This window comes from Tachyglossus aculeatus, chromosome 24 (assembly GCF_015852505.1).
Source record: "Tachyglossus aculeatus isolate mTacAcu1 chromosome 24, mTacAcu1.pri, whole genome shotgun sequence".
NCBI lineage: Eukaryota > Metazoa > Chordata > Mammalia > Monotremata > Tachyglossidae > Tachyglossus > Tachyglossus aculeatus.
In genome coordinates, this window is record NC_052089.1 from 5,696,695 (window position 1) to 5,768,182 (window position 71,488).

A 71,488-nucleotide genomic window follows, 5' to 3' on the forward strand; every position below is an offset into this window, starting at 1 on the left:
TACTATTGTTTTTTTCTGACCTTATCTGCCTGCTAGGAAGCCATTTACTCAGCTAAGAATCTTTGTTCTTTTTAACAACTTAAAGTGAGTTCCTTAATATTAACTTCCTCTTGGAGAAATTTTTCTAAAATATTAAGAAGACATTTTCAATTTTTTTCCTGTATTTTCACCCTGAGGATGATGTATACTGGCTACCAAAACTGCTGGGACTTAGCCTAGGTAATGTGAAGTAGCAACCTCAAATATATTTTCTCTCAATTATAAACATTTCTGAGAAAAGTGTCAATAGAATGGAAAATAAATAAATAAAAATGATGTTAGTGTAGATCCTTCTCTAAAGTGGAGTATCCCAAATCACTCATAAATCCCAAAGATGACAAAAGGCTGAGGCTAAATTTTCAGACTGGAAGAAAATGAAAAATGAATAACGTTCCTATGAACTAGGAAAGGCTTTTGATCATTATCATTTAGCTGCTACTTTGTAGAAGAACACCAATTCTGTGTGACTCTAGAGTATTTTTCTGGAGAAACACTTGGATGAAGTGCTTCTCCCCTCTCAGGTCTGAATGAACTCCAGGACCATGCTGGAGCTGTGAGACTCAGCAGCAGTGGAGAAAATCTGCAGACATAAAAACTCTGGTCCCATATTGGAACCAGACAGGGAACAAGCCCGCTGAAAATCAGGTTGCCCAACATAAAGCCGAACTATAGGCCACCCCAGTTAAACTGGGCACTGAGAGAAACGTGATGTCATACTCTCCATTGGACAGAAGTATTTTGAGTTCATACAAATCCAGAGTGTTTCTTTAGGAGAAATCCTAACCCCTCCTCTTGATCCAGAGTTGTTGTATTAATGATAATAGTAGTATTTGTTAATCTCTTATTTTACTTTACTAAGTGTTGGGGTAGATAGAAGATAATCAGGTTGGACACGTTCCTTTCCCACAAGGCGGGGGGGTTCACAGTCTATGGGGGAGGGAGGATAGGTATTTACAGATGAGGAAATTGAGGCTCAGAGAAGCTAGCTGATTTGCCCAAAGTCACAGAACAGACAAGTGCATAGCCAGGACTAGAACCCAGAAGCCTAGAACTCCCAGGCTGCACTCCTTTGTCTAGGCTCCACTGCTTCCCCTCCGAGGCCTGTGTGAAGGTGGTTACTCCTTCAAACCCCATGGCAGGAACTGCAGCAGAGGGTGGTTTGGTGCCTAAAGATTGTAAGCTCCTTGTGGGCAGTGATCATGTCTATTCTCCCAAGTACTTGGTACAGTGCTCTGCCCACATTAAGCACTCAATAAATACCACTGATTGATAGATAAAAAAAGTGGAAATAAAGTGTCTGGTACTGTGGCCATAAGAAACAGGTGACAGAAGGCATCATGGTCCCTTCAGGAGAGAGGGAAAGAGGGAAGGAAGGAGGGAAGAAGTGAGAAGGAGTCCCACTGGGGCATGATAAAACCCTTCTTACCGGGGCAGGCTCTCCTGGTAGTGCAGGGTGTTGACAATGCTCTTGTGCAGGTAATCGCTGAGCTTGCAGGGGGAAGCCCTAAAACCCCTTTGTGAGTCGAGGCCGACTGTAGGCTTCCTGAAGCGAACTCTGCTTACCGTCACTCCGGACACCCTGATTGATCTCTGTGCCGGGGAAAAGAGCAGGTACCTCGCCATTAATGCTGGAAAAGGCGCTGCTCTGGGCAGCCTTAGGGCCTCTGGTGCTTGGGGACTTCCAGCCCAACTGAAAATAAACAGCTCTGCCTGACCGGAAATAACTGCCAGGAAATGGGTGGTGAGGCTGCCTCTAAAGTGGTCCAGGCGCCTCCTTCTGGTTCTGATGGCACAGCGCAGCCCAGGCCCAGGCCCAGGCCCAGGGCCAAGGTCCAACCTCTTGATCTTGACTCCTGGTCCTGGGCTCCAGGCTAGACCGCCCCAGCCCTGGGCGACCTCCTAGAACCGACTGATTTAGCCTCGCCTGAGGTTAGAGCTCCAGCTCTGAGCCAGGCCCTAGAATGGAGGCCCAGGCCCAGGCCCAGGTCCAGGCCCCAGAACTGCCACACCCATATCCCCTACCTTGAGCTGAAGCCTCGACTCTCTCTTCAGAGGCCCCAGTAGAAGGCGAACTCGGGCCCAGAACAACAATTTCCATCCATAACCACTCCAAGGAAATCACTTTGTAGAAATTCATCTAGGGATTTTCTGAGGGCCGTAGTGGCAGTTGATCAGCCAGGCCAAGCCCACGCTTGACATGGGTGCCATTCTAGCTGTGGATTCAGGGCAGGAAAACTGGTTACTGGCATTACCAGAGGTGCCATCTGGTAACAGTGAGACTTCCATGGCATTTTTTGGGCACTGTGTTGGCCTGGTGAGGAAATCTTTCATGTTTAAGTGGATTTCTGTTTGGTTTCATCAGAGCATTTCAGTTCATAATGACTGCCTTATCCAAAGGTCATTCTAGTTGCTTTACCAGTCCTGATTTGCCCAGGAGAACCCCAAGGAGATAAGGTGTTTTGCTTTTCCGCTAATATTTATATGCTGCTGGTATAGGCAGGAAGGCGTATTTCTTACCTCTTAGTGGAACATTGTATTGACCAAACATTTTCTGAGGAGTTCACAATTACTCCGGATGACTTTGGAGAAAGCAGCGTGGCCTCATGGAAAGAGCACAGAGCTGGGAGTCAGTAGACCTGGCTCTGCCTCTCTTTTGCTGAGTGATCTTGACCAAGTCACAAGTTCTCTGGGACTTGGTTTCTTCAACTGTAAATTGGGGATTTAATAACTGTCCTCTCTTCCCCTTAGGCTTGTGAATCCCATGTAGTACAGGAGCTGTGACCAATCTACTTATCTTACACCAATCCCTTCACTTAATACAGTGCTTGGTTAATTGTAAATGCTTAAAAAATGCCACTATGATTATTCAGGGTTGGCTATATAGGAAGCAGAGCTCTGCTGTCTTGTACCCCCAGTCAATGCTGTTCATTCCCTGCTGACCTCCCTACTTCCAGTCTCATCCCACTCTAGTCTATGCTTCACTCTGCTGCCACAACATTTCTCTAAAAAATTGTTTTGGGCATGGCTCACCTCTCCTTAAAAACCATAAGAAGCAGCGTGGTTCAGTGAAAAGAACACGGGCTTTGGAGTTAGAGGTCATGGGTTCAAATCCTGGCTCTGCCACTTGTCAGCTATGTGACTTTGGGCAAGTCATTTAACTTCTCTGTGCCTCAGTTACCTCATCTGTAAAATGGGGATGAAGACTGTGAGCCCTCCGTGGGACAACCTGATCACCTTGTAATCTCCCCAGCGCTTAGAACAGTGTTTTGCACATAGTAAGCACTTAATAAATGCCATCATTATTAAGAACCTCTTCCCACGAACCTCCACATCAAAGAGAATTTCTATTTCTTGCCATCAGCTTTAAGACACTTAATCAGCTTTCTCCCTCACACCTCACCTCCTTGATCTTCCAGTACAACCCAGCCCACACACTGTGCTCCTCTAACACCAATCTATTCGCTATTCTTCCATCTTGCCTGTCTTGCCCATGTCTTCCCTCCTTCCTGGACCTCCCTCCTTCTTCATTTCCAAGTCACCACTCTCACTATCTTCAAAGTACAGCTAAAATCATACCTGCTCCGAAAGGCCTTCCCTAACTAATCCCTCATTTCCCCACCCTACCATCTCTTCTGTATTACCTTAAGTGCTTTGATACTCACAACATCCCAGCCACAGACAGTTATGTACATATCTTTATACTCTACTGCTTCCCCTATCTGTAATTTATTTTAGATTATAAACTCCTTGAGAGCAGGTACCAACTCTAGTATACTGTATTCTCCTAAGTGTTCTGCATAACCTCAATAAATACCATGGATTGATTGGTAAAATCAAGGTCAACCCTGCAGCAGCAATCTCCCCACATTCAGAGCTAATCATCATCATCATCATCATCATCATCTTAATTACTATTAATCCGGTCCCACATATGGCTCACAGTCTAAGTAGGAGGGAGAAGACGTTTGACTCCTCATTTTACAGTTGAGGAAACAGTCACAGGGATGTTAGGTGACTTACAGGTCACACGGATCATACAGAGGCAAATTAATTCATTCAATCATATTTATTGAGCACTTATTGTATGCAAAGCACTGCACTAAGCACTTGAAAAGTACAATTCAGCAACAGAGACAATCCCTACAGAACAACGGGCTCACAGTCTAGAAGGGGGAGACAGACAACAAAACAAGAATAGTAGAAAGGCATCAATAGCATCAAAACAGACAAATAGAATTTAGATATATACACATCATTAATAAAATAAATAGACTGATAGATATGAAGTGCTGCGGGGTGGGGAAGGGAGTGGAGCAGAGGAAGGGAGTAGGGGTGATGGGGAGGGGAGGAAGAGGAAAGGAAGAGGGGCTCAGTCTGGAAAAGCCCCCTGGAGGAGGTGAGCTCTCAGTAGGGCTTTGAAGGAAGAAGAGAGCTAGTTTTACAGATGTGAGGAGGGAAGGCATTCCAGGCCAAAGGTAGGACATGAACCAGGGGTCGATGGCGGGACACATGAGAACAAGGCACAGAGAGGATGTTAGCAGCAGAGGAGCAGAGTGTGTGGCCTGGGATGTGGAAGGAGAGAAGGGAGGTGAGGTAAGAGGGGGCAAGGTGATGGAGAGCTTTGAAGCCATTAGTGAGGAGGTTTTGCTTCTTGCAAAGGTTGATAGGCAACCAATGGAGATTTTTGAGGAGTGGGGTGACATGCCCAGAGCTTTTCTGTAGAAAGATAATCTGAGCAGCAGAGTGAAGCATAGACTGAAGTGGGGAAAGACAAGAAGATGGGAGATCAGAAAAGAGGTTGATGCAGTAATCCAGTCGGGATATGATGAGAGATTGTACCAACAAGGTAGCGGTTTGGATGGAAGGAAAGGGCGGATCTTGGCGATGTTGCAAATCCAGAGCTGGGATTAGAACCTAGGTCCTCTGACTCCAAGGCCTGTGTTCTTTCCATTAGGCAACACTGCTTCCTTTCAGTTATCTCTAGCACTTATGATCTTATTTACACTCTGCTTAGTACTCATGTATTTATTTCTTCTAATTATTCAATTTGATCACTATAGCTGTAAACAAATAAATTTATGTTGGTCTCCCGTGTTAAGAGCTCCTTGAAGGAAGGGAAGGTATCACTTTGGCATTCTGTACTACCCGAGCATTTAGTACAGTATAACATACCAAGTGGATGCTCAAAAACAATAATAAGAATTGCTAAGCACTGGAGTAGATACAAGACAAACAGATCAGTCACAGCCCCTGCCCCTCATGGGACTCATAGTGTAAGTGGGACGGAGAACAGGTATTGAACCTCCAATTTATAGATGAAGAAATTGAAGCATAGAGAAGCTAAGTGACTAGCCTCTAGACTGTACGATTGTTGTGGACTGGGAAAGTGTCTACTAATTGTACTTTCCCAAGATTAATCTTAATTCCCATTTTACAGATGAGGTAAATGAGGCACAGAGAAGTTAAGTGGCTTTCCCAAGGTCACACCACAGACAAGTGGCAGAGCTGGAATTAGAAGAGAGAGAGCACTATACTAAGTGCTTGGGAGAGTATTGTTCAACAGAGTTAGCAGACACTTTCCCAGCCCACAACAATCTTACAGTATAGAAGCTAGTCACTTGGCTTCTCTGTGCCTCAGTTACCTCATCTGTAAAATGAGGATTAAGATTATAAACCCCATGTGGGACAATCTGATTACCTCGTATCTACCCCGAAAGTAGAACAGTGCTTGGCACATAGTAAATGCTTTACAAATGCCATAATTATTATCATTATTATTACATAGTGAGTGTTCAGTAAATACCACTGATTGATTGTATGATTGTCCAACATCATGCAGGAGGCAGTGGCAGAGCAAAGACTTAGAACTCAAATCCCCTGACTCCCAGGCCCATGTTATTTCCCCTAGGCCATACTGCTTCTTTGTAGAAAAGTTGCTGCTGCTGTTCTATTACTACTACTACTGTTATCACTGCTACTACTACTGCTGCCACTACTACTACTACAGTTACCACAATTACTACTATTTCACTTCTATTATTACTACTACTAGTAGTAGTATTACTGCTACAACTACTGCTGCCACATTACTATTACCACTACTTCTATTATTACCACTACTACTACTACTACTATTGCTACTACTATTACTACTGCTGCTACTATTTCTACTACCACTGATACTACTGCTGCTACTACAACTACTATTACTACTACTACTACTTCTGCTGTTGTTGCTGTTCCATTTCCATCCTCTTTTGCTGAATTGGAAGCAAGACTGTGATTGCAACAACAATTTATCAGTAGCCAAATCCACAAAATCTTTTATGGCCTCTTTAATCCTTTTCACTTAACCTCGAGTGGGCTAGGTTAAGTGAAAACACCTGCTTTTCCCAGTCCCCAGGAAGCCTACAAAGCCCCATGACAGGACATACAGCTTGAGTGAGGAAGCATGTTTGGCTAGCATTGGAACTCCATTGGAGATCCGGGAATAAAATGGCAGCTACCCCACAAAAGACTAAACACGTTGGCCTCATGGCCCCATATATACCACTACCACAACACTGAAGGTTATGGATGGATCCAGACAAAGAGCGATCCCTGTGCACATGGCAAGAGAACTCCTGAATCTGCCTTACACAACAGGGAATGAAGGGCCACTGAACCACACTGGGAGTCCCATGTAGGACAGACACTGTGTCTGGCCTGATTATTTTGCATCTACCTCAATGCTTAGAATAGTACCCGGCACATAGCAAACACTTGGCAAATACCACAATTACAATTTTCATAGAAAATCAGTCAGAATATGGAGTCATCACCTGTGTCCTCTTTAGAGGAAGTAACCTCTCCAAAGCCATAGAAAATGGGAAAGCGCTCAGAATTTGATGACATTCTGGAATATATCTCCAAGCAAGGATGGGGCCTGATCCTTTGAAATCTGCATGAATTTTTCCTCAGCATTCAAGCACTGATGTCACACTGATTACCATCTTTGGATAAAATGAGAGGTTGCTGAGTCCAGAAGCTTCTGGGGCATTTCTCTGCTTTCTATCACTGGCAAGATTCTGGCCCAAATCCTTCTGCACAGATGACAAATAATCAAGCACTTGAGAGAGCACAATACAATAGAGTTGGTAGGCATGATCCCTGTCCTTGAGGATCTTACACTCTAATGCTGGAAGCAGACATTAAAGTAAATTAAAGGTAAGGGAAGCAATAGAGTATCAGACTATGTACCTAATTACAGTAGGGGTAGAGATGGGGGTACTAATGAAGTGCAGTAGTGGCTTGGGCATAAATCCATAAGAAGGACTAAGCTCTCATTTTTTAATGATATTTGTTGAGTGCTTACTATGTACCAGACACTGGGGTAAATAGAAATTCATCAAATTGGACATAGTTCACATCAACATGGGACTTACAGTTGTAATCCCCATTTTACAGATGAAGCAACTGAGACACAGAAAGTAAGTGACTTGCCCCACATCACAAAGTAGGCAAGAGGCAGAACAAGGTTTAGAACCCAGGTTCTCCTGTCTCCCAGACACATGCTGTATCCACTAGGCCACGTGGCTTATGCCCAAGGATGCAGTACAAGATCTACAGGCTGGAGTTAGAAATCTCTGACCCTATATCCCCTCTAATTTCCTACATTAATTTGCTCCTTCCCTCCTCTTGCTCACCGCCATCTTCAACCTCTCACTCTCCAACAACTACTTCCCCTCTGTCTTCAAATGTGCATAAGCCTCCACTATTTTACCATCCCCCTACTCCCAATCCTATCCAAACTCCTAGAAAGGAGCAGATTCACCCACTCCCTCAATTTCCTCTCCACCAACTCTCTTCTGAATCTTCTGCAGTCTGGTTTAGACCCCTTCACTCTCTCTAAGGTCACCAATGACCTTTCTATAGCCAAGGCCAAAGATCCAAACTATATCCCGATGCTCTTTCAACTCTCAGATGCTTGAGACTCCGTGAATCACTCCATCCTCTTTTAAACATTACCAGGGCTCTGTTTGGCTGTCCAGTACTCTCCTCCTTCTCCTCTTTCGTCTCTGATGGTCCTTCTCAGTTTCTTCCTCTGGGTCCTCCTCTCTCTCATCCTCTTTCCATGAGACTCCCCTAAGACTCTGTTATATGTCCTCTACTCTTCTCACTCTACACTCACTATCTCAGGGACCCCATCCACTCCCATGGCTTCAGCTACCACCTCTAAGCAGATGACTTCCAAATCTTTCTCTGTAGCCCTGACCTATCTCCTTTTGCTTCTATGATAGCTCTATACCTCTCCCCATACCTGTACTCATTCCAGGATGCTGGGGTTCACAAGCTCAGCACAAAGTGCTTTTGGCTGCTTGACTGCCTTAAAGCCACTGAAGAGGAGCTTCATTCATTCAATCATATTTATTGAGTGCTTACTGTGTTTCTACTTGGTATGGAGATGGATGGGCAATGATTGGAGGTTTTTTCCCTCCCCATGTTTCTGTACTTTCCCAGGTGCCCAGTTTGTTGTGGGACACTGGATTCTGCCATGCCTCCTGCTGTTGATGTTGATAGCTGGAAAAGATACAGAACTGGGTCCTGGGGCCAAGTTCTTCTCAGTTACCACCAGTCCCAGATCAGCTAATGGAGCCAAGACCACAGTGAATACTGTCCCATGTGAGCCAACCCTTGTCTCCAGCCTCCCCAAGGACAGTGGCCTGTTAGGTACTGGCTGGGACCTGGGTCATGCTTAAGAGATCCTCACGGGGCAAAAGCCTTCTCCAAGGCTGTTTCGGTTCTGTTGCCCTTAGAACAAGGGAACTGTGCAGAGCCTAATGGAATTATGAAGGCCAACAAAGCATCTATCCCCTACAGCAGACTGCTGGGTGCAGAGGGAGCTGGAGGGACACTGGGAGGGACAGTTCAGCTGGGTCAATGAAAATGACCCATTTGAGCAGAGCAGCCTCTCGAAGGGGCTGGGAAAGTCTTAAAACACACTGGTGGCAATTTCCAGTTGAGCCTGGGATTTCAGGCTAGGCTTCAGGGGAAGTCTGCTACCTTAGTAGAATCCTCTCAATATTATCATTGCTTTGTTTCTGCTGTTGAGACTGGGGTGTTCACAGAAATTCTATGGTCTATGCAGCCCCTGGGCATCTCTCCAGCCTTCTTCTTTGAAGTCCTGAGACTAAGATCTTCCCCTCCCCATCACTTTGCAGGACTTGTTCATCCAAACCACAACTTTTCTGTGCAGGGAAGTTAATCAAGGGACACTGAGTAACTTTATCAAGATGGCAGAGAGGGGTTTGGTGAGAAACTTGGGAGAAAGTCAAGACCCAATACCCATTGGTCAGCTAATATGAAACATTTCTGGGAGTAGCATGGCAGCTGCTGAGAAGCTGCTCTCATCTGGACCCACCAAGAAACCCCAGGGCCAGCTTCCTCCTCTTTTAGATCCAGGCCACTGGAGAGATAATATTACTATTAATCCTAATGATAGTAATAATAACTATGACATTTTAAAAGCAGTTACTATGTGCCAAGCACTATTCTAAGCACTGGAGTAGATGCCAGATAACCAGGTAAGGCACAGTCTCTATCCCACATTGTGCTTGCAGCTTGAGAAGCAGCATGGCATAACAGATAGAGCAGGAGCCTGGGAGTCAGAAGGTCATGGGTTCTAATTCTAACCCTGCCACTAGTCTTCTGTGTGACCTTGGGCAAGTCACTTAACTTCTCTGTGCCTCAGTTACCTCATCTTTAAAATGGGAATCGAGATTCTGAGCCCCATGAGGGGCAGGGACTGTGTCCAACCAAATCTGCTTGTATCCACCCCAGTGCTTAGTACAGTGCCTGGCACATAGTAACAGCTTAAAAAATACCATTATTATTATAACAGGTACTGAATCCCCACTTTACATATGAGGAAACTGAGGCAGAGTGCCTAAGGACACACAAGCAGACAAGTGGCAGAAATGGGCTTAGAACCCAAAGTCTACTGACTCTAGTCCACACAGTAGCAGCCTCGGACTAGTAGTGGAGGAGAAAGGTTTGGGCTGTGTCTCTGGCTGCAAGTGTGAGAGAGACTAGATCAATAAATCAATCAATCGTATTTACTGAACACTTAGTGTGTGCAGAGAACTGTACTAACCACTTTGGAGAGTACAACATAACAGAATTGGTAGACATGTTCTCTGCCCCAAATGAGCTTACAGTCAAGCTCAATGAAAGAGTTGCCCATCACACCTTCAGTCTAGCTGGTGGATAATAATAATAATAATGGAATTTATAAGGCGATCAGGTTGTTCCACAGGTGGCTCACAGTCTTAATCCCCATTTTACAGATGAGGTAACTGAGGCACAGAGAAGTAAAGTGACTTGCCCAAAGTCACACAGCTGACAGTTGGCAGAGCCAGGATTTGAACCCATGACCTCTAACTCCAAAGCCCGGGTTCTTTCCACTGAGCCATGCTGGTGAAGCATGAGAAACAATGGAAAATCCTCTTGCACAGCAGCCAGTCCAGCTCTGTTAATTCCTCCCAAGGACAAGTGAGTTGGTAGGGAGAGAGGTAGGCAGGGGTGGAGATGGGTATTCCCACAGCGGACAGGGACAGAGGGCATTTCTTGTAATGAGCCCACCACAGACTGCAGCCACCAGGCTGGGGATCCCCTGCTCCTGCTGTCCCAAAGCAGCTCAGGGTTTTGATGTAGAAATGGGATCTCAATTACAGTGTGTGCAGGGAAACAAGCTCTTATAGATTTGACCTGCAGTGCTGTCTAATCTTGTGATTCTAAAATAGTTTGCCCTCTTTGCCACCTGAGTGCCGCCAGAATCTGCTCCAACTCCAAAGGCCAGTGGAAACTGGAGTATCATTTTCACCTTCTGCTGTTCTTTGTCTTGCTCCACCTGGGGCATCTTGAAACCTGAGCCTCCTTGAGTCAGGGTCCTTTCTGTGTCCAGCCAGTTTTAGCCATGATCACAGCTTGTCCACCAAAGCCTTGCTCTGATAAACACATTTCAACCTGAATGTCTCACTGCTGGCAGAAGACGTGGGGAAGTGTTCCCAGAAAATGTTCATCTGGGGCTCAAGTGCCCATCAATCCCTCTCACACTTCCTGCCCTGTCCTGAGGAGCATCCAGTTACATAATTGGAAACCGCCAGCTGTAAGCTGATGCTCACCCTGAGAGCTACCCAGAGCTGCAGCCTGTTTGGCTGAGGCGGAGAAGCCAGCGACATCATTGGGATTCAGATCATCTCTGGAAAGCGACGATTTTACAGATGGATAAGCCAAGCAGTATAGGGGCACAACGACCTCCAGATGACTTGAGTGTAAGTACTGTACATACCATGCTAGTCTGGAGGCTGGGGTTGGGGGGATGCCTGCTTCTGCTTAACTTCCTACAGTATGTCTTGGCAACCTTGCCCAGACTGCTAATTGATCCAAAGGTACTGGTGGTGCCCACTGTTCACTGGGTGTATGGGCCAAAAGAGAGTAGGGTATTGGGGCTTGGGAGGAGCAGGGATAAGTGGAACAAGACATAGGGAAGCCAGGAAGGCTTCAAAGATATACTGGGTCAGCAAGATCTGACTTTGGGTCTTTCTAGCCTGCCTTATCAGAGACCAAAGAGGGTGAAATTGGGGGTCCAGCCCAAAGGTTATAATGTTGAAAACAAAATGGCTTCAGTTCATATCTAGTGCCCCTTAACCACTTGCTATTGAGAAACCTGTGTTTCCCAGAGAGGGCTGACACCCAGGCCCTAGAGCCCCCAACAATTTTCAGTCATGGAGTTGAAATTTCAGTGACTTTATCTTTATCCTGCATTGCGGGCAGGGAACATATCTACCAACTCTGTTATACTAGTCTCAACTTATCTGTGCCTCAGTTACCTCAGCTGTAAAATGGGGATTGAGACTGTGAGCCCCTACTGGGACAGGGACTATGTTCAACACTTAGTACAGTGCTTGATACATAATAAGAGCTTAACAAATACCATAATTATTATTATTATTACTCTTCCAAGTGCTTAGTACAGTGCTCTGCACACGGTAAGTGCTCAATAAGGAAGATTGATTAATTGATATACTACCCCATCGTAGAAAAAGCTGTTGCAGCCAAGGTCATATGAGCCCACAGCCCAGATCTGGATGGTTCTCACCTCTTCCTTGGAAAATGTTAACCCCTTTGCCTGAGCCATCAGAAGCTACTCTCCCCTCCACTGTTCTGATCACTTGACTCAAGAGGCTCCCCCTGGATCAGGGGAGGGAGCCTCCAATTAAGATCAGAGTCTGAATCTCCAAAGGTTTAGATTGTACTGGGACACCTTCTTCTTCCACTAGCTGGTCAGTGGGAGTTGTCCTGCAGTTGGCAGTGGGAGGAAGATGAATGAGGGTTTCCCTGCAGAGAGGCACACTGTCATCCATCACCTTTTGCATAACTCTGTCCTGGAAAAACAATAATAATAATAATGTTGGTATTTGTTAAGTGCTTACTATGTGCCAAACACTGTTCTATGCGCTGGGAGGGATACAAGGTAATCAAGGTTGTCCCACGTGGGGCTCATAGTCTTAATCCCCATTTTACAGATGAGGATACTGAGGCATAGAAAAGTTAAGTGACTTGCCCAAAGTCACACAGCTGACAATTGGTGCTGCCGAGATTAGAACCCATGACCTCTGACTCCCAAGCCCGTGCTAATAATAATAATAATAATAATAATAATAACAACAATTATGGTATTTGATGATTCTTACTATGTGTCGAGCCTGTTCTGGGCCTGATTTGAGCTAATCAGGTCAGACACAGTCCTTGTCCATATGGGAATCTAAGTAGGAGGAAGAAGAGGTATTGAATCCCCATTTTTACAGTTGAGGAAACTGAGACATAGAGAAGTTAAGCTCAAAGGCACATAGCAGGCAAGTGACAGAGCTGGGATTAGAACCCAGGTCCTCTGACTCCGAGGCCTGGGCTCTTTCCACTAGCCCATGCTGCTTCAGTCAGAGGACAAGGGCTGTCCAGCCAGGCAGGCAAGAAGACACCACTCCTCAGTCAATCACTCAAACAGTATGTATTCTATGCAGCTCTCTCTGCTAATTGCTTGGGAGAACACAGTGGAGTAGATAGACAGCTATCCATGCCCTCAAGGAGCCTACAACTGTAGTATTGTGCTTACTGACATCTGCTCTAAGGTCTGGGGAAGATATAAGAAGTTAATCAGTTGGGACACAGTTCCTGTCCCACAGGAGGCTCACAGTCAAAGTAGGAGGGAGAACAGGAAAGGGAACAATGCAGGAAAATTTTGTTGAGCTATCAGAGCTGTGGGCAAACATTATTGAAATAGCTTCCCACCTGGGGATGGGGAGCCACTGGGACTTGAGAGGAGAAAGAAAAGAAAAGGAAGTGGGAAATGGCGAAGTTGAATTTCAGGTTTTCATTGTTTTGAGAAGCAGTGTGGCCTGTGAAAGAGCACAGGCCTGGTGGTTAGGAAACTTGAGTTCATTTTTGGCTCTGCCACTTGCCTGCTTGTGTGTTCTTGGACATGTCACAACCTCTCTGTGGTTCTGTTACCTTATATGTACAAATGGTGATTATGTCTGTTCTCTCTCCTACTTAGACCAGGAGCCCCATATGGGGCAGAGACTTATCTCTGACCCAATTATCTGGTATCTACCCCAGGGCTTAGTACAGTGCTTGGCACAATCAGTACATAAGAAGTAGCACAATCATTATTATTATTATTATTATTATTGAACTTTGCCCTCATTTGGCCATCTCATCTAGGATTTGTTCCAAGAGTGAAGGAATCCTGAGGCCTAGATGAGTCCTGTTCTCTGTCGGAAGTTTTGTCTGAGGTTCAAGAGGCAGAGTGTGCAAATCCTAGTCTCTGGGGGCCCCTTGGCCCCCTCCCAGACACAAACCACCTTCTTTTGTTTGTACCAGCACAATATTCAATATTAGGATATAACCAGAGCTTGATACAGTCCCTGTGTACTACTCTACACACAGAAAGCACTTAAGAAATAATAATAATAATAATGGCATTTATTAAATGCTTACTATGTGAAAAGCACTGTTCTAAGCGTTGGGGATGTTACAAGGTGATCAGGTTGTCCCATGTGGGGTTCACAGTTTTAATCCCCATTTTACAGATGAGGTAACTGAGGCACAGAGAAGTTAAGTGACTTTCCCGAAGTCACACAGCTGACAATTGGCAGAGCCAGGATTAAAACCCATGACCTCTGACTCCAAAGCCCGTACTCTTTCCATTACTTCTTGTTCCCTTCTTGACTGGCAATGAACCTGGTTGGCCAGTACTTTTTAAGCTCTTACTGTGGGTCAAGCATTGTTCTAAGTGCTAGGGAAGATACAAGTTAATCAGGTTAGACATAGTCCCTGTCCCACATGGGGCTCCCAGTCTCCTCAGGAGTTGGGCCAGGATGGGGCACCCGGGGATGACTCCAAATGGGGATGGTCTCTCTGGACGGAAGGCTGCTGCCCTTCAGAACAGGGTCTGATCTCTATAATAATAATAATGATGGCATTTATTAAGTGCTTACTATATGCAAAGCATTGTTCTAAGCGCTGGGGAGGTTACAAGGTGATCAGGTTGTCCCACGGGGGGTTCACAGTCTTAATCCCCATTTTACAGATGAGGTAACTGAGGCCCAGAGAAGTTAAGTGACTTGCCCAAAGTCACAAAGCTGACAATTGGCGGAGCCAGGATTTGAACCCATGACCTCTGACTCCAAAGCCCGTGCTCTTTCCACTGAGCCATGCTGCTTCCCTTCTCTGCTCTGGATCAGCTCCTCTGGGGACCCACCAGTGCCCCAGGGCAATCTCCCTACCCACCCACCATAGGTCCTGTCCCTGAGACTGGTCCCATGCCTCAGCCAGCCAGTCAGATTGATGATGAATCTCCATTCTAGATTTCTAACATCTCAGATCAGACGGTGGCCCCAGGCAGGAAGCCAGCCCCTCGGAGACCCCCCAGGAGTCATGGGCCAGCCACAGGAAAGAAGAAGCCTGGACAGGTGACCATCTGCAGCTTCCAGAATAGAATAATCATTTTCACCTGTTTCTTATTCATCCTTGCTGTGACAGCTTGGGTCCTGATGTGGCTCTTCATCCGTGAGTACCAGTGATCAATCAAGAAATCAATGGTATTTATTGAGCATTTACTGTGTGAAGAAAACTGGACTAAGTGCTTGGGAGAATACAATAGTGAAGATAGACATGATCCCCGTCATCAGAAGCATACAGTCTATGGGGAAGACATATTAGAATACTCTTCAGAAAGGGGAAGCAACAGAATGTAAGGATAAATACATAAGGATTTACAGGGATGTGTTGAGTATTAAAGTACTTAGGAGTATAGGCCCAAGTACATAGCTGAGGTTTAAAGGAGGGAAAATAGGGTGAGGAGATGAGAGGTTAGTGAGGAGAGGTTTCCTGGGGAAGATATGATTGTAATAGGGCTTGAAGATGGGGAGAGTGGCTGCTGTCAGGTATGAAGTGGGAGGGAGTTTCAGTAAGGAGAAAAGACATGAGCAAGGCATCGACAGTGAGAGAGACAAGAGGGAGGCCCTGTGAATAGGGTGGTGTAGGCTCCCCTCCTTTAGGGACAGTCTTTTTGCTGTCACAGTGGGATCCATTCAATCGTATTTATTGAGCACTTACTGTGTGCAGAGCACTGTACTAAGTGCTTGGGAAGTACAACAGTGCTTGGCACATAGTAAGTGCTTAACAAATACCATTATTATTATTATTATTACAAGTCGGCAACATATAGAGGCCAGTCCCTACCCAACAATGGGCTCAGAGTCTAGAAGGGGGAGACAGACAACAAAACAATGGCTCCATCCTAGAGCCATCACCTTCGAGTTCACCAAGTTAACCTAAGCCCCAGTCCGTGACTTCTGCTGGGTCAAGGATCAGCCATAGAGGAGTGGAATGCATGTACCTCTGCTTGACTCCCCCTCCAGTAGCCAAGACTGGTACAGTACTGGAAACCCTCCAGGTGCTATCCTGAGAGGGTTTGTTAAGCACTTACTATGTGCCAAGCACTGTTATAAGCTCTGGGGTAGATACAAAGTAATCAGGTTGAATACAGTCCTTGTCCTACATAGAGTTCACATTTTACAGATTGCATTTTACATTTTACGGTCCCCATTTTACAGATGAGGGAACTGAGGCACAGAGAAGTAAAATGATTTCCCGAGGTCACACAGCAGACCTGTGGTGGAGCTGGGGTTAGAACCCATTTCCTTCTGACTCAGACCTTTGCTCTATCTGTGTAGAGACCCGGCCCATGTTCTTGGTCAGCAGACAGGCAACTGGTGGGTCTGGGACAGTGGGACAGTGGTGCCTCTTGTGGGATCCCTTATGACTCAAAAAAGTGAAGTTTCAGCCTCCTTCTTTTATGATGAAATGCCTGCTCTTTTGAATCATTGCATAAGGAAGGGAAACCCTGAATAAGCCTAGGACGCTAGTCACAACTTTCACATTGTCACAACTTTCATACCTCCCACCACCCTAAGCATTCACTGATGATGATTTTCACATTTCGCTGTGGTCAAGGAATGTGTCTATTTATTGCCATATTGTACTCTCCCAAGCGCTTAGTAAAATGTTTTGTGCACAGTAAGCTCTCAATAAATATGATTGAATGAATGAATAAATCATTTTGGACATTCCTGAGTAAGAGACTGCAGTAGGATCTGCTAGGCTGGATCCTGCGTCACATGTACATTCTTGTCCTCATGATACCCTCAGCTCTGCTCCTGCTGCTCCCCTGATAGCCAGTCCTGTATTGCTTTCAGGACACAGGGACAAGCCGCACATCCAAGTGCCTGCTCCCTTGATGCTCACTGGAAGGGGAGACACAGCAAGGGGCCTCAGCAGGTTGCCTGAGGAGGTGCTACTAAGCCACCCAGAGGTCATTGGTGGGGCGGTCGAATCAAGAGGCCGGCTGCTGGCTTTCATCTTCACTAACAAGGGGAGTGACCTTCCCAGCTGAGTAGCTCTGGCTGGTGGGCTGGGAAGTCAGGTGGCCCCTAGGGCTAGTCTGGTCTCTCTGCTGTCTGCAAACTACACAGCCACTTTTAAAGTCAGCTAGATACATGCAGCAGAGGGGAAAGCAGAAAACAGCACAACAGTCTTTGTGAGTGCCAGGATAACCAGAGCCATGGATCCCACACTGGCCTCTTCAACCACACACTTGTCCATAAGTGTTGCCTTGCATGTCTTGCATGAGAGAAAGAGAAAGAGAGAGAGAGAGAGAGAGAGAGAGAGAGAGAGAGAGTGTGCATGTATGAGAAACCCAATTGTCTTCTTCTGTCTGATAGATCGTACTGAAAGTACCAATGTCCTCTACTTCGTTGGGCTCTTCCGGATCGCCAACCTGGAGTTTCTCCCTGAACACCGGCACAAGGAGTCCCAGGAGTTCCTCCTGCTGGCCCAGAACGTGCAGCAGGTGGTGAGAGAACCCAGCAGTCAGAGGGAGAGAGGGAGATGTAGAGCAGGGAGCTGGTCTCAGCAAGATCCAGAGGCAAGGCCCAAGAAAAAACTCCTGTGAACTGAGGGGGAGGGAAGCTTTATTAAAGTCCTCCTGCTTAAAGTCCCAAATCAGGAATTGAGGCTCAGCCCCCAAGAGACCCATAGGCCTCTTGCCCACCTCAATTGCAAGCCACCCATTCACCCCTCCAAAGAAGGAGGGCCACTTAGAGACACCAACACATAGACCTACCACACCTGCAGACCAACCCATCCACCCCTCCATAGAGGAACAGGGGACCGAGAGAGACACCAACACACCACCCCACCGGCACACCACCCCCCTTAGCCCCTCTACTCAGAGGAACAGGGGGCACATAGAGACCCTTTCTCAAGCTCCACGTACACCCTTCCTCTGCCACTGGAAAGAGCCCCAGTGACCTCCCTGCCCCCCTTTTCTTCTGGCCTGTTGTGGATGTGCTGAGGAGCCCAGAGTCCATGGTCCAACCCCTCTGACCTTCAGGTAGCCCTTAGAACTGGGTTCCTGGTCTCATTACTATGGGGCACAAGCAGTCCCTAAGGTCAGCAGATTGGATGTGAGGTTGGAAGTCAGGGCTATGCTAGCCACATGGCCCACAGACTACCCAAGTGGCCATTTCTGGATTTTCCCCAATGCTGACCAGAGCTAGAGTCTGCCTCCTCACAGCACCCATGGCCATGCCAGGGAATGATATAGGTTGGGTTCTAGGGCTGTGCTGCACTTTGGGAGAAGAGGAAGGTGGAAGGACCCATCCAGTCCTTAGTGGTCTAGGAGACCTAAAGTGGTGCTCTGCCTCCAGGTTAATGGGTTCAGTGAGCCCACTCAACTAGCTGAGCCCTTTCCCTGGGGCCCCAAAGTGACTGCAGCAGGGCATGACTTCCCACTGTAGTCCATCTGCTTGGGGGCATGGGGAGGAGGGGGCAAGGGGACAGGGAAGCAGCAGAGAAATTTGGAGAAGTAGCATGGTCTAGGGAAAAGAGAATGGGACTGGTAATCAGAGGATGTAATCAGAGTTCTAATTTCTGGCTCTGCCACTTGTCTGCTATGTATCCAACTCTATTATCTTGTATCTACCCCAGTGGTCAAGCCAGGACCTAGCACATAGTAAGTGCTTAACAAAATACCATAAAAAAGTTTCCTCATCTGTAAAATGGGGATTAAATTTTCCTCCCTCCAATTTAGACTGTCCACTCCATGAGTGATAGGGATTGTGTCCCACGTGGTTATCTTGTATCTACTTCAATACTTAGTACAGTGTCTGGCACATTGTAAACACTTAACATGTACCACAAAGAAAAATTAAACAACAACAAAAGAAAGGACCGAAGAGTAAGGTGGTGGTGGTCTTGGAGCTGGGTGCTACCTAGAGCTTGCTGAGGGAGGGGCTGGGGAGGTCACAGGCCAAGAGAGGTTCACCTAGACAGGTGGGGTGTGGGTCAGAGCATCAGAGGGCTTTGGGACCCCGGCAGGTTCCAGAGGTGGTGATGTGGGTAGGGGAAATAGGGTTGATTAGCCTGAAGCCAGGAGAGGGGCAGGTTGTGAGCTAAATGACTGAAGTATGAGTGTGGGTCCCTCTGTCAAGAAGTGAGTACAGGAGTAAGGCAAGGCAGATCACTTCTTCCTGCCTCCCCCATCTTTCTCTATTCTTAGTCTTCCCCTTTTCTTTCATCTATGTCCCCTCTTTCTCTGGTCTCTGCCTGCCCTTTATTGCTCATCATTGTCTCTCCTCTTTCTCTGATCTCAATCTATGCTCTTTCTCTGGTCTTGGCCTCCCTCCTTTCTCTGGCTTCTGACTCCCCACCTATCTTTGGTCTTGCTCTCTCCTGTCAGAATTAACATCTTTGTGCTTTTCTCCAGGGTTTAGCATAGTGCTCTGCATATATTAGACACACAGTAAATATGATTGGTGGCAGATGGCTGAGTGATCAGAGCGTGAAACTGGATTTCAGTCATCTGGTCCTCTCTCCCACATCCTGCCTCAGGCCTGGAATGCTCTCCCACTTTATATCCAACAATTTATCTCCCCAACTTCAAAGCCTTATTGAAGGCACATCTTCTCCAAGAGGCCTTCCCTGACTAAGCCTTCATTTCCTCTTCTCCCACTCCCTCAATCAATCAATCAACCAATCAATCATATTTATTGAGCACTTACTGTGTGCAGAGCACTGTACTAAGTGCTTGGGAAGTACAAGTTGGCAACATACAGAGACAGTCCCTACCCAACAGTGGGCTCACAGTCTAGAAGGGGGAGACAGAGAACAAAACCAAACATATTAACAAAACAAAATAAATAGAATAGATATGTACAAGTAAAATAAATAAATAGAGTAATAACTATGTACAAACATATATACATATATACAGGTGCATCACCTCCTGCATCACCCTGATTTTCACACATTATTCATCCCCCTCCCCAAGCCCCACAGCACTTGTGATAAAAATTACGGTATTTGTTAAGCATCTACTACGTGCCAGTCACTGTACTAGGCCCTGGTTTAGATACAGGCCAGTCGGGTTAGACACAGTCCCTGTCCCATGTGGGGCTCACAGTCTCAATCCCCATTTTACACATAAAGTAACTGAGGCACAGAGAAGTAAAGTGACTTGCCCGAGGTCACACGGCAGACAAGTGGCAGAGCCGGGAATAGAACCCATGATCTTCTGACTCCCAGGCCCATGCTCTCTGTACTTATGTATATATGCTTCCACTTATGTACATATTTGTAATTTTATTTAAATATATGCATATATATTAATGTATGTCTCCTCCTCTAAATTGTAAGCTCATTGTGGGCAGGGAATGTGATTATTATTGTACTCTCTGAAGCTCATAGTATGGGGCTCTGCAAACAGTAAGCGCACATTAAATGTGATTGACTGACTGACTGACTGACTGACTGTTTCTTGACTGCAGTGCTGATGGATCTCAAAGTGGAAGTCTTGGAATACCTGAGGGACATCATCAGCCTCTTAATAATAATAACGCTATTTATTAAGCACTCGTTAGGTACCAAAAAGAGTACTAAGCACTGAAGTAGATACAAGATAATCAGATCTGATCTTTTCATCATCATCTATACATTCCTGGAGCCAGATTTCTTTTGGCCAAACAACCATTCAATCAGTGGCATTTATTATGTGTTGAGCACTAAATTAAGCCCTTGAGAGTGTATGTTTGTATTAATAATATTCATATTTGTTAAGTGCTTACTCTGTGCCAGGCAGTAAGGCTAAGCACAGTGCACTCAGATCAGACAAAACCTGATCTGTCCCGCAGTCTAAGAGGGAGAGAGAACAGGTTTTTAATCCCCATTTTACAGATGAGGAAACTAAGTCCTAGAGAAGTTAAATGACTTGCCCAAGGTCTTTCAGCAGGCAAGCGGTGGAGCTGGGATTAGAACCTGGATCCCCTGATTCCCAATCCTGTGCTCTTTCCTCTAGGCCGCACTGGTTCTCATATTTGAATAAGAGACACCATCCGGAATCCTGTCCAGAACTGGTGGATAAGATTATCCTGATTCAACCAGGGGATCAAAAATTACCAAGAGAGAAGGGCCAATTCAAGCCACAACCATAAGGTTTAGACTGTGGCATAGATCCAGCTTTTCAAAAGTTCTGACTTTTCTTTTTTAGATGAACATGGTATACTCCACCTCCGTGTTCTCCAAGTTTTATAAACAGTCTGTCGTCTCTGATGTCAGGTAAAGCTGTCTACTGGTTGTGTTTCCTTTCTCTGGGGTGGCCAGGACCTTTCATATTTGATTGCTCAGTCTCTCTCCCACCCAAACTGGCCCTGGCACCTTTTTCTTCCTTCACCATTCATTTTCCTGGTGCCCAGCCCCAGAGTTCACCGGGGAACCTCCAAGCACCTGATCCTGATGTCCTTGGCCCCTCATCTTTCCAAAGCTGCCAGTTGGACTGGGCTAAACAATTCATGTTCAGGAAAGCCAATGCCCCTGTTGAGGGAAATGTCTATTTACCTGCCCCACTCTTTTGCTGTTGCACTTGGACTTGGTTTGGATAAGTGGTCCCACAACACTCTTTCTTCCCTTCAGCTGTAATAACCACGGTGGCCTTCTCGTCCACTTTTGGATTGTGTTTGTGGCACCGGCAGCCAAAGGCCAGATCTTCTGTGAAGCATGTGTGGCGGCCATTTTGAAAGACTCCATCCAGACTAGTGTCATCAACCGGACTTCTATCGGGAGCCTGAAGGGCTTGGCTGTTGACATGGATTCTGTGGTGGTGAATGGTGGTTCCAGGATCATTCTGTTTAGTATTGTTAGGATGTCGTGGCAATCTCAGCCCTCCCCAGGCCCTGGGATCCAAGCTCCCAGAAACAGGCTGAGCTCCAAGGAGGATGTGGAAATCCCCGGGGAAAGAACTAGCCCATATGTATCCGGGGAAGGGGGGACACAGTGAAGTCTGCAAAGTATGATCCCTGCTTCCCAAATCCTCACTCCAGAGCTTGCTAGAGACACCCAGTGATTGGAGCCTTTGGAAATCCCTAGGCCAGCCCCATGCCTGGATCTCCAAAGTTAACCCCCCAAAATATTTCGTCCTAGTTAGGCCTCCCATTGTCTCTGTGCCCCATTAGTCATGGCCTTTGTCCCTGAGCCCCTAGGGAATGGAACATCCTGGGGTGGCGCAGCTGGGAGTATATGGGTGCCTGGAGTTCTTAAGACTCTGCTGGAAGCTTCTAACTCTAAGTAGAAAGGATCCCCAGGTGATCCTGCCCGATGGCCTCAGAGCAGAGAAGTTGGGGTGGATTGATATACTCATTTCTATTTGCTTTTCAATGCAGCTGGTCTCCGGGCTGATTACTCTTCAAGCGTGGGGACAGGTAAGTGGCTTGCAGCTTGATTTCCCCAACCAGCTCCCTTATGATTCAGCCAGCCCTCTCAGAGCACTCATCTTTGGATGTGTTCTTGAAACATCTGGGACATCACTTGCCCATCATCATCATCAACATCAGTGAGAGTTATTGAGCGCTTACTATGTGCAGAGCACTATACTAAGCGCTTGGGAGAGTATAATATAACAGAGTTGGCAGACACATTTCCTGCCCACAGTGAGTTTACAGTACGGAAGGGGAGACAGACATTAATATAAAAAATTATAATACATAATTTATAGATATGTACATATGTCTACATGCGTACATATATAACTTATAGATGTGTGCCCATTCTCATTGTCCTCCCTGTCCAGACAGAAACTGTGTCTATGACCTGTATGCAGACCGTCCCCTCCTGCGGCTGCCCCTGGAGGTTATGGTCCCCTCCGGAAGATGCCTCTGCCATTTCAAAGTGACTGCCACCACAGGGCACCTGGTTCGCCTCTCTCTGGAGTCCACCCAGATGGAAGCTGACAACTGCATCACCAACTCGTTGACCATCTACGATGCCCTTGTGCCAATCAAGAGTTTGATCTTATACCGGTATCATAATTATTAATATTGTTGATAATTGTGGTCTTTGTTAAGTGCTTATTATGTGCCAAGAATTGTTCTAAACACTGAAGTAGATATAAGTAAATCAGATCAGACTCAGTTACTCTCCCACATGGGGCTTCCAGTCTAAGGATGATAGTGTTGGGAGGCAAATCTGTGGGCTTAGGCATGGTCTCAGTTGGGTTTATACTCTGTATTTTCTAACTTTGTCTTTTACTATCCTCACCTCCAAACAAGGCCAGCTTCAAACATTAGGACATCCAAGGCAGGGAAAATCCCCCTGTCCCCACCTTTCCTATATGACACCAACATATTACACTGTGTAAGCATGCAGTATTCTGTATAATGTCACCACATAAAAATGCATGTGCTCGCAGTGCTCCCTATGACTTCACCATGTTATGTTGTGTGTGCCTGCTGTGCCCCACCTGACATGCAGAAGCCTGTTCTATCACCTAAACTTACAGCTTTTCTCTGGGGGGGGGATCCCCTGACCTGGCTTCCATTACCCAGAACTACTGTGTTTCCCCTTTCGAGGTTCTCATTAGCAGGGACTCAGTCTGGGTGCAACTTAATGCTTCTTCTGACCTTGCTATGATGTCACTATGCCATATTAGGATGCCTCCACCTAAAGTTAGCTCTGCCCGCTAGGTAATGGCTAGTTTCCACTATTATCCTGTCCCTCACAGACTATACTAACTGCTCTGATTCTCTCTGGAGGCTTATGCACAATGCAACGCATGCAGGATAGTATTGAACATTGACCTTTCCAAAACAAATCAGTTTTCTTGGTGGATGAACTTGACCAAAGTCCTTCTCCAGCGTAGCATGGTAGTGGTCATTGTAGGAGGAGCTCATGGCCTCCTTTCACCCCTCCCACTCCTAGTTCATCAACCCATCAATTATAGTTACCCAACATTCACTAGGTTCAAAGCATTGTTTTAAATCCTTGTGTGAGTTTAATAATTGTGAATGATTCAGTTTTTGCTCTTGAAGGCTTTTGCCATCTCATAAAGGAGACAGGCAAACCTTGTAAAGTGGAGCAGGAGAAGAAACATATAGATAAGCCTAGTAATAGAGAGAGTTTAGGCAAAGTGAATATTTGAATAAATAAGTGAAGAAATAAATGGAGTCCATAAATTGACATAAACAAGACTGTTAGGATGGCACAACTTGGGAAATTGTACTCTCCCAAGCACTTAGTACAGTGCTCTGCACAGTAAGCATTCAGTAACTACCACTGATTGATTAATTGATTGATTGAAGCTGGGGAGCTGGGGAGGACAGTGGTCTGGTGGATTTGAAGTGGAAAGCAAGAGCAGTGGCTCAGAAGTGGCTAAATGGAAAGGGGAGTACATAAGAAGGTTACTGTGGGAGGAGTGAAGAGTACAAGCTGAGAAGATGAAGACACCAGATAGGTCAGAAGGAGGGAGCTGGTGGGAAAGGTTGGAGTAACTCATTGTGCGCAAGGAGTCTGTCTATCAATTCTGCTCTATTGTACTCTCCCAAGAACTTAGTTCAGTACTCTGCACATACTAAGTGCTCAATAAATGCCATTGATTTATTTACGAGCTTCTATTTGATGTGGAGCAGACTGGACACACAGGAAAACTTATTTGTTTTGGAAAGGGCAAAGTTCAATACTGTCCTGCTTGCATTGTGTTCTGCATAGGCCTCTAGAGAGAACCACTGGTGGATAGACATGTGCCAAATGATATTTTTGAAAGATAGTGCTTGTGTCAGAGTAGAATATAAATTCAGGGGAATAGGTTGGCGACAGAGAGATAGTGAGAAGGCTGATAGAGAAGCAGCATGGCTCAGTAGAAAGAGCACGGGCTTTGGAGTCAGAGGTCATGGGTTCAAATCCCGGCTCCACCAATTGTCAGCTGTGTGACTTTGGGCAAGTCACTTAACTTCTCTGTGACTCAGTTACCTCATCTGTAAAATGAGGATTAAGACCATGAGCCCCCCTTGGGACAACCTGATCATCACCTTGTAACCACCCCAGTGCTTAGAACAGTGCTTTGCACATAGTAAGTGCCTAATAAATGCCATTATTATTATTATTATTATTATTATTATTATTATTATAGAGATAATGTATTTGTGAGCTAATGAGAGCACGAACCAGAGTGTTGACCATTTTGGTGGACAGGAAGGTATGGATCTGGGAAATATTGGGGAGGAAGAACTGGCAGGATTGAGCAACAGTCTGAAGAAGAATCGAAGATGACACTTGGTGGTGGTCTTCAGGTACAGGGAGGATGGTAGGACTGAGGTGAGAAATGGGAAGGAGAAGTTCATTTAGGTAGAGAAGGTGAGGAGTTCTGTTTTAGCTACTTCGAGTTTAAGGTGCTGGCAGGACATTCATGGGGAGATGTCCAGGAGGCAAGAGGAAGAGGAAATGTGAGATTCGGGGCCAGGTTCATTCATTCATTCATTCAATCATTCAGTCGTATTTCCTAAGTGTTTACTATGGGGAGAGCACTGTACTAAGCACTTTGGAAAGTACAATATAACAATAAAAAGTCACATTCCCTGCCCACAGTGAGCTTACAATCTAGAGGTGGAAACAGACATTAATAGAAATAAATAAATTACAAATATGTGCATAAATGCTGTGGGGCTGGGAGGGAGGATAAATAAAGGGAGCTAGTCAGGGCAATGCAGAAGGGAGTGGGAGAAGAGGAAAGGGAGGCTTAGTCAAGGAATGTCCCTTGGAGGAGATGTGCCTTCAGGCTTTGAATTGGGGGAGGGTAATTGTATGTTGGTCTTGAGGAAGGAGGGTGCTCCAAGCCAGATATAGGATGTGAGTGAAGGGTCAGTGGTGAGATAGATGAAATCAAGGTACAGTGAGAAGGTTAACATTAGAGGAATGAAGTGTGAGGGCTGGGTTGTAGTAGGAGAGTAGTAAGGTGAGGTAAGAGGGTGCAAGGTGATTGAATGCTTTAGAGCCAATTGTGAGGAGTTTTTGTTCGATGCAGAGGTGGGTAGGAAACCACTGGAGTTTCTTGAGGAGTAGGGAAACATGTCCTGAACATTTCTATACAAAAATGATCCTGATAGCAGAGTGAGAAGGCTGGAAGGGAGAGATAGAGAAGGCTGGAAGATCAGCAAGGAGGCTGATACAGTAATCAAGTGGGATAAAATAAGTGATTGGATTAACATGGTAGCAGTTTGGATGGAGAGGAAAGGATGGATTTTAGCGATGTTGTGAAGGTGGAACCAACAGTATTTAGTGATGGACTGAATATGTGGGTTGAATCCCGGCTCTGTCACTTGTGTGCTTTGTGACCTTGGGTAAAGATCTATGCCTCATTTTCTATGCCTCATTTACCTCATCTATAAAATGGCAATTAAAACTGTGAGCCCTAGGTGAGACAGGGACTGTGTCCAACCCAATTGCTTAGATCTACCCCAGAACTTAGTAAGGTGCCTAGCACATAGTAAGCTCATAACAAATACCATAATTTTTATGAGAGAGTGGAGTCAAGGATGATGCCAAGGTTTTGGGCTTGTAAGACAGGAAGGAGGGTGGTGCCACCTACAGTGATGGGAAGTCAGGGGGAGGACAGGGTTTGGGAGGGAAGATAAGGAGTTCTGTTTTGGACATGGTAAGCTTGAGATTATGGGATGACATCCAAGTAGAGATTTCTTGAAGGCAGGAGGATGTGTGAGACTGCAGAGAGGTAGAGAGATGAGGGCTGGAGATGTAGATTTGGATATCAACTGAATAGAGGTGGTAGTTGAAACCATGGGAGTGAATGAGTTCTCCAAGGGAATGGGTGTAAATGAAAAATAGAAGGGGACCCAAAACTGAACCTTGAGGGACTCCCACAGTTCGGGGGTGGGAGGCAGAGGAGGAGGCCTTGAAGGAGACTGAGAATGAACAGCCAGAGAGATAATGGGAGAACCAGGAGAGTACAGTGTCAGTGAAGCCAAGGTTTCCAAGAGAAGGAGGTGCTTAGTACAGTACCTGGAACATAGTAAGTGTTTAACAAATGCCATTACAAAAACAAAACAAAAAAACCCGGATAAATCAAGGAGGATTAGGATAGAGAAGACCCTGTTAGATTGGGTCAAGGGATAGGAGACCTTGGTGAAAGCCATTAAGTGGCATGAAGGAAAGAAAGACAGCTTTGCGGAAGATCAAGGCAACAACTGAAGGAGGAAGTGAAGAAAGCAGGGACCTATTGAGGAGTTTGGACAGGATTCAGAGGAGGAAGAAGGGGTGACTATTAGAGGGAGGGTAGTGGGGGGCCATACATTGTACTAAATGCTGGGATAGATACAGGATAACCAGGTTGGAGGCAGTCCATGTCCCACATGGTGATCACAGTCCCCCATTTTACAAACAAGTTAAATGATTTGCCCAAGGACACACAGCAGAGTGGCAGAGCCAGGATTAGAACCCAGGTTCTAAGATTCCCCCGGCGATTCTTCCTCTTTCCTTGTGAGATTCATTCATTCATTCATTCATTCATTCATTCAATCATATTTACTGAGTGCTTACTATGTGCAGAGCTCTGTACTAAGCGCTTGGAAAGTATAATTCAGCATTTCTTTTTTACCAACTTAGTTGATAAGGTCACTGGGGGTTAGAGAGGTAGGAAATGGGTTCTTGGAAGCAATAGGATGGTGGAGAGTTATCTGTAAATTCTTTCAACTGTACCTACCATACATTTTAGCTCATTTTGCCAGCACATCTGTGAATTTTACAATCCTTTCGGCCACAGTTTCAGTGAATTATTTCAGCAGCAGCTGCAGTGGTAGGCGCAGTTGCTGAATTACTTGCAGCAGCAGGTCTTGCTGTGTGAATTTATGGACAGTGGGGCCACACGGAGTGGAGTCAAGGATCTGGAATAAGTTGATGCAGAGATCGATGAGGGAGGAGTAGTGGGTGGCTGAGCAGAAGGAAGTTCAGAGTTATAGAGTTTATACAGTTCCTTCTAGCTCACTGCGGGCAGGGAATGTATCTGTCTATTCAGTTGTTTTGTACTCTTCCGAGCACTTAGTACAGTGATCTGCACACAGTAAATACTCAATAAATGTCATTGATTGATTGATTATAACAGGTGAGGGGGGGATTTATAATGGCAGAAGTTGGCCTGCCTTATGACTGCCCTCCCATAGAGCTCATCTGCATGAGTGCAGAGCCCTTATACACTCATACAGAAGAGGTTGAAGAGGAGTGTGGGAGTGGTCCAGGGTTGGGGGTGGGAGCACAAAAGCAATGAAAGAACAGGGAGGTAAGAGAGTCGAATGAGGATATGGTTGAGGATATGGATTTTCTGTGCCTCAGTTCCTTCATTTGTAAAATGGGGGTTAAGACTGTGAGCCCCTTGTGGGACATGGACTGTGTTTAATTTGTTTACTCTTCTATCTATCCCAGCACTTAGAACAGTACTTGATATCAGGGAAGGAGTGCAAAGGCTATGCAGTGTCACTGGGGAAGAGCCAGGGAGAAATGAGTGAGGGGCAGGATGAAGGAGAGCTGCCCACAATACCTCTGGGGTTCCAGAAGTTCCAGCAGAACCAAGTTGTGGGATAGGAGTGGCACGGGTAATGATGCATTGGATTTGGATGGGGAGTTGGTAGAGGTTGTTGGGGATGGATGGTTTGGGCTGGTGGTGAGAGAGGAGAGGGGCTGTGGTGAGGGGAGGAGAAGAGAAGGTGGGAAAGCATGTGGGAGGGGTAAGGCTAGAAATTAGTCAACAGGGAAGCAACAGGTTATATCTGGGAGTGGAGAATGTAATTCAGTGGGGGACAGATGATGGGGAACAGGGTGGACAAGGCACTTAATAAAGTTACCAGGGCACGGAGAATTAAGGAGGAGAGTCAAAAGGGGTTAGTCAGTAAGATTAACTCCAGAATCTTAATAACAACTATAATTGTGGTATTTGTTAAAGACTATGTGCCAAGCACCATACTAAACACTGGGATGGAGTCTTACGGGCTCACATTCTAAGTGTGAGGGAGAACAAGCATTGGATCATCATTTATCAGCTGTGTGACTTTGGGCAAGTCACTTAACTTCCCTGTGCCTCAGTTACCTCATCTGTAAAATGGGGATTAAGACTGTGAGCCCCACGTGGGACAACCTAATTACCATGTATCTACCCCAGTGCTTAGAAAAGTGCTTGGCACATAGTAAGAGCTTAACAAATACCATCATCATCATTGGGCAGATGAAGGAACTGAAGCAAAGAGAAGTTAAGTGACTTGCCTAGGGTCACACAGCAGGTGTGTGGTGGAGCTGGGATTAGAACCCAGGTCCTCTGACACCCAGGCCTGTGTTTTTTCCACTAAGCCTTGCTCCTTTACATTCACAGAGCACTGTACTATCTTCTTAGTGCAGTGTTCTGCACCCAGTAAGCACTCAAGAAGTATGATCGATTGGTTACCTAGGTAAGCTGCCCAGCCAGTCACTGCTGGGGCCTTGGCTACACCATGGAAGTTGTCCTGGGATGTTTGCATGCTCCACTTTTGTAGAATGGTGGGTTAGGCAGTGCCAATGTCCGGTTGGAGGGCAGTTTGGTCTGGAACTCTGGACTCCAGGAGTGCATATATTTTGGATTCTTCACCATCCCAGGCATAGTAAATCATAATTCTGCTTGAACTTAATTGCTATAGCCTACTTCCTCCCTGGTCCTACCTGCTCTGACTAGGGGACCCAAAACTGAACCTTGAGGGACTCCCACAGTTAGGGACTCCCTAACTGTGGGAGTCCTGAGGCCCTGAGGCCTGAGGCCCATGCTTCCGCAGCCCAACCCAGCCCTACTCTGTCCAGCCCAAACTAGCTTTCCCACTGGGGCCTAGGGAGAGCAGCTATATTCACTACAGTAGTGCTGGCTGTACACCTCATGCTCAGTTGGCAGCTGAGCCTCTGAAGACTGAGAATTTCTGATGCTGAGTTCTGTGGGACATAGTGGGAAGGCTGATCTCCCACCCTATAGTACAGTAACTCAGGGGCTCTGGTCACAGTGCAGCAGTGGGGAGGAAACTTCTGAATACGTAATAATAATGATGGCATTTATTAAGCACCTACTATGTGCAATGCACTGTTCTAAGCGCTGGAAGGTTGCCAGCAGCGTTATGAGCCAGGTTGCATTGGTGCTCAACATGCCCCATGAAAATCATAGCAATAACAATAATATTAATAGTAATAATAATAATTGTTCTATTTGTTCAAGGTACCCAGATGGATAGTCTCTGTCCCACATGGAGGTCACAGTTTTAAGAGGAGGGCTACAATCAATCAATCAGTGATACTTAGTGATTGATTGTTATTCCTCCTTTTCAGGCTTTGAGCCCCTTGTGGGACAAGGACTATTATTACTACTAGTCAGTCGTATTTATTGAGACCTTACTGTGTGCAGAGCACTGCACTAAGTGTGAGGAAGAGTACAGTATAACAATTAACAGACATTGCCTGCCCATAGTGAACTCACAGTCTAGAGAGAGGAGACAAACTTTAGTACTATTCATTCATTCATTCAATTGTATTTATTGAAAACTTAGTGCAGAGCACTGTACTAAGCATTTGGGAAGTACAAGTTGGCAACATATAGAGACGGTCCCTACTCAACAACGGGCTCACAGTCTAGAAGTGGGGAGACAGACAACAAAACAAAACATGTAGACAGGTGTCAAAGTCGTCAGAACAAATAGAATTAAAGCTATATGCACATCATTAACAAAATAGAATAGTAAATACATACAAGTAAAATAAATACAGTAATAAATCTGTACAAATATAGTGCTGTGGGGAGGGGAAGGAGGGAGGTAGTAGGGGGATGGGGAGGAGGAGAGGAAAAAGGGGGCTCAGTCTGGGAAGGCCTCTTGGAGGAGGTGAGGCTTAATACTACTATTAACAAGTATTGAATCCTCATTTTACAGATGAGGAAACTGAGGCTTAGAAAAGTTAAGTGACTTACCCAAGGCCACACAGTAGGCAAGTGACAAAGCTGGAATTTGTCAATCAATTGTACTAGGTGCAGGCCACTGTATTAAGCACCTGGGGGAGTACAATATAACACATTCATAGATATGTTCCCTGCTCTCAAGGAGCTTGTAGTCTAGAGGAACTTTAATTGAAAAGCAGTGTGGCCTATTGGAAAGAGCACGAGCTGGGAGTCAGAGTACCTGGGTTCTAATTTTGGCTACACCACTTGTCTGATGTATGGCCTTGGGCAAGTCACTTGATTTCTCTGGCCCTCCATTACTTTATTTGTAAAATGGGATTAAGACTGTGAGTCTCATGTGGGACATGAACTCTGTCCAACCTGATTAACTTTTATCTACCCCAGCATTTACAGTGCCTGACCCATAGTAAGTGCTTAACAAATACCATTTAAAATTAGAATAAGAATCTAATTCTGAGTCCCAGACCCTTGTTCTTTGCATGCTGCTTCCCACAAGGAAATTGAGGCTGGGGCAGATTTCTGTCTACATTGGGTTTGGAATCATTTTCAGTTCTTGGGGTAAACCTGAAACCAAGTTATTTTTAATAACCCCTCTGCCCCAGTCTACTTCTCTGAGAAAACAGGAAGTAGGGATGCAATGTGCTTCCTGCCCCTTCTGAAATGCAGACCCCACGGAGATGGAGATGAGCTCAATCCCTCCCCTCTGGGGACTATTGCACAAATAGGGGCTGGGAACAAGGGGTAGGGGCTCAGACAAACCAGCCTTGACACTGTGCCTGTGTTCTGTTTCTGTTTCAGGATCTGTGAACCCATCAGAAAGCTGATGTCATTCATTTCCACAAACAACCTCATGCTAGTCACTTTCCAGTCATCATTTATTCGGTGGCCACTGGTAATCCAGGGATATTTTGAGGTTATTCCAGAAGAAAGTAAGTCTTATGTAGTAATATTTGTGGTATTTCTTAAACATTTACTATGTGCCAAACACTCTGCTAAATTCTGGGTTGATACCAGATAATCAGGTCAGACACTGTCAGAACCCACAAGGGGTTGGTGGGGTGGGGGCATGTCACAATCTAAAGGGGAGAGAGAAGAGGTATTGAATCCCCCATTTTACAAATGAGGAAACTGAGGCACAAGGAAGAGAAGTGACTTGTCCAAGGTCACACAGGAGGCAAGTGGCAGAACTGGAATTATAACCCAGATCCTCTGACTTCCAGACCCCTACTCTTTCCACTTGACCAAGCTGCTTTTTATGGTATTTATTAACTGTTTACTATGTGCCAGGCACTGTACTAAACGCTGGGGGAGATACAGGCTAATCAGGTTGGACACAGTCCTCCCTCCTCATAACAGACAGATAATTGTTCTCCCCCACTTCAAAGCCTTATTGAAGGTACAGCTTCTCCACGAAGCCTTCTCTGATGAAGCCCTTCTCTCTTCTTCTCCCACTCCCTTCTGCATCACCCTGACTTGCTCCTTCATTCATCCTCCCTCCCGAAATTATAGCACATGTTCATGTATCTGTAATTTATTTATTTATTTAGCTATATTAATGTCTGTCTCCCCCTCTAGACTGAAAGCTCATTGTGGGCAGGGAATGTGTCTGTTTGTTGTTGTGTACTCTCCCAAGTGCTTAGTAACAGTGTTTTGCACGTAGTAAGAGCTCAATAAATACGACTGAATGGATGAATGAGGCAAGTTAAAAAACTTGCCCAATGTAACACAGGAGACAAGTGGCAGAGGGGTAGGATTAGAACCAACTTGCACTTCCCAAGCGCTTAGTACAGTGTTCTGCACACAGTAAGCACTCAATAAATACAATTGATTGATTAGAACCCAGGTCCTTCTGACGTCCAAGCCCATGATCTGTCCACTAGACCACACTGCTTGGAGATGTTATTTCTGAAGTGCACTGTAGAACATGTTCCTCTCTTCCAAGTGATTCTGGTGTAATCTCGGAAGCCATTAGCTCCAATAATTGGTAGGAACCTGGTTTGTGTCCTTCTAGCTGGTGGTGTGGGTAACTAGTTTTCATCCCGGTCATGGATCACCCCAGTAGTAACAGTGACATTAATGGATCTCCAAGTTTCATCTGATAAGCCGTCACACCAACTCTACAGGCTTGATTGAAGACAGGTGCAATGCAATAATTCTCATTTTACAAATAGGAAAAACCGCAGTATAATAATAATGATAATGGTGGCCCTGTACTAAGGACCAAGATAGATATCATCTAATTGGATGGGGTTCGGTCATTGCCCCAAAGGGTGTTAACAGTCTAAGGGGAAAGAAGAACAAGTATTGAATTCCCATTTTACAGCTGTGGAAACTGAAACCCAGAGAAGTTAAGTGACTACACCAAGATTAGCCAGCAGGCAAGTGGTATAGCCCAGACAAGAACCCAAATCTCCTGACTCCCAGGCTCTTCATTGTTCTATTAGGCCATGCATGAGGGGGATAATTTTTCAGTGCAGGGAGGGAGATGTCCTCTTGAGAGACAATTAGGAAGGAAGGTTGGGCCAGGAAGCATTGAAGAAGAGAAAGTAGCATAGTTTTCTATTTGTTGGTTTCTATTTTACTAATAAAGTAGCTGCCAAGGTCATCAGAGGTTAGAGGTCATAACGTTGGTGGGAGTACTGGAGCTACAGAAGAGAGTATTTATTGCTTTGAAATAATTGGTGGGGATTGGGTCCTGGGAGCCAAGGACGGGGTAAACTAGTATTGCTGAGCAGATGAAAAGGTAGAGTTATAGTAAGCAAAGGTGAGCTGGAAGCGGAAGATGTTGGACTGAATTCTGGATTTCTGCCCACCAAGTTCAGCCACACCAGTGCAGGAGTGGAGAATATGGACTGGGGTGATCTGCGGCTTGGGGATAGGGAACACAGAGAAGCAGAGGTGCATAGCAGTGGGGGAGCTTTGTTCAGAGAGAGGGCATGAAGTAAAGGAAGGTTGGTAGGTAGTCTGGGAGTGGAATGCCCGCTTGATAGCTGAGGGGTTCTAGAGTTTGGCGGTCTTTCTGGTAGGGCAAAGGACCGATATGGGGCAAGAGGGACTGGTGACAAGGGGGAAGGTTGCAGTTAAAGGGTGGCATTCAGTTTGGGGAGGGGAGAGATGGTGTAGGGCCTGGCGATGGTGATGGTAAGACCCTGGGGGTTTCTAAGTTGTTTGACATGGGAAGCAACAAGAGATCTGCAGTCAAAGCTGACCCCTCTGTCCCACCCTCCATCTTCAGGCTCATTTAGCCTGAGAGGAACAGGGTAACTGTTAGAGCTAGCTTGAGCATGGGCCTGTTGCCTGGTTTCTGCCCTGCTTACTCCCATGATAACCCATGAGCCCTCCCTTTCTAGACCCAAACACTGAAATCAGCCACTCATCATCTTTCCAGCTTCTCCAGCCTCTTCCTGATCCAGGCTGCCTCATAACTCAGATAATGCTACTACTTCTATTACTACTACTACTACTACTACTACTAATAATAATAATAATAACCACGGTGTTGGTTAAGTGCTTACTGTGTACCAAACACTGGACTAAGCTCTGGGGTAGATACAGTCAGACATAATCCCTTTCCTACGTGGGACTCACCATATTAGAGACAGGGAGAACAAACATTTAATTATCATTTTTTAGATGAGCAAACTGAGGCAAAGAGAAGTGAAGTGACTTCCCCAAGGCCCAACAGCAGGCCTTGGTGCCTGCTTGGTGGAGCTTGGTTTAGAACCCAGATCTTCTGACTTTGAATTTTGAGGTGGCTTTGGTGAGCAGCTAACTATGGTGCATTGCTTGCAGAGTGTGGAAACACCATTACAGCAAAAGAGAGTGGCGGTTTTCAGGGAACTATATCCAGCCCCTATTTCCCCAGCTTCTATCCACCAAAGTGCAACTGCACTTGGGATTTTCAGGTACCTTAGTTTCTTTTCTTTCTTCTCAAAGGCTGTGTAGCAACAGGGCTGAACTGCCTCTGGGAAACAGTCCTCTAAGGCATGCACTTCATGGAGGTTTCCCAAGTTGAACCCTTTTCAGTCACCTACTTGCCCTCAACCTCTGACCCTACTAGGTGTCATATATATATGTATATGTATTATGTATATGTACATGTATATATATATGTATATGTATTATTGTATTTGTTAAGCACTTAGTATGTGCCAGGCACTATACAAAGCATTGGGGTAAATTCAAGCTAATCAGGTTGGACACAGTCCATGTGACACACGTGGCTCATAGTCATCATCCCCATTTTACAGATAAGGGAACTGAGGCAAAGAGAAGTTGAGTGATTTGCCCAAAGTCACACAGCAGACAAGTGGCGAAGCAGGATTAGAACCCAGATCCTTCCGACTCCCAGGCCCGTGCTCCATCCACTAGACCACACTGGGAGGAATAACTCATTGACTGAAAACTCATGCATATATCCATAGCACAATTAATCTACTGGTCAGTACCAGAAACTTGAACTCTTTAGGATGTACAGATGTCTGTTTCTAGAATTCTGCGTTTAGAGGGAGCAGCTTTCTTTCTGTTCCCTGTTCTGGTCTCCTAATGTCAGGAACAACACCTATGCATATTACCACTTATCTTGTCAGAGATTTGTTTCTAGCTTCTACCTTATTTAGTTAGTTGAGCTCCATATACCAGAAATAATTTCTTGGAATATATGTGATTTATCATGCTATTTATATGTGGTGTTAGGTGATTTATATGTGATTTATTTATCAATTTACCAGAAATAATTTCTTGGAATATATGTGATTTATCAAGAGTATTCCATAAAAAAGGATCCTCAAGTTCTTTGATTTTAAATCTATCAATTTTATTACAGTCTCATGTTAAATAGCTCACCATTGACTTCTACCAGTTCTGAATGTGGAAATGTGGTTTGGTATGTGGCACTATCTCTGTTAGCTTGATTTCTCACAAATGCCATTAACTGACTGACACCACCCCCAAACCACCCAGCCGCCACCACCACACTAAGCATAAAATAACTAAAATGGTTTTTAAGATGCGGTGGTCAGTATGGCATAATTAGCCCAAGGGTGATTGAGGTCAATGGTCTGTCTGAAATACTGTGCGTCTCCCACAGACTCCCCATGCCACACTAGGGCTGGCGCTGAAATTCTATAACTACAAAATCATCAAGAAGACTGTGAAGGGCTGTGACCATGGCTGGTGGGAAATTAACGAGCACATGTGAGTCATCGCACTCAGGATTTCTCTTACCTGCAAGACACTGGGAAGTCAATCAAACAATCAATCATTCAATATAAATTGAGTGCCTATGTTGGGTAGAACACTCTACTGAGCACTTGGGTGGGTACAATATAACAGAGTTGGTTGAAGGAGCTTGAAGTCTAGAAGGGGAGACAAATATTAAAATAAACTACAGATATGTACAGAAGTGCTGAAGGTGGAGTGAATATCAAATACTTAAAGGGTACAAATCTAAGTATAAGTGTGATATAGAAGAGAGAGGGGGTAGGGGAGATGAGTAGGGAAGGCCATTTTTTTAAATGGTATTAGGTAAGCACTTACTACGTGCAGGGCATTGTACTAAGCTCTAAGGTACATACAAGCTAATCAGGTTGTACTCAGTCCATGTCCCACAGGGGGCTCACAGTCTTATTCCCCATTTTATAGATGTGGTCACTGAAGCACAGAGAAGGTATGTTATTTGTCCAAGGTCACACAGCAAGCAAGTAGCAGAGCCAGAATTAGATCCCAGGTCCTTCTGACTCCCAGGCCTGTACTCTTTCCACTAGACCATGCTGCTTTTCTGAAAGAGCATCTCCTTTGGTGGAGATGTGATTTTAATACGGCTTTGAAGGTGGAGAGAGTGATGGATGTTCTGTCAGACATGAAGGGGAGATGGGGAGGAGCTGAGGGGTAGGGCGTTGGAGAAGGGATTTAAACATCTGAAACAACTGGCTACAGCAATGGGCATGAAAGTCAATTAGCTTGGAGAAATATTGCTCCTGAGAAAGGAGAGAGCAGAGTTAAAGCAGGTGAGGAATGAAGCTGGAATGGATAAGACCTACCTGGTATCTGGATGTCTGCCAGCAGTAGTTGGTGGGAAAGAGGTGAACTATGGAGGTGCTCCAAGGCTGTGGATTAGTGGTATGAGATCAGCAAAAGAAAAGGGTGAAGGGTGGAGTTGAGGGCATCAATTTATCATTAAGGGAAAATAGGAACATTCACTTGTTCATTCATTCAATCGTATTTATTGAGCGCTTACTGTGAGCAGAACACTGTACTAAGCACTTGGGAGAGTACAATATAACAGTAACCAGACACATTCCCTGCCCACAACGAGTTTACAGTCTAGCGGGACCTGGGACCCTGGGCCGGTTACCCAGTGGTGCCACTCCTAACTCTTTTCCTACAGAAAGGTTATTTCAGGGCAATATTTTGGCAAGGAGAAGTCCCTGCCAGGGTCCCTGACTCTCCTCCTACCCCACCTCCAGATTCCTGATGCCTTTGTCTGCTCAGAGAAATAGCCTTTCCCACCGTTTTCTGTTTTGTTAAGTGCCTCAGAATTTTGGTCATCAAAGCACAACTGGTTGGCCTCAAACTGCTCCCCAGTGTGATTTTCCTATTCAAAGATTTCAGTCTGTTATTCTTTGTAACTGGGAAGACAAGCACCCTAAACAGAAATCATTACCTTTCCCTGCTCCTGAATTCTTAAAGTAGTTCCTTCTTTTGCCTCCAACTCCTTAGCCCCAGTGGCCCTGCAATTCACGCTCATGCCTTCTTTAATGCCTTCCCGGGTCTCTTTGTAGTGAAGATCATAGCAGGCTAAGAACCACACAACTAGTCAGTGGCCTGGCCTAGACTAGCTCTTTTATCTCTCTGTACGGAACCACAATGCTCAGGGCTGGTCAAGCCACTTAGAAGACAGGGGTTTTAGCAATACATGACCAGGCCTACTTCTAGGGATGTTCAGAGTTGAACTGGGATGGATGTTTATTCTTGTTTATGTCTGGGACACACAAAATGCCCATGGTCACTTCACTTTTCGGTTTAGGTACTGCGGTTACTACATTGACCACTGGACAGTGTTCCGGGTCCCCCACTCTGCTGTCCACATCCAGCTCCAGTGCAGTGCCCAGTTTTCCGAGGCTCCATTCCTGATGGAGTTTGACAGCTATAACATCAGCCAGCGTAAGGTCCCCGGCGCCTGTTCCTCCTGCTTCACATTTTCATGGGGAGCTTACTAGTTCAATCAGCCCATCAATAGTGTCTATTGAGCATCTACTATGTACAGAGCACTGAACTAAACTCTTGGAAGAGTGCAATAGAGTGCCCATGGTCACACAGGAAGCAATTGGCAGAGCTCTTTCCACTAGGCCATGCTGCTTCTCCAGTATCATCATCATAATTATTATATCATTACCCAGGTCTCCTGACTCCCAGTTCCATGCTCCTTCCACTAAGCCCTGCTGCTCCTAATGCACTTGGTTAATATCCCTCTCACCATTAACTTGTTTGTCCCTTTGGGCCACATGGCCAGGGGAGTAAGGGAGTAATGTTTCTGCCCCTAGCGTGCCCAGCTGGACAGTTCCAGTGCTTCTCCGGCCTGTGTGTCCTGCAGACCCAGCGGTGTGATGGAGTGAATGACTGCTTTGATGAAAGCGATGAGCTTTTCTGCAGTGAGTATTAATAATTATGGTACTTGTTAAGCTCTTACTGTGTGCCGAGCACTCTTCTAAGCACTGGGGTAGATACAAGGTAATCAGGTTGTCCCACGGAGGGCTCACAGTTTTAATCCCCATTTTACAGATAAGGTAACTGAGTCATGAAGAAGTTAAGCAGCTTGACTAAGGTCACATAGTAGACAAGTGGCAGAGCCTGGATCAGAACCCATGTCCTCTGACTCCCATGCCGGTGCTCTTTCCTTTGTCTTGTTGGCCTCATAGTCTGAGAAAGGAGTCACAACCTCATTCCCTCGATGGTTTCCTCCTCCAACACCCACATTGTGACATGTTGGGCAGGGAGTGGGGACTCCTGGGATCCTCTTTCCTTGCTACACAACCACAGAAGATTCACCACCTGGCATTCCTCATTTCTTCCGATCTCCCAGATGTGGCAAAATGCTCAGATGAGGCTTTCAGCTGCCCTCGGTTCATTTCATGTCAGTCATTCATGGGGAAGCGAGAGTGAAAACCTATTACTGTGACTCCCCTGACCTCTTTCCTGCTGCTGAGCAAGGGCAGAGTATGGGGATGGGCACAGATGGCAGAGGTGCTTAGAGCCAGCCCAGGTCTTTTCGTAGGTTACACCCCTGTCCACCTAAGTGAAGCATCAGTACTGGGGCTCGGGTTGGGGGGAAGGGGACTGTAAGCTTGTGGTGGGCCGGGAAAGTATCTACCAACTCTGTTGTACTTTTCCAAGAACTCACTACAGTGCTCTGCACATAGAAAGTGCTCAATAAATACCACTGATAATGAAGGGGGGCAGAAGGAGGCAAGATGACTGGGGCCTCTTCAGGGAGCAGCTGGACCAAAGACACTAACTCCATAAAGCTCCTGGGTGCATGTTCTGGGGTCTATGCTATGCTAGCTTAAACTTGCGGGCCAATCATCATCATCATCATTATTATTATCATCATTATTAGTATGGTATTTGTTGAGTGCTTACTAAGCACTGAGGTAGATGCAATGCATCAGGTCAGATCCAGTCCCTGCCCCACATGGGGCTCACAGTTTAAGTTGGGGGAGAAAACAGTATTGAATCCCCAATTTACAGATGAGGAAACTGAGGCACCGATAAGTTAAGTGACACACTCAAGGTCACAGAGAAGGCTAGTTGTGGAGCCAGGATTAGAGCCCAGATCCCCTTACTCCCAGACCTTTGCTCTTTTCACTAGGCCACCCTGCTCTTTGGAGGAAAAAATGATACTGCAGGATTTCCCACAATCCCACATACCAACAATGCAAGTCTCCCCTCAATTAATTTGTTCAGCACTCACTATGTACTAAGCACTGGAGTAGTTAAAGGTTTTGAGATTGGACACAGTTCTGTCGCACATGGGATTCAAAATATAGCCCCATTTTACAGTGTGGAAATCGAGGCACAAAGTTACACATGCAGAGGATGACAGTGGCAGTGCTGGGACTAGAATCCAGGTATCCTAGCTCCTAACCATGCTCTTTTCCCTAGGGAACACTGCCTCTCCATGCTCCACTCAGCCCTCTCATCTCACTGGTCTCTTTTGGCTTCTCCTAGGGACAGTGAAGCCTGACTGTCACAGCAATTCCTTCTGGCAGGAAAGCCCCCTTGTCTGTGATGGCTTCAGGGACTGCGACGGAGGCTGGGATGAGCAGAACTGCACCCAACGTAATGGTTTCAAGCTCTTCCCATCCTACCCACTTCCATCCTGACCTCAAAATAATAGTTTCAGGCCTTCCCACTACCATCCTGTTATATTTCCCAGTCCCAAAGTCCTCATCTCTCTGTAGAGACGAGTGGCCTTGCTGCCTTTCATTTTCTCCTCTGGGGCTCACAGGGCTAGGGGCTGAGGTCACTCAGTTGAGTACAGCCAGACATACTGGGATCCCCAGGACTAGAGGAACTCCAAGGGACCCAAAGCTAAACTTTTAATCCAGTAGCACCATGGTGAACCATGATCAGTGTCAGTGCTATTTATTGAGGGTTTACTTTGTTCAGAGCACTGAACTAAGCACTTGGAAAAGTACAACAGTTTTGGTAAACACATTCCCTGCACATAATGGACCAGTTGGTTTCTAGATTCAAACTCCTGAGATCCTTCTTGTGGGTAGTTGTTTGGAGGAGAAAACCAAGAATCAGGATCAACTTTTAGGTGAGAATCGTGAAACGAAAAGCTGTTGGGGAAAGGTAATGGTTGGCAAGATTATCCAGCCAGACAGCCTCCACCCTGGGAGTAGTAGTAGTAGTAATAGCATTTATTAAGTGCTTACTGTTTGCAGAGCACTATACTAAGTACTGGGAGGGAATACACTGGTGAGAATTAGACTTCTCTGGGCTCATAATCTAAGAGTTTAAATAGGAAGAAGGGCTGGGAGACAGACACATCAGGAGTAATGAAATACTAAAACATAATACAAACAAATACACAAAAAGATAGGCTCCAAGTCTCAGTGGCAGTGAAGGAGTCTGAGTGTATGCCTGGAGTAGGGGCCCTTGGTGGAAGGAGGAAATAAAGCAGTTACCACGGTGTTTTCTTCAGCTGCAATGTGGGGATAATGAAAGCAAATGGGATCCAGCTTTCATACCCATCCCAGAGTGCAACGGGCCCGGCTCAAAGCCAAAACACCACACTCTGGGGTTATCAAGACCAGGGGTCAGTTTCCTAGGGGTCAGCAAACCCAGGGGTCAGCCCTACCTACAAAAGCATGTCCTAAGATCCTGTACCCCTGGATGCTGACCTTGTACTGCCTGGGGCCTTTTCCTTCTAGGAACTATTTCTTTTCCTCCTCCCCCACTGCTCCTCTCCCTAGGTGCTGGAGATGCTTGGTCAAGAACTGCAGAAGCCATAATGGCCAACCCTTATAATAATAATAATAATGATGGCATTTATTAAGCGCTTACTATGTGCAAAGCACTGTTCTAAGCGCTGGGGAGGTTACAAGGTGATCACGTTGTTGCACAGGGGGCTCACAGTCTTAATCCTCATTTTACAGATGAGGTAACTGAGGCACAGAGAAGTTAAGTGACTTGCCCAAAGTCACACAGCCGACAATTGGTGGAGCAGGGGTTTGAACTCATGACCTCTGACTCCAAAGCCCGGGCTCTTTCCACTGAGCCACGCTGCTTCTCTAGAGAGTCATATGAGAGTCAGGGCTGACGCTGGGATGGAGAGAGCAAGCACTTTCCAGGCAAGCCACCACAAATATGGGAGGCAAGTGGTGTTTTTCTTAGAAAGAGCTTGCTATTCTCAGTAGGAGAACAGTATGGCCAAGCACTTCCTGACCAGCACTCTCCTCCCTCAGGATTTAGCCTGCTCCCATATAATAATAATAATAATAAGAAGAAGAAGAAGAAGAAGAAGAAGAAGAAGAAGAAGAAGAAGAAGAAGAAGGAAGACCAACAAAGGTCATTAAAGGGTCCGAGCTGTGGAATCAGCCCAGGGCCTGTTCTTGGTTGTGGTCAATCTGCAGTATCAGAATAATCAGCTGCTTCCTTGGCTCGCTCTCTTCCTGGCCCCTGCTGGGCTCATCCCTGGGTCTGGAAGAGAAGAGCCAGAGGGGTGCCCTGGGAGCCGCCTGCCTCCCCCGAGGTGGACACAGCAGCCACTCCCACCTCTTTTCTTTTCTTTTCTTTTTGGCTTGCTCCTAGAGGTTCCTTGTGGCAATGACACTTTCCAGTGTCACAACAACGTTTGCTTCAGGAAGAGAAATGCCAAGTGTGATGGAACCATGGACTGTCTGGATAGAAGTGATGAAGAAGGCTGTGGTGAGCATTACTGAACCCCCTCTTCTGATCCTGCCTCCTCCTAGGGGAGAGACACCCAGCATGGCAGAGAGGATAAGGGAATGGTCTCACCCTTTGGTTTCCTTAATGATGGAAAAAATGGGTTGGGGAAAGTCTCACCAGGAGGCTCAGGAAGCATCCATTAGAGCTTCCTTCCAGTGGGTCTGCGCATCCTCAGATTTTTACTACCGAGTTAGGAATGATTTTAGGGGATCATACTTGTATATCTCTGAATTATTCCCCTCAATGAACTGCCACCATTCTGTGACTTTCAGGATTTGTAACTCCAGATTTGTAACTCCAGATAGCATGGGAAGCCTTGGTATTCAGCCAGCCTGTCAGGCTCCTGCAGAAAGCAAACACTCTCTCTCAGCTGCCATCATAGTGGTGGCATCTTCAGGATCTGTGAGTCCCGCACCCACTCTGGTCTGGTCTGAACAAATAGCCAGCATTTATTTACCTCAATAATTTATGATGACATTATGTTTTCTCTGTGCCCAGATCTTAGAACATGTCTGGTATTTCATTGCCAGCCCCTGACATGAGTGCTTCTTCTAAGGGGTGGTCTCCACGTTCAACCCTTGCACTTATACATCCCCTGAAAGTAGTTCTTCTGTTGTCCGCCACATCCACAGATCCCATTAGATGGTCTCAATGGTGGTTGAGCACAAAGTTGTCCTACTTTGTTCTCCAGTGGTCCCTGTTCAACACCGTTAGTTCCTCCTTCAAAGCTTTGTTGATTTCCACCTTGCAGCCTGATCTATGATCATCGATCTATGATCATTTGGCATGGGTGTGAAAGAGGCGCCTCAAAATACCAAGGCGTTGGAGAAACATGGAACATTAGGGTCAATTCCAAGATGTGATAGGCCAGGGGTTGGAGGTGTCCAACAGCAGTTTCAGGAACTGCAGAAGGCTACAGCACATGCTGGGACACCTTTGGCATTGGGCTGTGTGTGTGGTGGTTCCACAGGTCTGAGGGGGTGGGAGAGGGGAGGGAAGTGGCAGTGTCGCAGGTCAGAGCCCCTTCTCTGTGCTGTGAGCCCATCTAGGACTGCAGGGGCAACAACGTGGCTTGAATCTCCCTCTCTACACAGTGGCGGAACTCACCCAGGCTAGTTTGGAGCCAGAGAGGGGAAAGAACAGTGTGGAAAAACCGCCTTGGCAGTAAAGGCTCTTTGGGTGGAGCTCTGGATTAGGAGTAGCCTGGGATGGCTCTGAGGCAGCAAAGGCCCTATACATGGGACTCTGTGTTAGAGGCCATGTGGTACTCACTTCTCCACCCCAGAGCCCAAACATGAAGAGAAAAAGGATAACAGGCAGCCATTTCCCCAAGCCTAGACCAAGTCAACTCCAAAGAGCCTCTCTGTATGTAGGTTGTGGCGGGAGCCCTGTGGTCCCCTGGCCACGCATCGTGGGTGGCACAGTGGCCCCACAGGGGCAGTGGCCCTGGCAGGCCAGTCTCCATTTTGTTGGGTCAGCATCCTGCGGCGCATCGGTCATCACCCAGGACTGGCTTCTCTCTGCTGCACACTGCTTCCAGGGAGACAGGTATGTCCAGTCCAGGAGAGATTGCACCACCTGGCCTGCCCTCTCCCTCTTCTGGACCCATCCCCTAGCCAGGTGAACACTAGGGAGAAGAGATGTGGGGGAAGGGAAACCAAGACCCTGACTTGTATTATTGTGATCATTGTTAAACTCTTACTCTGTTGTCAGCCACTGTTCTGAGTACTGGAGTAGATGTAAGTTAATCAGCTCAAACGGTCGGTGAGAAGCAGTGTGGCTTAGTGGTTACAGCATTAGCCTGAGAGTCAGAGGACTTGGGTTCTAATCCCAGCTCTACGAATTACTTACTGTGTGACTTTGGGCAAGTCATTTAACTTCTCTGTGCCTCAGTTACCTCAACTGTAAAATGGGGATGAAGACTATGAGCACCATGTTGGACATAGACTGATTTGCTTGTCTATACCCCAGTGCTCAGAAGAGTGCTTGATACACACACACATAGTAAATGCTTAACACATGCCATTAAAAGAAGAAAGTCCTTGTCCCACGTGGTGCTCACAGACTTATTATTATTACTATGATGGTATTTGTTAAGCACTTACAGTGTGCCAGGCACTGTTCTAAGTGCTGGGGTAGATACAAGGTAATCAGGTTGTCCCACGTGGGGCTCACAGGCTTCATCCCCATTTTACAGATGAGGGAACTGAGGCACAGAGAAGTGGCTTGCCCAAGGTCACACAGGTGACAAGTGGTGAAGTCTGGATTTAGTACCCAGATTCCTCTGACTCCCAGGCTTGTTCTCTACCTAGGCCATGCTCCTCCTAGATTCTCTCTCTCCCTTGGCACCTGTGACTGGAAATATCTTGCCCATCTCCCTCTTTGACCTCACATTTGCCCATTTATCTCTGCCAGAGTCATTGGTTGTACTTGGCAGATCACATTCTGAGTGAGTCTCTCCAGCCTGAGGTCAGGGAGCCAGCTTCAGCCTGCCTTTCTTTTAAGTATAGTAATACTTATTAAGCACTTACTCGGTATAGAACATTGTACTAAGTGCTGGGAAAGAATACACAGATGGGAATTAGACCCACTCCCAGTCTCCTGCTATTCTTCTAGGGGTGTGGAAATGCCCTCTTTTCATTTGGGGAGGATTCTATAAACCCTTTCAGGGCCTGATGGGGAAAGAAAATACCCTTATTTTGCAGATAAGGGAGGAAGGTCGAGAATCATTTATATCAAACGTCAGAAGGGGGATGCAAATCCAGGATTCCCAGTCCTCCCCTCACAGCTAAGTTGTGCTGCATTAGGCCATGCACTGTTCCACTGGGATTGTCCTAAGGGGTGTGTTTCCCCAGAGTTGAGAAGCACTTTACATGGGATTTCCTTCCTGGGTCACCTCAGGTTACTGGACCCCCGGCCCTGGTTAGCCCACCTGGGGATGTACACACAGGGAGAGGCCAAGTTCACCTCCCCGGTGCGAAGGATCGTGGTCCACGAATTCTACAACAGTAGGACATTTGACTACGATATCGCTCTTCTCCAGCTGAGTTCCACCTGGCCGGAGGCCCTAGCCCAACAGATCCAGCCCATCTGCATCCCTCCCCTGGGCCAGAGAGTGCACGGTGGAGAGCGGTGCTGGGTAACAGGCTGGGGCCAAAGGCACGAAGCAGGTGAGCTGTCCCACCCAGAGCCCCGCTCCTGATGTTCACTGGGTGGGTGGTTGGGTCCTTGGCTTCCTGAGACTCCGGGTTCCACCCCTGGCCTGTGGGAGAGGATGGTTAACCCACCCCCGGGGCCCCTGGACTGAACCCTGCAGCTACTGTTCCCAGACAGCAAGGGCTCCCTGACTCTGCATCAGGCCGAAGTGGAAGTTGTGGACCAGACTCTCTGTGTGTCTACCTATGGGCTCATCACAGTGCGCATGTTGTGTGCGGGAGCCCGGGCCGGGGAAAGTGACGCCTGCAAGGTAGGAACTGCGGCCTTGACTGGACTCTGCAGGGGCAGATTTAGGGTGGGCTGGCGGGGAGGTGGGCTTCCCGGGGTGAGGGAGGAAGAGAAAAGAGAACAGATAAAGAGGGGGAAGGAAGGAGAGGGAAGAGGATGGAGGTGTGTTGGGGAGGGCTAGGCATTAAACTAGCTTTAGCAAAGTCACTTTGAACTTCACCCCAGTGAGGACCAAGATAATAAACTTCTGAATGACACTGTGAATCATGAACTACTGTCCAAGCCATTCATTGTCCCAGTGGCTCAGACACCCCTAGCCAGGACCTTATCTTTGAGTACTTACTGTGTGCAAAACACTGTACTAAGAACTTGGGTAAGTACATTGTAACAGTGTTGACAGACATATTCCCTGCCCACAATTAACCTTCTTGGAAAATCAAGTTTGAGATGAGCCAACGGGTACGGCTCACTCCCATACAGCACAGAAGTGCACAATCCTGCAATTTGAGTGATAAATACTTTTGAAGGAAATGACCTGTAGCTTTTTTTCCCCCCAATCAGTGGTATTTATTGAGCTAATACTGTATGCAGAGCAATGTACCAAGTGCTTGGGAGGGTACAGTGCAATAGAGTTGGTAAACATGATTTCTGACAGTCAACAGGGAAATTAGATCCGGTAGATACCCATTCTTGTTTCAGGGAGACTCTGGAGGACCCCTGTCTTGTCGAAGAAAAAGTGATGGAAAATGGATTTTAACCGGCATCGTTAGCTGGGGCTATGGCTGTGGAAGACCAAACTTTCCTGGGGTTTACACAAGAGTGTCAAATTTCATTCCTTGGATTCACAGATACATCCCTACTGTTTGATAATTTGTACATGGTACCAGTGGAGCCCTGTGGAAGAACTATATGAATGTTGGTTCTTCAGAAGGAATGTAGTAAAATGATGGTTCCTGTTCCTACCTCTCTAGTATTTTTCACCACTGCACCACTCCTTCTTGTGTCTGGTCATACTGGGAGGGAAGAGGAAGGAAGGGAAGGGGAGGTGAAAGAATAACCCGGCATTGCTGGCACATCATGGCCACTCCTCCAGCGTGGCTTAGTGGAAAGAGCATGGGCTTGGGAGTCAGAGGTTGTGGGTTCTAATCCCTGCTCCAGCACTTGTCAGCTGTGTGACTCTGGGCAAGTCACTTAACTTCTCTGTACCTCAGTTTCCTCATATGTGAAATGGGGATTAAGAGTGTGAGCCCCACATGGGACAACCTGATTACCTTGCATCTACCCCAGCACATAGAACAGTACTTGGCACATAGTAAGCACTTCACAAATACCATTATTATTATTATTATTATTATTACTTTCTCTTCACCTTCTCTTCCCCTTTCCTCCCTTATCCTTCCCTTCCTTCCCCTCTTTTCCTCTTCCTCCACTCTCCCACCCACCCTTCCTTCCCTTCCCTTGTCTTCCTTCCTCTCCCCACCTGAGTAGCAACAGCTGTTCTTATGGGGCAGCTTGGCAGCCAATTACTTCATCATTTGATGTCATGCTCAACAGAACGTAATAATGTCACTTGTCATGTAGGGACCCTATAAAGCAAAGTAGCACTTGTCCCCCAGTGGTGGTGATAGTGGTGGTAGTAGGGGATAATACAATCCAGAAGAATCCAGGTGTGGGGTGGGGAATGAAGCAAATAAAACCTCTTCCACTTGCAGGGTGGGAGATAAGCCTTATAAAGCCATTAAGACTTGCAAGGATGAAAAGCACATTAATGCACATTTACATCATCATCATCATCATAATTATGGTATTTGTTAAGCACTTACTATGTGCCAAGCACTGTTCTAAGCACTGGGATTGAAACAAGGTAATCAGGTTGTCCCATGTGGGACTCACAGTCTTAATCCCCATTTTACAGATGAGGTAACTGATGCATAGAGAAGTTACGTGGCTTGTCCAAAGTCACACAGTGGACTCCAAAGTCGGTGGCGGAGACAGGATTAGAACCCATGTCCTCTGACTCCCAGGCCCGTGCTGTCTCCTCTGAGCCATGCTGCTTCTATTGGATTGGCTCTTGGCATGCCAACTGCTCAAACTGCTCATTTTGGTTGCCAACCCCAGGCTAATAGCTGAACAGTTTGCAGAAGTGAATGAGGTGTAAATAATATGAATAATGATGGTACTTGTTATCTGATTACTATGTGTCAAGCACTAGCCTAAGCAGTGGGACAGATACAAGATCATCAGGTAGAACCTAGTCCATGCCCCACAAGGCTCACATGGGCACTTGCTCCCAGAGCAGGTATTCTGAAACCAGGATAGACAACACAGCCATTTCTCCATTGACTTCATTCAAGTGAGTTGAACAGCAGCATAGAGAACCATTCCAGACAAAATACTAATCCAGAAGCCCAGCAGAGGATCCTTCTCTTCATCCAATAAAGGTCAGTGTTAGAACCTTCCTCACTCCCATTGAGTCCAAATGGGAAACTGACAAGGAGACTGGAAAGGCTGAATAAAAATAATGATTATGGTATTCGTTAAGCTGTATGTGCCCAGTACTGTACTAAATGCTAGGAAGAGCAAGAACTAGCAGCATGGCTCAGTGGAAAGAGCCCAGGCTTTGGAGTCAGAGGTCATGGGTTCAAATCCCAGCTCCGCCACTTGTCAGCTGTGTGACTTTGGGCAAGTCACTTAACTTCTCTGGGCCTTAGTGACCTCATCTGTAAAATGGGGATTAAGACTGTGAGCCCCCCGTGGGACAACCTGATCACCTTGTAAACTCCCCAGCGCTTAGAACAGTGCTTTGCACATAGTAAGCACTTAATACATGCCATTAAAAAAACTAGGACAACAGCTAAAAGAGGAATATGAAATTCTGTGGAGTGTGGACACTGTGAGAAGCAGCATGGCCTAGTGGAAAGAGCATGGACTGGGTCCTGGGTTCTAATCCTCACTCTGCCTCTAGTTCGCTGTGTGACCTTGGGCAAATCATTTCACTTCTCAGGGCCTGTTCCCCCTCCCCCCCCCCACCTCCCCTGCAACATGGGGATTCAATACCTGTGCTCCCTCCTATTTAGAATGTGAGCCCCATATGGGACTTGTTTATCTTGTATTTAACCCCAGAACTTAGTACAGTGTTTGGTACATAGTAAGGGCTTAACAAATACCATTATTATTGTTATTATTATTATTACAACTACCTTGAAGCAAGTGTAGACAAATCACTGACTTGGAGGAAAGAGCTTGGAAGGCACCAAGCTATAAGTCCTGGGTGGATGGGGACTGTATCTCATCTGATTAGCTTAAATCTATTCCAAAGCTTAGTGCAGTTCTTGGCACCTAATAAACACTTAAAATATACCATAATTATTTATTATTATTATTATTCATTTATTTCCCCCAATCACGTTAATGTCAGGGCTCAAGCCGGGCAGGCTGATCCTGCTGAATACCCAGTGGAGTTTCTGAGGGTTTTCTTATTTGTTTATTTATGGTATTTGTTAAGTGCTTACTATGTGCCAGGCCCTGCTTTAAGCACTGGGGTAGACTTAAGCTAATCAGATGAGACACAGTCCCTGTTCCACCAGGGCTCATAGCTTGGTGCTATGACACAAGATAATCAGGTTGGACAAGAATTCTTGTCCCACATGGGGCTCACAGTCTTAATCTCCATTTACAAATGAGGTAACAGAGGCATAGAAAAGTGAAGTGACTTTACCAAGGTTACACAGCAGACAAGCGGTGAAGCTGGGATTAGAACCCAGGTCTTTCTGACTCAGGCCCGTGCTCTGTCCACCAGGCCACACTGCTTCTATGAATCTTCTGAGTCTCAGGGTCCCTGGCTGCAACCAAAACACTTGTATTCCTATTAGAGAAGGAGATGGGTCTGGCTTCTTCTTTCCTAGAACTAGGCATCCCTCTAAAGTATAAGGGGGCTTCTCCAAGGGGAGACCAGGCCTAGGGGGAAAGGAATCTTCCTGGGCCATCAATCCCATAGGCCTCCAGGCCTGAGGAAAGGTGGGCAGCTCGATCTCTGGGCCTAGTGCAGGAACTGGAGGGACCCTTATCAGGACTGGCTCTTCCCCACCGACTTGGGGTTGGGCAAGGCAACCAACCTTTGCTTGGTTCAAGTAAGTGGTGTAGGCTCTAGATGCAATTAGGGGCCTGGCAGAGGCATAGTCCAAGCTGTGAATGGTCCCTGGGGCTGTTAGTGCTCCTTTCAGCAACCTGGGCATTTTTTGCTGCTTTACAGTGACATGGAAGCTGCAAAAATCCATGATCCTTCCTGCCAGGGGAGCAACCAGAATCTTAATTCCAAAAATTCATCGTCTTTCCCATCCCACCAGGGTCCAGTCACTACCCAGTATTCCTTAGTTCAAGCTGCTGGGCCCTCTCAGTTCAGGCCTCTGGACCTTCTCAATTCCAGGAAGTGATGGAGCATTTTCTTCTGGGAGCAACCAGGACAGGCGATAGAGGACAATCATTCATTCATTCATTCATTCATTCATTCATTCATTCATTCACTCAGTAGTATTTACCGAAAGCCTATTGTATGCATTGTATGGGAACAGGATGGAGCCCTCCATTAGAGTTGATGGACAGACTCCATACTTACCCATTCTGGTGTGTTTTGAGGTGTTGGGGAGGCTATGGTAAAAGGCCCATCAATCAGTCAATCAATTGATGGCATTTACTGAACACTTACTGTGTGCAGATCACTGCACTAACTACTTTGGAAAGTACAAAACAACATAGTTTGTAGGCGCAATCCCTTCCCACAAGGAACTTTCAGTCTATAGGGGGAGACAAACATTAAAATAAATTAAGTGGGTGATAGATGATAAGGATACTTATATAAGTGTTGTTGAGCTGGAGAGAGTATTAAAGTGTTCAAGGGGTATATAGCCAAATGTATAGTCATTGCAGAGGGCAGGTGGATAAGGGAAATGAGAGCTTAGGGAAAGTCTCTTGGAGGAGATGAGATTTTAGGAGGATTTTGAAAGTGGGGTCAGCGGTGGACTGTCGGATATGAAGGGGGAGAGAGGGGAGTTCCAGGCCCAAGGGAGGATGTGGGCCAGGGATAGGGGACAGGATAGACAAGATTGAGACACAGAGAATAGGTTGACATTAGAGAAGCAGAGTGTGTGGGTTGAACTGTAGTAGATCAGCAAGACGAGATTAGGAGGGAGGGAGCTGATTAAGTGCTTTAAAGTCAATGGTATGGAGCTTCTGTTTGTTGAGAAAGTGAATGGGCAACCATTAGAGGTGTTTGAGGTTTGGGAACATGTGGACTGAATGGTTTTTCAGAAAATGATCAGAGCAGCAGAGTGAAGTAAGGACTGAAAGGGGAAGAAGCAGGTGGTAGAGCAGTCCAGCTAGGAGGCTGATGTAATTAAGATGGAAAATGATAAATGCTTGGATCAGCTTGGTAGCAGTTCTCAGAGCACTATACTCTGGGAGAGTACAGTACAATAGAATTGGTAAATATGATTCCTCCTCTCAAAGGGCTTACAATCTAGTTGGGGAGGCAGACATTAAAGTAAATCATAGGGGAAGAGGCAGAGAACAATGATATGTATGTAAGTGTAATGGGACTGGAGGGGTGCGATGAGTAACAATAATGATAATAATTATGGTGTTTGTTAAGTGCTTACCTTTGTGCCAGACACTGTACTAGCAAATTGGGTTGGGCACAGTCCCTGTCCCACAGTGGGCTCACAGTCTCAATCCCCATTTTAAAGATGAGGTAACCAAGGCACAGGGAAGTGAAGTGATTTGCATGAGGTCAAACAGCAGACAAGTGGTGGAGATGGGATTAGAACCCATGACCTTCTGATTCCAAGACCTGGGCTCTTGCCACTATGCCATGCTGCATATGAACCAAGTGAATAAAGGATAAATACCTAAGGGCATAAGCAATGCATAGGGTGGAGCAAAAATTGTGGGGAAATGCAGCTAGTCAGAGAAGGCTTCTTGAAGGAGATGTGATTTTATTAGGGCTTTGAAGATGGGGAGTGTTGTGGTCTGTCAGATATAAAGGGAGAGAGAGTTCCAGGACAGAGGGAGGATGATGATGGTATTTGTTAAGCACTTACTATGTGCCAAGCAATGTTCTCAGCACTAGGGAAGATACAAGATAATCAGGTTGTCCCAATTGGGGCTCACAGTCTTAATCCCCATTTTACAGATGAAGCAACTGAGGCCCAGAGAAGTTAAGTGACTTTCCCGAAGTCACACAGCTGACAAATGGTGGAGCAGGAATTAGAACTTACGACCTCTGACTCCCAAGCCCATGCTCTTTTCACTGAGCCAAGCTGCTTCTGGGAACCCTGCTGCTTTTGGGATGTGAGCAAGTGGTCATCGGTGAGGCAGGCAAGATCTAGGTACAGTGAGTAGGTTGGCACAAGAGGAGCAAAGTGTGCACATTGGATTGTAGTAGGAGATTAGTGTGGTGAGATGGGGGTGGGATGAGCTAAGTGTGTGCTTTAAAGCCAATGGTAGGGAGTGTCTCCCCCTCTCAGGATCTCACCTGGAGAGTTTCCAGTATTCTACCTGTCGACTCTGGGAAGGAGAGTCAAGCAGAGGCATGCCCATTCCCACTCCTAAATCAGGCAGTGGCTAGCGAGTGGAAGCCAAACTAGCCCTGGAAATGTTTCAAAAGTGAGTGAACTAGAAAGAAACCAGTCAAATCCTAAATGCTTTGGTGCCAGTGTCCTGCTCCCTCCCGTTTATATACTGAAATGTGAGAGCAAAATGGCCGGAGAGCATTTTCACTAATATTAGCAGGGCAATAGGGAACTGACTTCACATAGCTGATTTGAACACAGTCTGGCTAGGCCCAAACTCCACGGTACATCCATGGCACAGACAGCCGGGGACAGGCATTCCCAGTGGGCCTCTGAGGGCTTTAAAACCTCCACCTTCCAGCTTTGGCCAACAGCCAAAATTATGATAGTTATGGCAATTGTAAAACATTTACCACGTGGTAAGCACTGGGGTAGATATGAGTGAGCCAGATCAGACACAGTCCCTATCTCATATGAGGCTCACAATCTAAAGAGAAAAGAGAACAGGTCTTTAATCCCCATTTTATACTTGAAGAGTCTGAGGCAATAGAGAAATTAGTGACTTGTCCAAAGTCATGGCACAGGCAGATGGGAGTGGTGGAATTAGAACCCAAGTCTTCTGACTCCAAGTCCTGTGCTCTATCCATTAGGCAACACTTCTCTGGACTCCACAGATTGTGGAGTCTTTCCCAGTGGACTCTCACTTTCTATACAGCTTCATTCATTGATTAAAGAGTCCTTAGTGTGGAGTGCCTCCCTCCCTCCCTCCCTCTCTCTCTCCCCCCCCCCCTCCTAATTTGGCTATAAAATAAATGCTGACTGTCATGCTGACTGTCCACATAGCACAGGTGTCTGCTGGGAGCAATCAATCAATCAATGGTATTTATTGAGTATGTACTGTGTGCAGAGCACTGTACTAAGTATGCAGGAGAGCATATTGCTGAGGATGAGAGATTCTGAGTCCTGAACTGTCAGTCTCCCCTCTGATCAGACCTACTCCAACTCCTGGTCCACAATGAGGATGGGTTCTCTGAGGCCCCACACTTCAGACTTGTGCTACTTGAGAAAAAATAGTGCAACTGTTTCTGGTATTTTAACCCTGCCTCTCCGCTGCAGACAGGCTGGAGCTCAGAAAGAGAATCAATTAATAATACCAATGGTAATAATAATGGTATTTGTTAAATGCTTACTATGTGCTTGGGAGATAATGCTGAGGTCAGACAAAATACTGAGACCAGACACAGTCCCTGTGACACATAGGATTCACAGTCTAAGTAGAAGTGAGAACAGGAATTTAATCTCCATTTTACAGATGAGAAACCTCAGACATAGGGGAAGTGAAGTGATTGGCCCAAATTCACACACAGCAGCAAGTGACAGGGTTGGGATTAGAACACAGGTTCTCTGCTCCCCAGGCCCATGCTCTTTCCACCATTCATTCATTCAATCGTATTTATTGAGTGCTTACTTTGTGCAGAGCACAGTACTAAGTGCTTGGGAAGCACAAATCGGCAACATATAGAGACGGTCCCTACTCAACAACGGGATCACGGTCTAGAAGTGGGAGACAGACAACAAAACAAAACATATGGACAGGTGTCAAAATCGTCAGAATAAATAGAATTATAGCTATATGTACATCATTAACAAAATAAATAGAGTAGTAAATATGTACAAGTAAAGTAAATAGAGTAATAAATCTGTACAAATATATACAAGTGCTGTGGAGAGGGGAAGGAGGTAGAGCAGGGGGGAATGGGGAGGAGGAGAGGAAAATGGGAGCTCAGTCTGGGAAGGCCTCCTGGAAGAGTTGAGCTCTCAGTAGGGCTTTGAAGGGAGGAAGAGAGCTAGTTTGGCAGATGTGTGGAGGGAAGGCATTCCAGGCCAGGGGAAGGACGTGGAACGGTGGTCGACGGCGGGACAGGCAAGAATGAGGTACAGTGAGGAGGTTAGCGGCAGAGGAGCAGAGGGTGAGGGCTGGGCTGTAGGAGAGAAGGGAGGTGAGGTAGGAGGGGGTGAGGTGATAGAGAGCCTTGAAGCCGAGAGTGAGGAGTTTTTGCTTGATGTGGAGGTTGACAGGCAAACACTGGAGATTTTTGAGGAGGGGAGTGACCTGTCCAGAGCGTTTCTGTGCAAAAATAATCCGGGCAGCAGAGTGAAGTATAGACTGAAGCAGGGAGAGATAGGAGGATGGGAGATCAGAGAGGAGGCTGATGGGGTAATCCAGTTGGGATAGAATGAGAGATTGAACCAGCAAGGTAGCGGTTGGATGGAGAGGAAAGGGCAGATCTTGGCGATGTTGTGGAGGTGAAACCAGCAGGTTTTGGTGATGGATTGGATATGTGGAGTGAATGAGAGAGCGGAGTCGAGGATGACACCAAGGTTGCGGGCTTGTGAGACGGGAAGGATGGTAGTGCCAACTACAGTGACAGGAAAGTCAGGGAGAGGACAGGTTTTGGGAGGGAAGATAAGAAGCTGAGTCTTGGACATACTGAGTTTTAGATGGAAGGCTTGCTTCACAAGAAGCCCCCCAAAGTGTGTCACACAAGTTCCTTTCTGGCTTCCACAGTCCTCTTCCAACCCACCAGAAACTCAAGGCTTGAGGGCCATTATTACTTTTTTTGTAAGGTAGGGGTTCAGCACTTACTATGTGCCAAGCACTTCACTAAGCACTGGGGTAGATGCAAGCTTTGGATGCAGTTTCTGTCCCACATTGATCTCACAACCTTAATCCTCATTTTATAGATGTGGTTACTGAGGCACAGGAAAGTAAAGTGATTTGCCCAAGGTCACACAGCAGACAAGTGGAGGACCTGAGATTAGAACCCAGGTCCTCTGGCTCCCAGGCCTGTGGTCTTTCAATTAAGCTATGTTGGTTCCTCAGAGGGAAGGACAATGCCCTTGCTGGGGGACTAGTTCCAGGTCAGGCACTCCCAACTTGGAAACCAGCAGTGCTCTCCCTGTCCTCCTCTCTCCCTCCTCATCTTGAAGCTCTGTCAACAGGTCCTGACTGAGCTAATGCCCTCTGAGGCACAGAGCTTGCTAATTACTGCTTGGGGGTGAATGGGGGGAGAGAATAACAATAATAATTACAGTATTTGTTAAGTGCTTACTATGTGTCAGGCACCATACTAAGCGCTGGGGTGAATACAAGCAAATGTGTTGGACACAGTCCCTGTCTGCATGAGGTAACTGTGGTATGAGGTTACACCAAGTTACAAGATGAGATAACTGAAGCCCAGAGAAATGAGGTGACTTGCCCAAGGCCACATAGAAAACAAGTGGCAGAGCTGGGATTAGAACCCATGACCCTCTGACTCCCAGGCCCGGGCTCTACCCATTTTGCCATGCAGCTTCTCTTAAGAGGAAGAGATCCCTTGTTTCCCGTTAGACTCCACCTTCTAGTTAAAGTCAGCTGGTTTATTAGCTTCCCTATGGGAAACCTTGGGGAGACCATGAATTTTGGGCGTTCTTTTTTTTTGTTTGAGGGAAAAGCTGCAGTTTCTTTACACAAATTAAGCACACTTCTTGCTTCTCCAGGGACTGTTCTCCTGGCTGGCTCAAGAGTGACACTTGGCGTGCCCAGGTTGCCTATCCCACCCCTCTAAAAGCCAGCAGAGATCTATCTTCCTAGTTCAGGCTTCTGCTCCTAGTTCCAATTGGAGATTCTCAAAGTGGGGGCAGTGGGTGGACCAAACATACTGGCGGGAACCCGGACATGGGGTAAGTCCCAGTGCCCTAGTTTCTGGGGCAGGATCACGTTGCTATGGAGAAAGACAGTGCAAACCTAGCAATCAGTTTCACCTTTGCTTCTGCAGTGCTACCTTCTCGGAACTGGAAAGGCACGTCAGTTTCTCTGCACCGAGCCAAAAATAAATCCCAACTGGTTTGTCCTGCTGCTTCCCCCTCCTTAACGAGAGCAAGCAGGAATAAAAATCCCTTTCTTTCCAGACCTCGGGCCTTTCTTGTGGTGGAGTGGGCGTGAGGGCTGGATAGGGAGGCAGCAATCAGAGACTAGACTTCACCTACACCACTCTGGACCCTGAGCCCCACCCAGACCCCACGGTCTCCGTGACTCCACCACTTTGAGATGTCACTTTGGGGATGTATTTAAGAGGCTTGACTCCGGGACCTTTCATTTGTTTTTTTCAAATGGAATTTGTTAGGGCTTACTATGAGCCAGGTACCGTACTAAGTTCTGGGGTAGATATAAGCAAATCAGGATGGGCACAGTCCCAAATGGGACTCCCAGTCATAATCCACATTTTACAGATGAAGTAACTGAGGCACAGAAATAATAATGTTGGTATTTGTTAAGTGCTTACTATGTGCCAAGCACTGTTTTAAGCCCTGGGGGGATGCAGGGTAGTCAAGGTTGTCCCACGTGGGGTTCACAGTCTTAATCCCCATTTTACAGATGAGGGAACTGAGGCACAGAGAAGTTAAGTGATTTGCCCAAAATCACACAGCTGACATATTGTAGATCCGGGATTAGAACCCATGACCTCTGACTCCTAAGCCCATGCTCTTTCCACTGATCCATGCTGATTCTCACTGAGCCATGCTGCTTCTGAGCCTTTCTGCTTTCCACTGAGCCATGCTGCACTTCAAAAAAGTGAAGTGACTTCCCAGGGTCACACAACAGACAAGTGGATTCAATGAACTTCCTGTACCAGGACTCATGAATTCTCCCAGGGGCTCTGCCTTTAAGTGGGGGGCCATAGATCATTGCTACCATTTCACAGGAGGGGAAACTAAGTTTCAAGGAGGGCAGGTGAGTCGACGATGGAGCAGAAAATTAAGCTGAGGCTTCCAATGTGCTGGTGAAGCTTCTTTAGAGGAGCTGGGCTGGGGCTTCTGGTCAACAATCCCTTCGAGCTGGAGGCAGGTTCTAATCCTGGCTCTGACACTTGTCTGCTTCATGACCTTGAGGAAGTCACTTAATTTTTCTCTGCCTCAGTTCCCTCTACTGTAAAATGGGGACTCTCCTTATTGATGCAATCCTTAAGCATATCAACTTCCTGTAAAATGGATGCCTAATCTATCAACCAATCAATGGTGTTTATTGAGAGTTTACTGTGTACATAGCACCGTATTAAGAGCTTGGGTGAATACAGTACAATAGTGTTGGTAGGCACAATCCCTATGCTCAACAAGTTTACAATATAGTGGGGGAGACAGTCATTAAAAGAAATTATAGGTAGGGGGAACAACTTAGTATGAAGATATGCTGTGTAGATCGAGGGTGAGGTGAGTTACCTGAGGGCTTAGCAACTATGGACTCAAGGGAACTGGTGACTGTAAGGAAAAATAAAATGGGGAGATGAGAGATTAGTCAAGGAAATCTTAGAGATTTGATTTTAGTATGGCTTTGAAAATGGGGGTAGAAGTGATCACCCGAATGACAGCAGGGAGGTTATTAAGGAGGCTATTTCTGAAAATAGTCATCATTTTCAGTCCTTCTCAGTGTCTTTCACTGGCTCCTCCTCTGACCTTCACTCTCTAATTGATGGAGTACCTCAAGTTTCAGTTCTGGGTCCCCACTTCCTTGGAGAACTCAATCACTTCCATGGCTTTAACTACCATCTCTATGCAAATAATTGCCAAATTTACCTCTACAGCCCCAACCTCTCTCCTTCTCTGCAGTCTTACATTTCCTCCTGCTTCTAGGATATCTCTACTTGGATGTCCTGCCATCACCTCAAATTCAACATGACCAGAAGAGAACTCCTCATCTTGCCATCCCATACCTGTTCTCTCCGTGACTTCTCTTGAATCTGCCCCTTCCTCTCCATCCAAACTGCTACCACACTGATCCAAGACTTATCATATTCCACCTTGACTAATTCATCAGCCTTCTTGGTGATCTCGCGGCCTCCTGTCTCTCCCCTCTCCAATCCATGCTTCACTAAGCTAACTGGATCATTTTCTAAAAAAAACACAATCCACATCTCCCCACTTCTCAAAAACTTTCAATCATTGCACATCCACATCAACAAAAATTCCTTACCATCGGCTTTAAGGTACACAATCTGCTCTCCTCCTCCTCCTCCTACTTTATCTCTCTTATCCGACCTGCACACTTTGCTACTCTTTGCCAACCTATGCGCTATACTTTTATGTTATCTTTCTTGCAGCTGACACCTTTCCCCCATCCTCCCTGTTGTCTGTAACTCCCTCCCTCTTCATATTTGACAGACCATTACTTTCCCCATTTTCAAAGCCCTCTTAAAACCTCATCTCTGCCAAGAGGCCTTCTCTGACTAATCCCTCATTTTCCTCATTCATCCTCCCTTCTGCAGGGAAACAGCATGGCCTAGTAGAAAGAGCACGGGCCTGGGAGTCAGAGAACCTGGATTCTAATCCTGGCTCTGCCACTTGTCTCCTGTGTGACTTTGAGGAAGTCACTTAACTTCTCTGTTCCTCAGTTTCCTCAACTGTAAAGTGGGGATTCAATACCTATTCTCCCTTTAACTTAGACTGTGAGTCCCATGTAGGACAGGGACTGTGTCTGGCCTGATAACTTATATCTATCCAAGGGTTTAGAATAGTACCTGACACATAGTAAGTGCTTAACAATTACTGTAGTTATCATTATTATCAACATTATTATTATCACTTATGCACTTGGACCTATACCACTTGAGTACTTCGATATTCATCCCACTCCCAGCCCCACAGCTCTTATGTACATATCCATCTATAATTTATTGTAATGTCTTTCTCTCCCTGTAGAATTGTGTCTACCATTGCTGTTGTATTGCGCTCTCCCAAGTCCTTAGTACAGTGCTCTGTACACAGTGACCATGCACTAAATATCATTGGTTGATAGACTGATATGTAAGAAAGAGAGAAGTGTTAAGAGAACCTCGATGCCCCTGGTTAGGGGTTTCTGCTTGATGTGGAGGATGAAAGGTAGTCACTGGAGGTTCTGAGGTGTAGAGAGATGTCTGGCCAGTGGCATGGATCAAGATGGCAGTTGGTGAAGCAGTGGTGATTATGGAATAAAGTGGGAAGAAGGTGGAGGAAGGAAGGCTGGTGAGGCAGCTGATGCAGACGTCTAACCATATTGTGACAGGAACTTGGAACCCAGTGATGGCTGTTTGGCTGGAGAGGATGCAGATCAGGGAAGTGCCATGAAGGAAGAGTTGAGAAGAATTTGCAGTTGATTGAATGTAAGGGCAGGATGACAGTAAGGAATTGAAGAGGATGACAAGATTGCAGGTTTCTAGGGCAGGTAGGAGGTTGGTGTTCTTGGCAGATATGGGAAAGTTACCGGAAGTGGGTTTAGGAGGGGAAGTAAAGGACATTCAGTTTTCGACATGTGGAGTTTATGGTGTTAATAGGACATCCAAGTAGAGATGCCCTGAAGGCAAGAGGTGGATTTTAGATGAGGTAAGAAGTTAGATGTATGATTTATAGATTTATAAGTGATACACATAGAGGTGTTAGCTAAAACCATGTGGTTGCATGAGCTCGTGACTGAAAGGGTGAGTGCAGAGAATGAGACCCAGAACAGTCTTGTGGAACAAACGGGTCTGACTCTCATACAAGGTCTGCAGCCAGTCATGGTCCCAGCCAACTAAAAAAATCATTCCGTCCACATCTCCCCACTATTCAAAAACCTCTAATAGTTGCCCATTGTGCTCTGCATCAGACACTCCCTTGTCTTGTCTTATGCTGTTATTATTATTATTCTTATTAAATTATTTATTTAATTTATTTGTACATATCTATTCTATTTATTTTATTTTGTTAGTATGTTTGGTTTTGTTCTCTGTCTCCCCCTTTTAGACTGTGAGCCCACTGTTGGGTAGGGACTGTCTCTATATGTTGCCAATTTGTACTTCCCAAGCGCTTAGTACAGTGCTCTGCACATAGTAAGCGCTCAATAAATACGATTGATGATGATGATGATGATGCTGTTGAGTCATCTCTGACCCAAAGTGAATCCATGGCCACATCTCTCCCAGAACACCCCACCTTCATCTGCAATTGTTCTGGTAGTGTAACTATCAAGTTTTCTTGGTAAAAATATGGAAGTGATTTATCATTGCCTTCTTTCGTGCAGTGAACTTGAGTCTCCACCCTCAACTTTCTCCCATGCCACTGCTGCCCAGCACAGCCTTATCAAAACACTTGTCTTTCAGCTTCATCCCTCCCTTATTACCCTCTTCAATTGCTCACTCTCCAATGTCTCCTTCCCCTCTGCTTTCAAGCATTTATTCCATATCATAAAAAAAATCATCCTATGAGCCCACTGCACCACTGCACACTCCAGTGATCATCCCATCTCCCTCCTACTATTCCTTTCCAAACTCTTCAAATGAGTTGTTTATACCCACTGCCTCCACTATCTCTCCTCCAACTCCCTCCCCAGTTTCCTGCAACCTGGCTTCCATCCCCTCTGATCCACTGAAACTTCCCTTTCCAAAGTCACCAGTGACCTCCTTCTTGCCAGATCCAACAGCCTTTACTCTATCCTAATCCTCCTAGACCTCTCAGCTGCCTTCAATACTGTGGACCACCTCCTCCTGGAAACACTATCTAACCTTGGCTTCACTAACACTCTCTTCTCTTGGTTCTCCTCCTACCTCTCTGGCAGCTCCTTTCTCAATATCTTTTCTCTCGCTCCTCATCAGCCTCCCACTCCCTACCTATAGGGTTCCCTCAAAACTTCCTTTAAGAACTAATTTTCTTCCACAGCTTGATATATGTATCTCTAAACAGATGGTTCACAAATCAACCTCTCCAGTCCTTACCTCTCACCTCCATTGTAGTTTCACATTTCCTCCTGCCTTCCGTACATCTATACTTGGATGTCCCACTGACACTTCAAAATAAATATGTCCAAAAGTGAGCTCCTCATCTTCCCACCCAAGCCCTCTCCTCCTTCTGACTTTCACTTCACAACCATCACCACCCTTTTTCCTGTCTTACAAGCCTGCAGCCTTGGCATTATCCTTGACTCATCTCTCATTCAATCCACATTGAATTCAGTCACCAAAGCCTGTCTGTTTTCCCTTCACGATATCTGTAGATTCACCCCCTTCCTCCCCATTAAACAGAACCAGACTGCGAAGCAGCATGGTCTAAGTGGAGATAGAGCACGGGCCTGGGAGTCAGAAGGGCCTGGGTTCTAACCCCAATAGCTAGTACAGTGCTTGGCACATAGTAAGTGCTTAACAAATACCACAATTATTTTTATTATCCCGGATCCACCATGTCTGTTTTGAGATCTTGGGAGAGTCACTTCATTTCTCTGTACTTGTTACCTCACCTGTAAAATGGAGATTAAAACTGAGCCCCATGTGGGACATAGACTGTGTCCAACGTGACTAGTTTGTACCTGCCCCAACACCTAGTACAGTTCCTGGTGCATAGTAATTGTTTAGCAATTGCTTAACAAGTCAAATACCTTAAAAAAATAAGCCTCAACTCTATCAGTTGACATCCCTGCCTCCAGCTTCTCCCTTCTCCACTCTGCTCACCTGATCGTTTTTTCTCAAAATCATTCTGCATACAACTACGCATTCCTCAAAAACTTCCAGTGGTTCCCAACCATCTCCACATGGAACAGAAATTTAAATACTCAATCAGCTCTTTCCCTCGTAACTATCCTCTCTCCTCTGCCACTACAACCCAGCTTGCACACTTGGCTCTTCTAATGTCGACCAATTCACCGTACCCCTGTCTTGTCTCCCTCTCTGTTGATCTTTTGCTCACCTCCTTCCTCAGGCCTGGAACTCCCACCCTCTTCATAGCTGACAGGCCACTACTCTCCCCATCTTCAAATCCCTACCAAAATCATATCTCACCAATGAAGCCTGTCCTGATTAACCTCTCATTCATTCATTCATTCATTCATTCATTCATTCAATCGTATTCATTGAGTGCTTACTGTGTGCAGAGCACTGTACTAAGTGCTTGGGAAGTATAAGTCGGCAACATATAGAGACGGTCCCTACCCAACAACGGGCTCTCATCTCCTGACCCTGCTGTCCCTCCCTTCCATGTCACCTATGCACTTAAACCCTTAACCCCTAAGTACTTTGATACTCACCCTAAGCTCACAGCATTTATGTCCATCTCTTTACATATATTCTACTATTTCTCCGATCTGTCATTTATTTTTACGTCTGTCTCCCCCACTAAAGTGGAAGGCCCTTAAGGGCGGGAATCTTGTCTCCCGACTCACTTGGGAGAGTATCATAGTGTCCCAAGCGTTTACTACTACTAATGATGGCATTTATTAAGCACTTCCTATGTGCAGAGCACTGTTCTAAGCTCTGGGGAAGTTACAAGGTGATCAGGTTGTTCCACGGAGGACTCACAGTCTTAATCCCCATTTTACAGATGAGGTAACTGAGATATAGAGAAGTGAAATGACTTGCCCAAAGTCATACAGCTGACAATTGGTGGAGCTATTTGAACCCATGACCTCTGACTCCACAGCCCGTGCTCTTTCCATTGAGCCACGCTGCTTCTCTAAAGTGCTTTGTCACAGAAAGCGCTTACTAAATATCCCTAGAACAGTGCTTGGCACATAGTAAGCGCTTAACAAATGCCATCATTATTCTTCAAACTGTCCAGAGCTCAGGTCAGGCTCCGCCCCGGCCCCGCCTACAGCAGCAGGAAGGGGCGTGGGGAAGCCGGGGCAGAAGAGCCGGGGGTTCAGGTAGGGCGGCGCCCAGACCGGTCCCGGCCCTTTGTGGCAGGATGACCGGGGCCGGGCAGTGCGGTCTGGACAGCCCTGGTGGGGCCGAGATGCTAGAGCTGCTGCCCTCCGTTGTCCCGGCCGCCCACCCGGACCCGGACCCGGACCCGGACCCGGACCCGCAGGCTTCCACAAACATCCCGAACTTCCTGGTAGGTGGGGACGGGGATGCGGGATCGGGAACGGAGCCGGGATTGGGGGTGCGGAGCTTCCCTAATCGATCCGTGGTATGTGTAGCGCTTCGCACGTAGTAAGCGCTTAACAGTCATTCAATCGTATTTTTAAATGGCATTTGTTAAGCGCTTACTATGTGCGAAGCACTGTTCTAAGCGCTGGGGGGGATGCAAGGTGATCAGGTTGTCCCACGGGGGGGCTCACAGTCTTCATCCTCATTTTACAGATGAGGTAACTGAGGCACAGAGAAGTTAAGTGGCTTGCCCAAGGCCACACAGCTGACAAGTGGCGGAGTCGGGATTCGAACCCATGACCTCTGACTCCCAAGCCCGGGCTCTTTCCACTGAGCCACGCGATGTACAGAACACTGTCGTAAGTGCTTGGGAAGTCCAAGCAGGCAACAGATAGAGACGGTCCCTACCCAACAACGGGCTCACAGTCTAGAATTATTATTATTATTATTATTACTATTAGGCGCCCCGCCCCGGCTCCTCGGCTCCCTTCTCCCCCGCCGGTCACCGGGCAACCCTCGGGAAATTCCCCCGAACAGCTCGGCTCGGCTCGGCGGCAGAAGGGAGGCGGGGACGGTGGAGGTAACGCCGTCGGGGCTGGACGGGCCCCGGCCCGGGGGCTGAGGCTGCCCGCAGGCAGGGACCCTGGGCGGGCCGGGGCCTCCCGGTGGCAGCCGTTACAAAACGACTAGGGACCGTCTCAATATGTAGCCGACTTGTACTTCCCAAGCGCTTAGTCCAGTGCTTTGCACACAGTCAGCGATCAATAAATACGATTGAATGAATGAATGAATGTACGAACGAACGAAGAAGTTGCCGCTTCCGGGAGAGTTCGGATTCCTGCCGCCCCCTGTTCCGTCCTCTGTCCCGCCCCCTCCCCGCTCCTCGTCCCGCCCCCTGTCCCACTCCTTGTCCCGCCCCCTGTCCCGTCCCCGTCCCGCTCCTTGTCCCGCCCCTTGTCCCGCCCCCTGCCCCGCTCCTTGTCCCGCCCCCGTCCCGCTCCATGTCCTGTTCCTTGTCCTTCCCCCGTCCCGCCCCCTGTCACGTCCCTGTCCCGCCACCGGCATTCCCCAGCCTCCGGCCCCGGAACAATCCCGCCCTCCGGCTCCAGGACCAACTCCATTCATTCATTCGTTCATTAATTCATTCAGTCATTTATTGAGCGCCTACTGTGTGCAGAGCACTGTACTAAGCGCTTGGAAGATACAATTCGGCAACAGATACAGTCCCTACCCACCAGTGGGCTCACAGTCTAGAAAGGAGAGCCCCAGCCGACTTCAGCCCCGACCCCGATCCGGTCCGTCCCGATACGCCTCCCCCCATCCAGCTCTGGGACCCGCCTTGGCCTTCCGGGTCCCCGGCCCTGATCCCGCCCCCTGCCCCCCGGCACCGTGCGACCCCAATCATTGATTTAATTGTGTTTATTCAGTGCTTACGGTGGGCGGGGCACTGTACTAAGTGCTCGGGAGAAGCAGCCTGGCTCAGCTGAAAAAGCACGGGCTGTGGAGTCAGAAGTCATGGGTTCAAATGACGGCCTCGCCAATTGTCAGCTGTGTGACTTTGGACAAGTTACTTAACTTCTCTGGGGCACAGTTACCTCATCTGTAAAATGGGGATTAAGACTGTGAGCCCCCCGTGGGACAACCTGATTACCTTGTAACCTCCCCAGCGCTTAGAACAGTGCTTTGCACATAGTAAGTGCTTAATAAATGCTATTATTATTATTACAATGTAGCGATAGACAACGAGCTTGCAGTCTAGAGGGGGAGACAGACATTAATATAATGTAATTTATAAGTAAATTAATGACAGATATGGTTGTAAGTGCTGTGGGGCAGGGAGGGGGAATGAATAAAAGGGAGCAAACCAGGGAGACGCAGAAGGGAGTGGGAGAAGAGGAAAGGAGGGCTTAGTCAAGAAAGGCCTCATGGAGGAGATGTGCTGTCACTAAAGCTTGAGAAGCAGTGTGGCTTAGTGGAAAGAGCATGAGCTTTGGAGTCAGAGGTCATGGGTTCAAATACTGGCTCTGGCACTAGTCAGCTGTGTGACTTTGGGCAAGTCACTCAACTTCTCTGTGCCTCAGTTCCCTCATCTGTAAAATGGGGATTAAGACTGTGAGCCCCACATGGGACAACCTGATCACCTTGTAACCTCCTCAGTGCTTAGAACAGTGCTTTGCACATAGTAAGCACTTAATAAATGCTATTATTATTATTATTATTATTACAGTACACTAAGAGTTAATAGACCCAATCCCTGCCCACAAGGAATTTACAGTCTTCAGACTATTATTACTACTGTTACTATTATTACAGCTACTTCTACTTCTGCTACTTCTTCTACTTCCATTTCTACTTCTAGTAGCTAGTTTCTACTACCTGGCACACAGTAAGTGCTTAACAAATACTGTGCTTCCCTTCTTTGCAACTGAAGTGAAAGTGGGTGTGGGAACCCCAGGAGGTCCCTCCCCCAGCCCAGTATTGTCAGAGCCCTCTGGCCTTAGGGGGCAAAGAGAAGGGACATTTCCAAACCTCAGCACAGAGCTGGAAACATCTGAAACAAGTCATTGGCGTTGACTCAGGAAAGATGGGCTAAGGAATTGGCAGCTGGAGCTGGAGGACTCAGTGCCCTGCTCTGTTATCCTCAGCCAAGCCTCAGATCTCCCAGCTCCTCCACCTCCCCCAGATTCCCCAGCTCCAGCTTCTCTTCCTTTGTTGGCTGGGGACAGGCAGTCATCTCAGCGACTGAGGTGACACGTTAACGTGCAATCCCATCAGTCAGCTCTCAATCCCCAGGGCAGAGCCTGGGATGGCAGGGACTGGCTTCCCTTCAAGAACCTTTCTCTGCTTGCACTGGCAGGGCCATTGCTGTAGGGAAGCCACGAGGAGCAGAAAGGGTGGGTGTGGCATCGGCCATCACTTACTTTCTTTGTGCACACCTCGTCTTTTCCATTTGGATGATGCCATTTCTCTCTTGCAACGAAAAAAGCCCTCAGACTTATGCTCAACAAGCCAGACTCTGCATGAGGCCCAAGGGGTCCCCCGAGGTACCACTGGAGTGAGGGGAGGCCCAGGACAGGGCTGGGTAGTGGGCAGCTGGAATGCTGGTCCGAGCCTGGGTGAGGTCTTCCCCATCTCCAAACACTTCCAGACACTGTTTCCAGTCGGACCTGAGGGCCAATCTATGCCTCATTGGCTTTGTCCACACACTGACAGGATTGGCAGTCTCAAGTCATGAGCACCTCCCCAAGCCAATCCTTGGACTCCAGTCCCCAAAATGTACTAGCACTAGGCCCACCTCCCTATAACAACCCCAGAAGGGCAAGAACAGTCTCCTGCTCCCCCACACCAGAGAAAGGAGCCTTAAGTCCTATACCATTTCCTCTCCCCACATGTACCAGAGGGCAGACTATGGGCTTCAAAGGCTAGAAGGAGGTGGAGCCCCATTGCCAGCTCTGGTTGACAGGGTGCAAACAGGCCTGGCCCAGGCTACTCTGCAGCCCCCCCCAGCCCTAATGTCACAATCACAGGTGAAAATGGACCATCCACTTACAGCCAAGTGCAGAAGGATGGAATGGGGATCCGGAAACTCCAGTGCCTGAAATGCAGAACAAAGAAGCAGGCATCACTGCTGGTCTTGGAGACCTGTCTTGCCCGATGCGACACTCAACACTTCTGCATATGTTTGTTTCTTCAACTGTACAGTCAGTTATTTATCTGGATAACTTCTTATAACTCTGATAACTCTGTCTCTCCTGTAGAGTTTCCAGCTCCTTGTGAACAGGGAATGTGTCAGTTGCTTGGTTGTACTTCCCAAGTCCTTGTTCCCAGTGGGTGCTCAATGAATGCTATTTACAACTACAACCACTTCTTTGTCCATCTATGCCTCAAGCAGGGATTTGGGCAGTAGTTTTTGCAGTTGTTTTTGTGGAGTGAAAGTATATTCGCAGGGATGATCCTTCTGGAACCAATGCTCAAAAATGAACCTCTCCTCATCTCCTTCCTCTCCCTCCCCTTGCTTGACAATTGACTTCTTTCCCTTCCCAGGGCAGCACTCTGTCCTCAGGAAAGACTCTGGGGAGGGTCAACATGAATGTATGGTGCAAGTCCTAGGGGAGGCAGCATGGTTTAGTGAGAGACGTGTTGGACTGGAATCTGGAGAACCCAGGTTCAAATCCAAGCTCTGTCACAAGCCTGCTGGGTGGCCTTGGGAAAGTCACTTTATCTCTCTGTACCTCAGTTTCCTCAGCTGCAAAATAGGGCTAACATACCTGCTTCAGAGTCAGGCAGAGACAGGCAGATTGCTGCTGAACTTCCCTTGCAGGTGCCTTCTCAGGTGGATGGGCTCTATGTTCTTGAGTCAGATCTTCCCCTGTCCCCCCAACCCCCACCCTGACCCACCAATCAGGAGTTCGAAGAAACAGAAGAGTCCTGGCTTATCTCTAAGGAAAGCAGTTTGGATCTGCCCGTGGCCTAGGCCTCCACTTCCCTTGGTGTGGAACTGGGAGTCCTGGACCCTGAGCAGTTTTGACCTCTGGCTCTCTTTACTGGGACTATACACACGGTCAGGGCTTTTCCGGTCAGAATTCACTGACACTGTCCTCTCCTGGTTCTCCTCCTATATCTCTGACTGTTCATTCTCAGTCTCTTTCATGGGGTCTTCCTCTGCCTCCCACCTCCTAACTGTGGGAGTCCCTCAGAGCTCACTACTGAGTCTGTGCCTCAGTTCTCTGTGACTCAGTTACCTCATCTGGAAAATGGGGATGAAGACTATGAGACCCACTTGCGACAACCTGATCACCTTATATCCTCCCCAGTGCTTAGAATAGTGCTTGGCACATACTAAGTGCTTAACAATGCCATCATTATCATTATTATTATTATTGTCAGCTGTGTGACCTTGGGCAAGTCACTTAACCTCTCTGTGTCTCAGTTACCTCATCTGGAAAGTGGGGATGAGGACTATGAACCCTACCTGGTACAACCTGATTACCTTGTATCTACCCCAGTGCTTAGAACAGTGCTTGGCACATAGTAAGCACTTAACAAATACTAACATTATTATTATTCTGATCATTATTAAGTGGGGGAGAGTCATTATTTGGCTGATAGGAGGAGTGAGGGTGTTCCAAGCCAGAGGCAGGTTTTGGGCGGGAGGTTGGCGATGAGAAAGAGGAGGTCAAGGTACAGTGAGAAGGTTAGCATTAGAGCCCTGACCCCACCTACCGGCTCTGGGACCCGCATGGCCGCCCCTTCCCCAACCCCGGCATGGTGTGACCCCAGTCCTGTCCAGGCCCCCATGTCTCTGCCCTCAGCCCTGATTCTGCTCCCACTCTGCCCTCCATGCCAGCCCCGGCGGGCAAGGCCCGGGAGTCTCCACCCAGGACCAAGGGTGACTAGAGGTAAGTAATAATAATGATAACAATAATAATAATAATGATGATGGTGTTTTTTAAGTGCTTACTATGTGCCAAGAACTGATCTAAGCGCTGGAGAGGGAATACACAGTCTTAATCCCCATTTTACAGATGAGGTAACAGAGGCACAGAGAAGTTAAGTGACTTGCCCAAAGTCACACAGCTGACAATTGGCAGAGCCGATATTAGAACCCATGACCTCTGACTCCAATACCCGGGCTCTTTCCACTGAGCCATGCTGCTTCTCTGTGGCAGCAAGACCCAACCATCATCCCCACATTCCTCCCCAGAGCCCCCTCTTGGAGCCCATCGGGCCATATGGGGGTGAGCCGGCCAAAGCTGGAGCTGTCCACTTGTGGCCTGGGTCGGGGGACCATTGGTTGGCTTTGACTTGCCCAGGGAGTGTGTCCCTTCCCCTTAATAGCTGCCAGACTACCATGCTCCCATCATCAAATCCCTACTAAAATTCTTTCTCTTCTAGGAAGCCTTCCCTAATTAACCTCTCATTTCCCTCTCACCCTATTCTCGGGTTAACAATGCATATGACTCTGTATGTGTCTGTTTATTTTTCTATTTTGCTCTCTCAAGTGCTAAGCACAGAGTAAGCTCTCAATTAATACTGTTGACCGACTGAATCACTACCCCATAAGCATTAGGTACGCACCCCACCCCCAGCCCCACAGCACTTATGTGCATATCACTATATTCTGCCATTTCCCCTATCTGGAATTTATTTTAATGTCAGTCTTCCCTGCTAGATGATGAAATCCTTGAGGTCAGAGCTGTATCCCTTTTATTGTACGTTCCCAAGTGCCAGCCTAGGCAAATGGAAATGGGCCCTTCCTCTCAGCATCTCCCCTCCTAATGGCTTGGACAATCCTTTAGGTAGACATCCAGCTAAACCCTTCACCTTGTAGCTCCCAAACACAGCATCCATTCTCCCCACCCTCTGGCTCTGGCCTCTGTCATCCCCCACTCCTCAGGTCCCTTTGGCCCTGCCCTCTGCCCTGACCCCACTCTTGACCCTCATCCTGGCATGGTGTGACTCCTGTCCCATCCATACCCCACCCTCAGACTCCAGGCCCCCCTGAGTCCCTACGTTCCTGCCCTCAGCCCTGACCTCACCCCCCTCCATCCTCTTTGCTGGTCCCTGGGTTTGGAGTCTGTGAATTTCCACTTTGTAAACTTGGCCTGCTCTATCCACTAGGTTACACTTGCCCTTGCCCCTGCCCCTTCCTCTCCCCCAGCCAGCCCCTCCTGCCCCTGGGACTCACACCTCTAAGGTAGTTTGCTCCCCAACCCAATATCATAGCTAAAGTTGACTGGGTGTTCCCTCTTCTGGAGCACTGACCCACAACTAATAAATTGATGGTGACCCCAGAATCTTCAAACAGGAGGTTTTGCTGGGACAAAGAGAGAGTCCAGTTCCTTGAGTACAGAGAGGAATCCTCCCCTGAGCTGAGTTGCCCAGTGGAAAAAGACCCCGAGTCCCAAGGAGCGGAAAGCTGACTGGAGTCTGGAAAAACAGGCTGGGTGCCAGGGGTGGGGGCAGTTTTGGAACGTGCAGCCTGGAACTGAGACATCACCCTCCTCAGAGGGTGCCCTGGACTGGTTCCCCACATGCAAAAGAAAAGTGGAGAGGTCTGTGGGAAGCCTCAGAGCACTGGGCAACAGACCAAAAAGGAAAGGCCAGAGGTCCTGAGACCACTTAAAAGAGAGGGCTTGGAGTAGATTTTATTTCTGCAGCATGGCCTAGTGGAATGAGCACAGGTCTGGGAGTCAGAAGGACCTGGGTTCTAATCCCAGCTTGGCCACTTACTGCTGTGTGACCTTGGGCAAGTCACTTAACTTCTCTGTGGTTCGGTTACTTCATCAGTAAAATGGGGATTAAGACTGTGAGCCCCATTTGAGATGGAGACTGTGACCAATCTGATTACCTTATATCTACCCCAGCGCTTGAAATAGTACTTGACACAAAGTAAGTGGTTAACAAATAGCTTCATCTTCAATCCTGGCTCCACACTTGCCTGCTGTGTGCCCTTGGGCAAAGTACTTCTCTGTGCCTCAGTTTCGTCATTTGTAAAATGAGGATTAAATACCTGTTCTCCCTCCCTCCATAGTCCCATAGACTTTGGGACTATGTTTAAATGTTTAACAAATATTATCATATTCCTTCATAATAATAATAATAATAATGGCATTTATTAAGCACCTACTATGTGCAAAGCACTGTTCTAAGTGCTGGGGAAGCTACAAGGTGATCAGGATGTCCCACAGGGGGCTCACAGTCTTAATCCCCATTTTACAGATGAGGTAACTGAGGCACAGAGAAGTTGAGTGACTTGCCCAAAGTCACACAGCTGACAATTGGCAGAGCCTGGATTTGAACCCATGACCTCTGACTCCAAGCCCGGGCTCTTTCCACTGAGCCACACTGCTTCTCTAAGCATGGACGATTCATGTCCATGAATCATTACTGCCTGGAGGATAGTGGCCATGTTTGCCCCTGCCCCAGTGAGGCCAGAACAGTACAGCAGGTCTAGGCTGCAGGCGGACTTGGATAGATAGTTCTCACAGGGGAGTGTGGGTGTTGAGGCCTGGATCCCACTGTCCCAGAGAGGAATGCCCAAGTAATGCCCAGAGATGGGCCGAGGGCTGTCAGTACCGTAGGGGCTTGTGGGCTCTCTGGAGGCAGGTTAAATTCTCCCCCTGTCTGGGTGGTTCAGAGAAGGATCATGGCCTAGTGGATAGAGCACAGGCCTGGAAATCAGAAGG

At 46.9% G+C, this 71,488-nt stretch overlaps 3 protein-coding genes across 4 annotated transcripts in view; 2 read left to right on the plus strand and 1 right to left on the minus strand.

Moving 5' to 3' along the window:
- The window catches only part of LOC119945197 (carnitine O-palmitoyltransferase 2, mitochondrial-like), a 20,188-nt gene extending 18,501 nt beyond the window's left edge, over positions 1-1,687 (minus strand). The window contains exon 1 of one of the 2 annotated variants that reach the window (XM_038766266.1): positions 1,603-1,687. Coding sequence is in view for 1 of the 2 variants with exons in the window: in XM_038766265.1 (XP_038622193.1) it covers positions 1,466-1,662 (197 nt within the window). In the remaining variant the exon portion in view is untranslated. Of the gene's footprint in view, positions 1-1,465 lie in introns of both variants that reach the window. The other variant, XM_038766265.1, reaches the window with a different exon arrangement.
- A 7,900-nt stretch (positions 1,688-9,587) lies between these two features.
- On the plus strand, positions 9,588-46,696 carry TMPRSS7 (transmembrane serine protease 7). Its single transcript, XM_038766136.1, has 18 exons — positions 9,588-9,602; positions 14,946-15,147; positions 17,364-17,494; positions 21,188-21,255; positions 21,610-21,803; positions 22,356-22,394; positions 22,763-22,991; positions 31,727-31,857; positions 34,721-34,833; positions 36,018-36,124; positions 37,956-38,092; positions 38,473-38,580; positions 40,157-40,267; positions 42,248-42,364; positions 43,759-43,933; positions 45,287-45,555; positions 45,715-45,851; positions 46,529-46,696. Exons 1-18 carry the CDS (start codon positions 9,588-9,590, stop codon positions 46,694-46,696), a joined length of 2,451 nt encoding a protein of 816 aa, XP_038622064.1.
- A 16,406-nt stretch (positions 46,697-63,102) lies between these two features.
- The window catches only part of C24H3orf52 (chromosome 24 C3orf52 homolog), a 24,630-nt gene continuing 16,244 nt past the window's right edge, over positions 63,103-71,488 (plus strand). The window contains exon 1 of the mRNA XM_038766402.1: positions 63,103-63,264. Within this exon, the coding sequence (XP_038622330.1) occupies positions 63,115-63,264 (150 nt within the window). The 5' untranslated portion in view covers positions 63,103-63,114. The remainder of the gene's footprint in view (positions 63,265-71,488) is intronic.

What these genes read in the sequence shown, in the direction of transcription:
- TMPRSS7 (XM_038766136.1), top strand. An exon ending in GGGCCAAAGGCACGAAGCAG is followed by an intron (nt 45,556 to 45,714) that starts GTGAGCTGTCCC and finishes TACTGTTCCCAG; the next exon opens with ACAGCAAGGGCTCCCTGACT. An exon ending in GGGAAAGTGACGCCTGCAAG is followed by an intron (nt 45,852 to 46,528) that starts GTAGGAACTGCG and finishes TTCTTGTTTCAG; the next exon opens with GGAGACTCTGGAGGACCCCT.